The 58,664-nt window shown below is 41.2% G+C and overlaps 2 protein-coding genes and 1 long non-coding RNA gene across 4 annotated transcripts in view; 2 read left to right on the top strand and 1 right to left on the bottom strand.

Annotated features, from left to right (window-relative positions):
• The first annotated feature begins 5,514 nt into the window (after positions 1 to 5,514).
• LOC118494399 lies at positions 5,515 to 17,049 on the top strand. The gene is made up of 3 exons (XR_004896532.1): positions 5,515 to 5,650; positions 10,715 to 10,717; positions 17,039 to 17,049. It is a non-coding gene; the product is annotated as an uncharacterized LOC118494399 (long non-coding RNA).
• On the bottom strand, positions 16,154 to 31,580 carry LOC118494398. Its single transcript, XM_035998306.1, has 5 exons — positions 31,447 to 31,580; positions 27,755 to 27,863; positions 22,577 to 22,696; positions 22,240 to 22,318; positions 16,154 to 16,278 (listed from the first exon to the last, which is right to left on the bottom strand). The coding sequence occupies exons 1-5, from the start codon at positions 31,542 to 31,544 to the stop codon at positions 16,187 to 16,189; spliced, it is 498 nt and encodes a 165-aa protein (XP_035854199.1). The 5' UTR covers positions 31,545 to 31,580; the 3' UTR covers positions 16,154 to 16,186.
• An 11,728-nt stretch (positions 31,581 to 43,308) lies between these two features.
• pde1ca (phosphodiesterase 1C, calmodulin-dependent a) overlaps positions 43,309 to 58,664 on the top strand; it is a 33,797-nt gene continuing 18,441 nt past the window's right edge. The window contains exons 1-7 of one of the 2 annotated variants that reach the window (XM_031300159.2): positions 43,309 to 43,590; positions 52,224 to 52,274; positions 52,772 to 52,931; positions 54,790 to 54,903; positions 56,909 to 57,091; positions 57,677 to 57,743; positions 58,062 to 58,178. In XM_031300159.2, coding sequence (XP_031156019.1) covers positions 43,506 to 43,590; positions 52,224 to 52,274; positions 52,772 to 52,931; positions 54,790 to 54,903; positions 56,909 to 57,091; positions 57,677 to 57,743; positions 58,062 to 58,178 — 777 coding nt within the window. In that variant the 5' untranslated portion in view covers positions 43,309 to 43,505. Of the gene's footprint in view, positions 43,591 to 52,223; positions 52,275 to 52,771; positions 52,932 to 54,789; positions 54,904 to 56,836; positions 57,092 to 57,676; positions 57,744 to 58,061; positions 58,179 to 58,664 lie in introns of those variants that run through there. The other variant, XM_035998303.1, reaches the window with a different exon arrangement.

Raw genomic sequence — 58,664 nt, 5'->3', positions numbered from 1 at the left:
AGCGAAGAGTAGGACATGGTGGTTAGTGAGAATAAAAATAAAAAAAAACTTTCATTTGAATTGATGCCCTTTTTGTGTGATAAGGTGGAGATACTCTCTCACTACCATTCCCTGATTAGTGCCAAATAGTGCCCTTCAAAATGCTGATGTATTAAAACTCAACCCTACTGTACACGTACTTATTTATTATTATTATATGATTGTGATCCTTAGTTGGAAAAACAAATAGCAATTTTCAAGGATGACGTGATAATGGATGAATGACCACTAAGGACAATGTGAGAACACACAGTAGTGTTCCCCTTTCCAGGAGTGGATATGCAATTTTTATGGCAGATGTCCAGTCAACCAACAGACTAATATTAGATGTTAGCAGTCTGTAAAGGTAATATTTCTATGTCCCTTGTGTCAATACAGTATTTACTCATAGCAATGATTTATGATCCACAGGGAACAGCAACGGTTATTCAACAAGATTCTGTATTCACACTAGTGAATCTGTACAACGTGTCTGTGTTTTTTTCTTTGTTAAATCTTAAAAAAAGATTGCTATTTTACATCCAAAACCGTTCTCCACTGCTGTCAAACCTGAATCACCACTGATTCTAAAGTGCCACCAAGTTCCTGCACTGGACCTGTATATACAGCCTGATATACTCGTATTGAACAGCGGAGCATGAATCCTAAAGCTTGACAAACTGTTGCACCTCTTATTCAACCAGCGATAAACACTGGTAACAGTGAGTAGCCTTATATCAAATAAGGAGGGTATTTTATAATGTATGTTTACAAATGAATTTGTCATAAGAAAATGATTCCAGTCAGTGTAACCTTGGCGTAGGTCATCTAGCTATGCCATTCAGTCCAATGCTTAAAGCAATAACACACAGTAGATCATTGGCATCAACAAGGCACAGAGATGAAAAACAGTGGTCTTTATGCAGACCAACAACGTTTTAGTTGTATATGTTATAAAGAATAGAAACACAATTGAAAAGGCCAATACAGTAGCTACTTTTACACACACACACACACACACACACACACACACACACACACACACACACACACACACACACACACACACACACACACACATTCGGTAAAGGGGCAGATCTGATTGAAGCCAAGTACTTTCATTTTACACTTGGAAGCAGATTTTTTTTAACTTGCTTTTGCATTGCAAGTGGCAACAACATGTTAATTTTAAGCTGATTTACATTCTGTGTGAATTTTGCCTGTTCTGTTATTATACCCTCACAATAATCACAGGTAAAAATCTTATCCAGGCCTCAGATCAGATCTGAGCCAACTTCCATCAGTCACTGGAAGCTGAGACACCTCCCTGCATGGCTCATCGTACACTCAATCAGAGACAATAACTGTTCTTTGCTGGCCTAGAAAGCAGTTTGGAAAATTTGAACTGATTTTTATAACCACAATTTGACAGGTGTATAATTTATTCTTTGTTTTACAAAAATTATTTGTTAAAAATTATTTGTTACTGTATAAACATAAAATAACCTGAAATTGCAATTTAAATGGGGAAAAACAGTACAAAATCCAACACTATGATTTGATGATATGACCTAGCAACAAGTGTAACATAGGACTTGAACGATATGTTCAGATGTGAGAGCTTTACCATTGCATCTTTTGTTAAAGAACCATGTATACCCACATAACCCAATGGGGTGCCAGTCTCCTTTCTGTCTTTCTCCCTGCTCCCCCTTTCCTCCTACTGTCAACCCTTTGACAGAGGCTCGCCATGTTGGATGAGCACAGAATCCAGCCTTGACAAGCATTTATGTGTGATTAATGGGCAGGCCATATCCCAGTGTGGATGACTAGAGGTCAAAGTGACATCAAAACCTATGTAAATCAAAGCAATTTGTCCATGACCGTAAGCTCTATTTCCTGATGAAGATCCAGAGATTTGGATTCCCTACCCAGTCTAGTTGACGTTTACATATGTTTTAAAAAAGGGTTATCTATGTGCAGTAACCAGGGCTGTAGTCAAGTCCACCTTTGACGAGTCCAAGACAAGTCCAAGACCAGGACTAGTCGAGTCCAAGTCAAGACCGAGTCCAGAGAGATTAGAGTCCAAGTCAAGACCAAGTCCAAATGTGTCTGTGGGCAAAATGAAAATGATTGAAGCCTGATGATTAAGGTATATGACACAGCCAGGCATACACCGAGGACCAATGTCACTGCCTGTTCTAGATGGATTATGAATTAAATCAACACCTGTTTTCTGAACAAGCACGCTTCAATGGTTTTGTTTTGAAGGACTCAAGCACTACAGCCCTGGCAGTAACAACACACAGCACAAATTCTGATTAGTTGCCCACAATTTACACCTGACAATTGTGTTGCAGTAGTTTTAGGTGCTGTAAATTCTTTCTACTGGACCATACTTAAAGCTTCTCTAATCAATTTGTATATAAAATAATGTCATCACTTCACTTCCCACAATGTGTGAAAGCAGTAGAATTAAAATGTTGTAAAGTCGTCTCTCCACATTTAGCATACACTCTTCCATCTTCAGCCCATCTTAAGCACACACAAGTAGACACACACTTGTTGAGACTAACCACATATGCACACACACTGTCTGGTTATTATTTTTCAGTCGCCACCTCCCTCCACTCATTCCATACCCTCTGAACATTGTTGTTACAAGCCCCGCCTCAAATCCAACCCTCTTCACAGAAGGGGAATTACAATAATTTGTCATTGTAATCTGCTGGGCGGCACAGGGGTGAGCAGGGTGTAAGAGGAGGCAATCACATAGAATGAGGGATTTTGGAAAGAGAACAAGTCAAGGATTTTGATTCATCGCTTTGTCCCAACAACAGAGATTAATATTTGAATGTAATCATTACTTCCCTGGCTATTACTGACCATACTAAATTAAATTGTCTGTGTTAAGAGAGAGAATGAGAAATACACAGGTATTTCATTAAAGCTTCAACAGAACTGGAGGAGGCCAAATGAAAGAATGATTGGATATGTTGAGCTGTTGGGGATGAGGAGGTACTGCATCCTAATGAGGACAGATGTCATTATCTTGAGCCGGTGCTCTGCCTGTGATTCATTTGGTCAATCTGCTGTCATTTGGCTAACATCAAATGAGGCATAAAGTAATGGCAAAGTGAAAGATTGTTTTGTGTGATTGAATTGGATTTTATACAATCTCTTTAATCCTGTTTCCAAAACTTAAAACAAATCTAAATGATGGGAAAGTGAAAATATGTCAGTTGATTCTCAGACATCTTTTAAATTTGCAGAGAAATTGACATTGTTGAAAACATATGGACAACATCATTCAGTTTTGCCACAAAAGTATGTGATGACATACACTAAACACTTAAGGACACTACATTTGATTATCTTGACCTTAAAAATAGTAAAACCCCCTGCTTGGATAATCCATAGACCACCCGAGCTCCGCATATTAAAATATATCCCCATTCTGCATACATGATGTACATGACAATTCTTATAGTAAGGGTTTGCTCTCAAACCCATGCATTGTTGATGATTTTTTTTTTATTAGATCCTCTGAGTCTCCATTACGTTCCGTTAGATTTTCCTTTTCAGTGAAGCATATGTGCACATTATACTATGTCATACACAGTAAAGCATGTTAATATAACAACATAATCGTGGGGTGGTGATGGCGCAGTGGATATGACACATACCTTTGGTGTGGGAGATCTGGGTTCAATTCCCACTATGATACATCAACCAATGTGTTCCTGAGCAAGACACTTAACCCATAGTTGTTCCAGAGGCGTGCAACCTCTGATATATAGTAATTGTAAGTCCCTTTGGATAAAAAGCGTCAGCTAAATGACATGTAATGTAATATATTTGCACAGGAGAATAATAACACAATATAGTGTAATGATGAGAAAGCAATTGTTGGTCATTGGTTTAGCTGCTGTTTGAGGATTAGATGTTGTCTGGGTCAAAGTAGTCTCGCTTTGCCAGCTCTATCTCCACAAGGTTAGGGTTAGAAAAAAAACCCTGGGTTGTTTGCATTTCTTTAAACCAATCACAGTCGTGTTGGGTGGCGCTAAGCTCCGGTCGAAGTGACAGTGTATCGCCGTGTTTACTTCGTCCACAGCAATCCCATCAATCAGTCCCATTTAACCAGTCATTCCCCGAAAGAATCAAGAAGGCCTGTCTGGTTGTGTGATCCACATTTTCAACATTTTTGCTAGCTCGAATGTTGTTTTTGTTTCCCGAAGCGAACAGAGTTTGAGAATGGCATCTAACCGCTACTAAGATGCTGACTGAGCAACAACCCCAAGGAGGCGATGCTACCATTGGGCCAAATGTCCATGATTATATTTGCAGTTCTTGCAGGTCTCAATGTTTTATTTTTTTATTCCAGGTGAATACTAGTTAATTAGAGGAGTAACTTAGTATTTGAAGTAATACAGAAAGTGTGCATTTAGTTTCCATGCTTATTGTGTTTCCACAACAATATTAATAGTAAATCTACTGAAATGGCCACCACACCATAACAGAGGAGTGTGATGTATAAGATGAGAAGGCAGAGGTTAAATCATGTAAGTCATGGCTGTAAAAAAGAAAGGGCATCTGTACATCTGGCAAAGGGAGGGTCAAGTCTAATTTTACTAAAGATCCCAAAACTCCTCCGGTGGGACTTTATATAAATAACGAGCAGTCCCTAATAGGTTGATAACCTTTAAAGGCAAAAACACAAAAAGAAATATGCATTACTTTAAGTAAGGACATTTTCAAATTAAATATGTAATTTCATTGTAGTCATTGTAACCACATTATGAATAGCAATTGGAATTAACTAAGTCTAAGGAGAAACAAAAAGTTTTTCTTTTAATAACTTTTCATCTTTAACGTCTTAAGATGGCACAGACCAAATTTGAGGTCGATCAAATGAAATCTCTAGGAGGAGTTTGTTAAAGTACAATGTGGAAATGGCCAAAATTGCACTAATTTTGAACTTTCAATTCAAAATGGTGGACTTCCTGTTGGGTTTAGGGTATGGCTCCAATTAGCTTTTTTGTACGTCTTGACATGCTACATATGTGTACCAAGTTTCATTAGTCTACGTTAAACGTACTGCAGGGGCTCAATTTTATCTTGCAAGGAAGTTGAGAAGGTGAATGCTTATGTTGTTTACTGTCTCTTGACGCAACAACTACTCAGATGCTCCTTACTCGCATGAGGAAACCTTTGTCATTGCTTACTCACACAAACTGCTCTTCACTTAATTTTTAAGGGTGAATTTGCAATATTTTGGCATTAGCTAAATATCTTTTGTGGACACAGAGCAATTCAATTCAACTTTATTTACAGTGTCAATACAGTGTCATAGAGTAGGTCTTGACCACACTATAATTTACAGATACCCAACAATTCCCCCCCAAGTGAAAGCATTTGGTGTGACAGTGGAAAAAAAAAGTCCTTTAAACCTCGGACAGACCCTAGCTCTTGGTGGGCGGCCATCTGCCGCTGCAGGTTGGGACGTAGACACACATATACAGAAATACAGAAATATGATGCATAATAGATATATCAGTTGGTATGATAAATATTGGCAATTATAGTAACAATAAAGATACTATAACTATGACTAGAAATAATAGTAGTAGCAGTGCAGGGCGTAGGAGGGTGTCAAGCAGGACCACGGTAGCAGCTTCAACGATGACCCGGGTGTCACCACGATCCAAGGAAATCTGCAAAGCGAGAAAACAAAAGGACTCCTGGGAATAAGCTCCCCAGAACTAAGTTAAAAACAAGCATTACTGGGACATGAATGCACACAGATGGAAAGAAAGAGGAGAGGGGAGCTCAGTGTGTCAAAGGAAGTCCCCTGGCAGTCTAAAACTGTAGCAGCATAATTAAGAGCTGGTCAAAGGCAAACCTGCGCCAGCCTACAAAGGGTTGGTAGATGAATCCGACAACTATGAAGAGTCCTATTAGTCCTTTTAGAATTATCACACGTATTGAATGAAAACTGAAAACGGCTAAAGCAAACATTTGATATGATCAGTCACATTCCAGGCACATTTCACTGGTACTTATGAATGTGCCACTACATCCTCCATTGGCACTAAAAGCTGTCACTGAACATAAATCACTGAGGCGGAAAAGTTGCATATGAAACTAATTCCTGGGAGACAGCCCTTTATCAAACTGTCACAGCATGTATGTGTAGTGGACATGTGTACACATGCATACAAAATCAGATGTTCCCAAACAGAACAAACTGTTATAAGGGTAGTCAGTCGTCTCTGTGTCCAGTACAGCACTATTGTCATTCATGAAGACACACAAACACTGATGGCATCACTGGATCATGGTGGAACTTCATCCCTCTCTTCCTACCCTCCTTGGCTAAGCTCATGTTCTGTCAGGATTAATGAGCTTGTTGAGGGTTGAGTGATGGATCAGAGCAGTGCTGCAGGGAGCCTGCTGGATCCAGCTCCACTGCTTAACAGCCACTAAAGGACTCCTGAATAATGAACAGAAACTCAATTTCACAATTTAGTTTTATTCATGCTGACTGAACACACTGTAACTCCACAGCTTCAAAATAACTCTATATAGCTCTTTTCACCAGTTTAAATCCACTATTGATCTTGTTGTGTTGTAATTACTTCCAAGTTGGTATTGTAGGGTGTTGGAATACAAGAAGACATACTTTACTGATCACCCAAGGGGAATTTACATTACATACAGGCCAAAAAATACACACATGCAAAAACAGACCTATACATGCATTAATGGAGAGATGACAGAGGGAAGGGGCTGCTCATAGGTGGGTTTGGTGCCTTGCTCAAGGGCATTTTGGCACTGCCAAGGTAAAGAACTGGCTCCTCTCCAGCTACCAGTCCACACTCCATACTTGGTCCATACAGGGACTTCAACCTGCGACCTTCCCAAGCTAAGTCCCTACGGACAGAGCTACCCCCTTAGTGTCCTCTGGAGAATGCAGGCCCATTCCACTACCTCTCGCATGCTAAGCGAGCTAATCATCGTCATGCATAATCAGAATGTGTGTGTGTGTGTGTGTGTGTGTGATAGCCATCTTATCGCAGTGATTTCTGTAAACATGCATGCTTGTGTACATTTGTTGGGGCCTCCTCTGTTTTTGTGATCTTGTATCTGTATGTTTCCTGCTGCTTCAAGCAGCCAATATTCTTGTCTTCCCATATCAAACAAGTCAATGTCTATTCACTGTTCCAGGGCTGATTTATGGCCTGCTATTGTTGTTCCTCTCTGATATTGTTGAATACTGCAGACTGTGATTGCCTCTTCAGACCCCTTGCCACTCCATACTCTGTACTGTCACTGCGGGGGCCCCCTGAGGACCTTACATACACTCTAATTGGTTTGGGAAGGATTTGTCAGCCTTTGAACTAAAGAGAGACAGAGCAAAGTGGAGAGTGAGGCAGAGAGATGGAAAGAAAGAGAAAGGGGAGAGGTGGAGACAGTGTTTGTGTGGATGGGTGTGTATATTTTCTGGGCAATTCTTTGTCTTTAATCCAAAGAAAACAACAAAAACACATGCAGGTATAACACTGACATGTAAACAGTATGCATTTTACTCTTGGATAAACATTATTGAAATGCGCAGTAATGCCTGTCGCATGCAAAGTAGCCCTCAAATTGGACAGATTGGGGTGGAGTGAAATGCATTCATATGCGGACACAGAAGGGGCAGATAAAACGTGTCAGCCAGACAGAAAACTGTCAATTAAAAGTGATCTCTGAAAGCCGAAGCTATTTTGAAGTCAGACCTACTACTTCCCTCTCCCAATGTAAGTCTGATGAGTAGAGTAAGTTATATGAGACACTAATTTCTGTTTTATCATTGGAACCCTTTTAAAGTAATAAAGAGTAACAGCACAATTTCGGAAAATTAGTCAAACATGGTAACAACTGTCTTTAGCAGCATGCAGAAGACCTCTGAATGGGATTTCATAGACGAGGCACCAACAGACATTTTGAGGGACAAGGCTGGTGAAATGCCACACAGTCATGCTCACTCTGTCTCCAAAAGTTCCGTGCTTCAATGAGCAGTGAACTGACCATTTTCAGAATGATCCAGTACCAACATTATACTGGATGTTCAGCTTCTGGGAGAATTTCCAGAATACAGTGAGATTCTTTGGGAGAGAACCTTTCGGAAGTCAGTAAGCTCGGTGAGCACTTTGGCTTCACTTCACTTGTAACCCCTTCACTTGGAACACCCTAACCCTAACCCTCCACTATACCTAACCCTAACCCTGTCACAGTCTAAGTGTAAGCATACACTATGTACTATCAACCCAGTCTCACGGCAGTTCGTGAAATGGTCACGTTATTTAATCTATTGATTCGTGTACACAGGGAAGTTTTTTTCGTGGTGGCCAGCACGAACATGTAAACTAATGTATTTCAATGGGAAGCACATATAGTGATCACAGCACAACTACGATAGCGAGTAGTATGAAATGCCAAAAATCCACATAAGGAGGTTGGTTGGGGTGGTGGATGGGTCAAACAACACAGGACTTTCACCCTGGAGACCGGGGATTGCGTCCTGCGTGTGGCATTTTGTTTCCCCGTTGTTGTTTTCCTAATCAGTCCTTGGTTGCTCCAAAGATCGGGACTCAACCGCTCTTCAGAGCAAAAAGGGGGGCTGTTGGGACCAGCAGTTTTGTTAAACCTGATTTTAACCAAAAAGATCTTGTTGTGTTGTAATTACTCCGGCTCCGGCGGTCCGCAGCCCTCCGGAGCAGATGCGCAGAGCTTCTATTTTTGCCGGACGCCGGAGAGCTCCGCAGCAATTCAGCACACGGCAGATAGTGCGGGACAGGAAGTCGAGCACAGAAACAAAATAAAAATCCGGTTAATTTTCAAAATAAAATACACCGTGCTCACGGCGGATCATATTTCCCTGAACTACACCTTGAAAACACAGCACAGAGTTGTTTCCCCTCTACTGCTCTGGATGGGAACAAACTGTTGTTGGTTTTGTGGTTCTATTCTACGTGAATTCGCGAGATATTGTGGGTCCTTGTGACTACAGCTGTCAGTCATGGCCGCAGCCGTGCCGCAACAAATCTGGACCTAGTGGGTATTGATGGACAGCGGAGCACGCAGCCGTTCCGCAGTGGAGCCGGTCCGCAGATGTTACGCATCCAAATCCGGAGTTACTGTTCGGTGAGATAATAATCTCCGTCGGTCTGTCTGTTCACAGCTGCGAGGCGATGAGAACGCCACCTGTCTGTATAGACCGGCAGAGCCGTGTTATCTCTGCAGAGAATCAGCTGTTTAGCGCACCAGAGTGGTTATAATGAACCACACAAAAAGAAATTCTCAGAGTCTGCCCTAATTTCACGTTAGTCCAGACCTAAGTGACTGAGAGGGCTGGTCATTATCGATAACTAAGATCTAAGTGTGTCTCTTTCTTTCCCTTTTCTTCTTTCACTAACCTCACGCACTCACACACACACACACACGTGCAAACACGTGCGTGAATAGCTAAACCGCCAGCCCATAGCAAAGTAGCTAGTGTGTTCTTTTGGTCTGTAAGACGTTAGCCTGAAAGCTAACCGGCTTGCTCTAGCCACACAGAGCTGAAACACAACCCACCACCGCCCTCTTGAGGCTAAATAGCTTTTGTGCAGCTAACACATAGCCTAGCTTCAATGAGCTAACGGCTAATCTGGGTGTGACCGAGCAACCCCCGGGTTTCGTCACCCCCCCTCCTCCTCGCTCTCTGTCTCTCTCTCTCTCTGTCTCTCTCTCTCTCTCTCTCTCTCTCTCTCTCTCTCTCACTCACTCACTCACTCACTCACACACACACACACACAATGTCTCATCACATGCTGGTTTGTTTTTGCTTTGGTTTTGTTGTAGTTCAAAAAGGGTATATTGGTTTTAATTGATCAAAGAATTATTGATCGGCCATTGATGATTTTGAAGTTAATAAATTCTACTATACTTTAAATAGCAGTTGTCTTTGATTGTTTTGTGTATTCTGTTGTAATAATTGCTGGTTGAACACAGGTCAGTGCTCGAATTCCTTCCTTTTGTTCATTTAAAGAATACCAGATAGATTAACCAAGTTAAGATCTGTATTTTACAGGGAACACCACCTAATGAGACTGTTTCACAGTTTGATTATTGGTCCCTGACTTCCAGGGTGGTTCCCCGTTTTGATTGTTTGTCATTTTGGTCGAGTTATGAATACACATATTCATAACTTTATTAATATTGATAAAACATCTTTGATAATTTGCATCTGTATACTTCTTTTAGGCTGATGGCCCATTAATACGTCATTCCTTTTCCATCTCTATAGCGCTGCGTTAATCTCTATAACAGCAAAGACACACACGGCCCCCATACATCTAACAGTGTGTACCCTTAGCAGTATATATTGTGATATTTTGCTATCTATTTTTAGAAAAAAATATTTTCACACTGCATTTACAGTCCAGGGAACGCTAATTTGTGTCGTTCAGTTCAGTCAACACAAAGTTTTTGAGTTTTTGGTTATTGTGAGCAACTCCCGCAAAAAAAAGAAATTTTTTCATGAAAAAAACCTTTTGTAATTTTTTACGTGGTAAACTGATTTAAATGTACCGAAACACAAGATGAAATGTGTATTATTGTGCATTGTGAAACATACAATATGCAGTAATTCTGTAATGATACAGTGCAGGTTGTGTAGGATGTTACAGGTGTCTGCCAGTCAGTTGCTTAGCCCTGAGAAAAGAGACCAAGTCCACGTGCTCTAGCCACAGCGGGGCGGCGGGGGGGGATGAGGATGTGTGGGGGGGATGGTGATGGATGGCAAAGCCCAGCTGAGCATATTGCTCCCTTAATAAAAGCTGCCCTGCAATCCACACGCAGCTAAGGGTGTATTTTCTCTCGGTGGCTCCCTCGGCCGTCCTCACTCCACCATCATTTTTAAGAGCGAAAACTGGTTTAAGTGTCAGAAAGAATGATGCCTCTCGTCAGACTGCGACTCACCTCTGAGCGCCATCCACAGCTAGATTCACATCAGGTGGCTCTTTGTTGGTGCGTGCTGTTTTCTTTTTTCACTACTGTTTTTTACCAAGGGCCCAGAACAAACAGGAAAGGCGGTAGACATCATCAAACTTTCACCTGGTGACTTCAGACCCAAAATGAAGTTTTAGTCTTTATTTGGCTGTTAGTAGACAGACAGAGCCACAGCACAGACTTGAAAATAATACATGGTGAGTTGGTGGTCATTACTTGAACAATGGCTGTAACCCTATTACTTCAAACCTCTAATATTGACTGTTGTGTCTATCATACTGTCTACTTTATTCCCTTATAATGCCCATATTTAATGCTGTCTTTTTTAAAACCTTATCCTTGCACTGCTATAGTTTTTATATTACTATGTTTACATTTTTCTCTTATATTGTCCATATTTAATGCTGGTCTCTAAACTTTATCCTTGCACTATTGGACTTATTTGCCCTACCACCATGACACATTCTCATAAAGCACCTTACCATGCTTATACATCCCTTAGTACATTCATGTGGATTTTTTATTTAGTATCTTTTCTTTTATTGTCCATATTATTCATGTGGATTTGTTATTTTATCATCCTGTTTATGATGTATGTGTATGTTGTGTGTGATGTCTTTAAGCTACTGGGACCTTGAATTTCCCCTTGGGGATCAATAAAGTATCTATCTAGCTATCTATCTATCTATGAACGAGGAAGATTGAAATCATTCATAAACACAGAAGCTGGACCCTTCTTTATACATGGAGAACTGAGTTCTAGCTTGGTTTGATGGTTAATGATGTGACACACACCTGGACTTTTCACTTCTTCAAACCTGGAGTTGTTGTCACAGCAACAAGTTCTGCCCCCATTTCCCATTATGCTTAGGGCTAAACTGATTAGCTGAATACCTTTGCGGTTCATAACTCTTTTAGAATGTAAATGTTGCCTTTTCTTAGTCTCCAATGTGTGTTCACTTCTCTCTCAACCTCTGCCGTACTACAACAATCAAAAAACAAAAATAGTGCGTTCCATTTACCTCGGAACTTGGAAGCCGGAGCTGGAAATGATGTCACACCAGAGTTGAATGCATTCCATTTACAAGACAGGTTACTGCAACTACAGGTTAGCCATTGTTAGCAATGCCAGTTGATAACCCATTACACTGATTTTGTGCATACAAACAGCATAACAACATGTCTACAGATAGAAGTTGGACAGGACTGTGTGTACGACTGATTTAGTGAGACACAAATAACACAGAAGGGCTTATAACTGTACTACAGCTTTCACAACTGTTGATGCATGGAGCAGCCATGTTGGATTTTTTAGCTTGGGATACTCTGTGGTTGTTCGAGTTCCGAGCTCGGAAAGCCAAGATCGGGGGGCGTGTTTCCGAGTCTGACCTTGGAAAATCCGAGTTCCGAGTACAAATGGAATGCCCTAAAAGCAAAATGATATGACAGTATCACAGTTGCAGCTCCTGTCTCTTCTTCTTTTACAAACCGGTCAAATGGCCTCCAGATGTTTTCATACACCCCAAAACAAGTTCTGGACTATTCACAAAGAAGAGAAGTAGTCACTGGCGATAAAAATCCTAGGCCTCACCTCCAAAAATTCTCACTAAACGACTAAAAAGGAAAAGACTCAAGTAAAAGCTAAATCTGAAACTAAGACAAAACAAACAAGTTGAGATATAGGGCTAAAATATAAACAAACAAAATAGAAATGAAGTAATACAATTTGTGTGGACAGTATTGCAAATGAATAAAACAAGAGGACAAAAAGGAATGTAGTATTGTATATATGCATAATGAGAAGCATGCATTTATATATATATTAGGGCTGTCAGCGTTAACGATTGGCGATGCGATTAAGGGCCGACGCGATGCGATTAATTTTTTTAAATCGCATTAATCGCATGCCGGCATTTATTAATTTATTTTACACTTCACTCGGCTTTGCGTTGTGCCTAAGAGGCTACTATTTTGACCCTTTGCAGCACCGTCAACAAGCTGCCACTTCCTCGTAACACATCCTGCTGCTGCAGGCTGCAGGCATGATGGAGAAAGACAGCAGCAATGAAATCCTGAATGGCGCTTTTTATTTTCCAAAATTCCCGGACGGCTCGTAGACAAGTCGAAATCCATATGCACATTGTGTAAAGCCAAATTAAAATGTCACCAAAGCACGTCAAGCTCGAGCTACCACCTATGGAGCTAAGCATAGTAGTTCAGTTAACATGATGCTACCCGCTAGCATGCTACCCACTCAGGCAAAGCACTATTTTGGAGAGTGCTACTTGCCGACCTGTGGATGAAACCAAATCCCAAAAAATTACTACAGCTCTTGCGAAACGGGTGGCAACTAACTGCAGACCTGTCAGCATCGTAGAGGACTCGGGTCTTAAAGACGTACTATGGTTGGTATGTTCTGACCTGTCTCGTTGCCGTCGAGGGGGACAGTAGTTTTCAAGGATACACAGCCTGTATGACACGGAGAACTGGTGATCACTGGACGTCGGTGAGTAATCAACATTATTTAGGAGTTACTAAACACTATATTGACTCTAGTAAGGATAGGGATTTTTAGTTTTTTAGTTAGGTACTTGGAGGAATTGTGCGATAACGACAGATTCACACATTTTTCTTTTGTTTACAGTAAATAAATAATTACAAATCTTAAAATCAAGTTCATAAAGTAACTTTCTTTGCATTCATTTGCTTCCCAATCAAGATACACTGGTAAAAATAGCTTTCGATTGTTAATATGTACTTAAAAACTGTTCTGAAATGCAAAATAATAGAATTTTAATGATGTGATAAAATATGCGATTAATCACGATTAACTATAGAAATTCAGCGATTAATCGCGATTAAAAAATTAATCGTTTGACAGCCCTAATATATATAAACACATTCTGACTCCCAACTCTGAAAATACGGCAGCTTGGTCCTGACCCCTTGGTGTCACATTTTAACGCTCTGGGTATCCCTTTAGGGTCATTTATTAACGTGCAGATTAGTCCCGTTTTGAATTCCACCAAAACTACTTTAGCAACTAAACTACTTGTTTAGGTTTAGGAAAAGATCCAGGTTTTTAACTTTGTTAGTTATGTAACTTAAGTTTGTGGCGTAATTTACAAACATTACGTAAGAAAATGAATTTAGGTAGCCTATACATACTGTAACTTTAAAGGTCCAATGTGTAGGAATTTCTCCCATCTAGCGTTGAGATCATATATCGCAATCAACTCTCTCGCATCACGCAGTTCAAAGTATGTATTACAGCTACGGTAGCCTTCATGCTTCAAAAAGCCGGTCTCTTGCTCTTTTCAATATCCTGTTTCTTTTTCTGGGCGAAGAAGAAGACTCCTGTTCCTGAAATTTGGATTTTGAATACATGTGGTCCTCCATGTTTCCTTCTTCAAACTTGCTGGGGCCGGGAAGTGACAATACCCATTAGCTGCACCTGTGAGTTTATCATGTGACAGCGAAAACGCAAAATGCGTAGCAGTATGTCCTGTATGTCCCTTACGGGCTAATGTATTTCAAGATGGCACATGAATATAGAGCGTCTACCCCAGTTCATGCGAAGGCAAATGTAAAATTTCAAGCCAAAAGGAATACTTGGAATTGATGGTGTTGGTAAATATTCATGAAAAAGGACAAGTTTGTGAATGGGCAACACAGATTTTGATAATGAACAACTAAACACGTTATACACTGGACCTTTAAAAAAGTCCCTTACATTGACTTTTAGTTTCACATGGGACATGAACACCGGTCGCCCTAGTGAAAGTCCTGTGTTTGTTTGATATATGTAAATATATTTTTAAAAAACAGTTCTGAAACAGAAAGATATGTTTTTAACATTTGACGGGAATTGTCAGAATTTGTGCAGGTTTTGACCCAAAAATGCAGAGAGTTAAGACGAGGAGGCAGCGTAAGGTTTTTTAATTAAAGGTTTATTTAATTTAAATGGCTACCACAAAAAGTGTCCTGAAGCAAGGAGGTAAAAAAAACAAAAACACTAGGAACAAAACTACACAGGAAGGGATGCAGGGAATAATTCGGAACTACACAGGAAAAGTGTCATGTAATTACAACGATCAGACAACAGAGAAAGAAAGCAAAAACAGTTCATTCCACATTTCTTTTGTTATGCTTACAGTTTTTCGTTTAACCCCCCCCTTCACCCGCCTGTAAAGCATGCCTATGGACACAGGATAAACAGAAACTACAAAGTAAAACAGGAAACTGAAGCATGAAAATATGTAAGGAAACAAGGAACAACAAGGAAAACCAAACAGAGAACACAGAAAAAACTCAGGTAACACATAACCATGAAAGAAATGACGGGGAAACATTAACCCACAGGGAATGAATACAAAAAAACAGGAAAAATCACAACAGAGAACCACAACTATGACAGGAATGTCTTATATAAACCGCCTACACTTGGTAGTTACTATTAATTATATCTGAGTCAGTCTTCATACGTTATTCTAAGGGCCTTTCATAATCTGTGTCAGCTAATTGGCTAGTTTTGTTGAATTTCTGGGTGATTCTATACGGATTATGGGATAGGATAGGCAAAAATAAGCCTTGGCTTCAGCCTATTCATTTTTGGGTTAGATACTGTGGCAAATTGTGATAAATAATAGTTTCTTTCATGTATGTTAACCAAAATAAAATTATTCTTCATCATCATCATCATCATCAGGCAGATTTCATGTCATAGTTGGAATATGTTTAAGCTAGTACTTTAGCTTAAATGAACTTAGTATTGTATAAGAATACATGTGAGAATACATTACAAGTCTTTTTAAAACTAGTGAATAAGTGATGTATTCATTGTGTATTTATTGCATAAGGAAAACAGACAAGAAAAGTAGCAATCAGGTAACGTCTGTTTTGTCTTCTTCTAGCCATTAAAAAAAAAAAAAAGAGAAGAAAATCAAAACTTGTGTTACCAAGGGTTTTTTATATTGCCAGTTTTAGCTGTAAAATAAAGACACGGGCTTCCAATGCCGGAACACAGTCAACCGTCAGAGAATACAACACTTTATCCACTTGCGTTTTTTTCCTGTCACAATAAAAGCTCTATGTTGGTCTGTGATGGTCTCTGGTGATCCCAGATATTCAGTCAGTAGACGGTGCAGTTAGCAGAGGAGCGCTGGGTACACAGGAAGTCACTGGTGACCTCTTTATAACCTCTGGCTTCAGTTAGACCACTTCCTGTTCAGCAAACGACATGACATGACAACGAGAAACAGGTATGAGGCGCATCGGTCCACAGATGAAGACAAGAACTGGCAGAACTGTACAAGAATGTGTAAATGTGAATGTCATACTGTATGTTCAAATAATAACTTATTTATATAGCGCCTTTCACCAAACCCAAGGACACTTTACAGAATTACTGGGGCTAAGCTAAGCTAAGCTAAGATAGGTTGTAGGCTGTGGTGAACAGGTGGTGTTTGAGGAGTTTTTTTTTTTAAATATGTCCAGGGATGTAGCTTTGCACATATCTGCAAGAAGGGCGTTCCAGAGGGATTAGAATGCAACACTAACCCCTATTTTCCACTGGGCTCAAAAATCCACCGGACCGCGGTTCCGGAGGTGCTGCAGCCCCCGCGAGCAATCGTGGCCATTCAAGACAATGCTTGATATTCCACCAGCCGCATCAAGGCGCGTCCCAGAAGCGTGCGTGAAGCGGCTCTCTGCTCCGCTAAAGCTACGCGAGCCACGGGCCGTTCAGACAGCCATGCAGGAAGGGAAACAGCGAGAGCATCCAGTCAATTACCAAAAGAACCCACCCCCCACCCCCCCTAATTTTGTTTATGTCTCCTCTACAACACCACTGACAACGAGAGATTCATCTTGATAGTGGAAAAACATAATTGACATTACAGATTCTTTTTATCAGGACAACACCAGAAAAGAGAAGGCATGGAGTTTAACTGTAAGAGAGCTTGGAGTGGAAGGTACATACTAGCTTAATAAACATCTGATTGTTCTGTAAAGTACTTGTAGAGACAATAAAATATGTGAGTCGGGCAGCAAGAAGCTCCGCTTCTGAGCAATCCCGGTGTGGTATGGCGCGTGGTGGAGGACGGAACAAAACCGGAACACAGCCTGAATGCAGCGCAGATGCCCCCGGTGGAGAATCGGAGTAAAGGCTCTGTCTCTGAAGGTACAGAGTCTGCTGTGGGGAATGGAGAGCAGGCCAGCGTCTGAGGACCGCAGGTTTCGGGGTGGGGTGTATGGATGGAGGAGGTCGGAGAGGTACTTTGGGGCCAGGGCATGGAGGGATTTGTAGGTGAGAAGGAGGATTTTATATGTGATGCGGGACTTGATTGGGAGCCAGTGAAGATGGATGAGGGTTGGGGTGATGTGCTGCAAGGTCTTGGTGTGGGTGAGGACCCTGGCGGCCGAATTTTGGACATACTGGAGTCTGTCTAGGGCTTTTCTGGGGACCCCAGGCAGGACTCCATTGCAGTACTCCAAACAGGAGGTAATGAAAGCATGAATGAGGGTTTCTGCACGGAGTCAGAGAGTGATGGTCGGAGTCTGGAGATGTTTTTAAGGTGAAAAAAGGCTGATTTGTTGATGGATTTGATGTGAGTATGGAAAGAGAGGGTGGAGTCCAGGATTACATCAAAGTTGCGGACCTCAGAGGATGGGCAGATGGCGCACACTGATAAATGGTAGCCCCTTTCAGGTATGAAATATACTGCTGGCTTCATGAAGTTGTTGAAATAATGTTTTTTGTCATTCAGACATAATTGAATTTTATGTAAATGTCCCTTTATGGCTTCATTCTGACATGACAGCACCTTTACGGAAAAAGCTGTGTGTTTGCATGAAATAAAGCATCCGGTGGTAAAAAAAAAAGTAGAGCAGTGATTCTGGAACGTATGTTGCCCTTGAAGCCTTAATCAATGATCATTGAGGGAAAGCATAAGGGGCTTGTCCCTAGCCTGGCTCCGCGGTCCGTGTACTTGGTGGCCAACGGATTTTCATTTTGAAAGGAAAAAAACAAAAACGAAAAACGGCCAGTTTCCCAATTACCATTAGTAAATAAGGAAAACAAAAAACGGAAAACAACCCATTATTCGTTTTTTGTTTTGATATTAAAAAACGGAAAACGAAAAACAATCTCGTTATCCGATTGTCTTTGATGTATTTGTAGATGGAACTCGGAAATTAAAATGTGTGTATAAATCTTATTCCTTTGTCAGTACCCGATCCGTACCGCCTGTAAAATCCGTTCTGTGCACTGCCTGATCAGTTCTACGCTTGCGCGAACACCGGCAAACTTCACAGCTCTATGCACGCATTGGCGTAAGGATGTTTGGACATTCCTGGTTACCGGAAGAAAACATTAGACAGTGACAGTAGACCGTTATGATGGCAGAGATGAAGTTTACAAGGTGTTTGCTGGAGTTGCCTAAAGTATCTGTTAATGATATACGGAGGGTCGTCTGGCCATCCAGTACAACACCATGTAGCAAATTAAATAAAGGCTTCAAATTTTACGTTTCATCATTTCTTTGCAACTTTGAAGGTAATTTGCTAACGCTAGCTAGCCTGAGCTAGAAGCCTTGCTTTGGTGTTTTAAGTCATGACTCCGTCCTGCTTCAGGTTAACCATGCTTTTAATAAAGTTTAAGCATGTGTATACCTCTCACTTTATGTGTTTGTACTTTTATGAAAGTATCAGGTAAAACAGGGCTACAAATGAGATCTCTGTGAGAGACCAGCTAACTCCTAGCAAACTATTATGTAGCTCAATGCTGGACATTTCACCCCTAATTCCGGTCACTTTACTGTATTTGTATTTGTTTAGTATTTGGTTTAGAAGCCTTTATTGGTGATTTTTACGGTACAAAGTCCTGCTACATACGTACATAGCTAGCTATATATGCTCTGCTATGTCGCGTTAGCATGCAGCTACAATAGTTAGCTATGAGTATGCTAACGTTAGATTGTAGTGGAACGAAGCAGCACTTCCTAACATCAAAAATCACAGATAAAGGCTTCTGAACCAAACACTACACAATCGGACATGTTTCAGCAGGAATGTGACCCGGAATTGGGGAGAATTTAACAACATTGCCAGCTAAAATTACCGTTAGCATGTAGCTACTATAGTGTTTACTGCCGTTAGCATGTAGCTACTATAGTGGTATACAGCAGTGGTGGCTGGGAGAGCTGTCATCCCATCTTCAAAAGGACACTTATGTACGTTTACACTTCATCGCATTAATAATAGACAGTCTATGGTTATTAGTCAAGACGAAGTATTAAAGGTAAAAACATTAACGTAAACAACACAACAACGATGTCGCTACACGGTTTTGGATCAGTGACAAGTTTCGAATGTTTGTAGCTATGACTATTGTATAATAAAGATTTAATAAAAAAAGATTTAATAAAAAAGTTATAATGTTTGGTCGTAAAGTGTTAAAGTGTTCTCTTAATACATCCATGGTTGACACATGGTACAAACATAGACTGTAAATCGCACGTGGACATTGTTAGTTTTCTACTACGTAATTATGCGCATGCACAGAACGGATCTTACAGGCGGTACTGGCCAATAAATGCTATTGAAGGGCGTGGCGGGAGTAACTTCCGGGTCACGAAAAAATACCAATGCAAAATTAAGGTATACGACTTATACACACGTATTTTAATTTCCGAGTTCCATCTACAAATACATCAAAGACAATCGGATAACGAGATTGTTTTTCGTTTTCTGTTTTTTAATATCAAAACAAAAAATGAATAATGGGTTGTTTTCCGTTTTTTGTTTTCCTATTTACTAATGGTAATTGGGAAACTGGCCGTTTTTCGTTTTTGTTTTTTTCCTTTCAAAACGAAAATCCGTTGGCCACCAAGTACACGGACCCTCCGCCCTCCTACTCACTTCTGTTCAATTTTCATTTCCCTTCAGTACTTCGTCTGGGTTTGCGGTATATTGTTAGGTTTTCTCCGGTCAAATATTTACCGGTCCAATCAGCGAACAAAGGGAGTGGCTGAGAACGATGACGTTGAGGAAATGCACTAGAAAGATGTGAGCAAAGCCATTCGGTCTGTTGTGGCAGCAATATCCAGAAGTTAAAGCCCGAGCAAGAACAATCTTTGCTGAGTTTTGTTGGTGGCCATGATGTTGTGGCCCTCCTCCCCATGGGGTTTGGGAACAGTTTGATTTTCCAGCTCGCTCCGTTAGTGGTGAAGTAGTTGGCTAAAGCTATCGCTAGCGGTGCTAATGCTAATAGCCTTGACAGTCTCCCCTCTTGTTGCACATGCGCATGGCATACGTCACGACCAAACATTAGTGATTGGTTATGGCAGATCCAGAGTGGCTCTGGGCAGATCCAATAGTTTTAAACTTCAACAGAGTACCCGCCTTCAAGGAAGTTAACACTTGTCAATGGAGAGAGGCCAGACTCTCTGTACAAATGAAATGTACGAGAGTCTGGTAGGACCAGGCTAGCTTGTCCCCACTTCTCACTAGTAAATCTCTAGATACATTTTCTCATCAGTTTCATCATTCATAAGATGAATGCCTACTTTTTTAATGTCAGAATGACAAGACGTTAAGTTGGGACGGTTTCATTCTTAATTGCCCCCATGCTTGCATGCACTTAAAGCATTTAGCCTGACATTCATTTATTTGTCCATGCAGTTGGTACAGAGTTGAAAATATAATTAGAAGACAGCTGGGACACAATGAGTCAATTATTGTTCAAGTTTTATTTTTTTGTTTTTTTTCCCCTCTTGTTGGTTGCAAGAGGGAAATTATTTGTATAGAGTAATCTGGCATGAGAATCTCCCTAACAATGATAAAGGAGCTCATTCACAGTGTTTCAAAGTGTATTCATCTGATTTTAGTTCCTTTGAGCATAATACTGATACTACTGCTATCTTTATCAGGCAAACAAGATGCACATTTAGTCTTTCTCTGCATATTACATTTCTTTTCTGCAAAAGCCCTTGCATTGATTTGACGGCATTCAATTTAAATGTATTAAAGGTGTTACAGAAAATGTCTAGTAAGATTGCCATTGTGGCATTTATGTAACAGTGACTCGGGCCCTTATTCAAATATGACACTAAATATGAGATCAAAACAACAACAAGGTTTAAAAAACAACAACAACCTCAACAACATTGATGATACGCTTACATAAAGGGTGGTGATGGCGCAGTGGATATGACACATGCCTTTGGGGTGGGAGACCTGGGTTCGAAACCCACTGTGATACATCAACCAACGTGTCCCTGAGCAAGACACTTAACCCCTAGTTGCTCCAGAGGTGTGCGACCTCTGACATATATAGCAATTGTAAGTCGCTTTGGATAAAAGCGTCAGCTAAAATGACATGTAATGTACTGACCAGTAAGGTAGCCACTATGGTAGCCATCCACAAATACAGTTGAGCTTAAGGATTCACTGTGCCTTCCACATGTATGTTTGACATTAAAACATGATGATGTATGAATATGTAGCTTAGTATCATAGGGGACAATACAACGTATGTATAAAGGCTTTAGGTCACCTTACAACAGGGGTGTACAACTCATTTCAGTTCATGGGCCACATCCCCCTAATTTGATCTCAAGTGGGCCAGACCAGTAAACCTCTCCAGAAAGATCAGAAACTTAATCTGCCACAGAGTTTCTTATCAGCTTGATGTTGGCAAACGCAAGTTGCTTCTGCTATGACAGCATTCTAAGGCCATTGTAGGAAAAAAGAATAATGTTACGGACCCGGCAGAGAGGGGTAATATCTGAGAAAAACTAAGATTTCTAAGATTAAAGTCGTAAATTTAAAGAAAAAGATCTTGGATATTCTCTGAGATCAAAGTGGTCAATTTGGAATTGGAATTACTTACTTCTCTGCAATTTTCATTCTTTGCAAAGTCATCCAGTGGGCCAGATTGGACCCTTTGTTCAGGCCGGTTCTGGCCCACGGGCCATATGTTTGACACCCCTGCCCTTAATGTTATTGTAGGCCTAGTTTATTATCCAACTCAATTTTATAGAATATATGTAGTAGGGGGTCCCTGCTCCGTCTCTCATTCAGGTTAGGGGTCCTTGGCCTAAAAAAACCCTAAAAAGACCCCTGGTGAATGGTTACTAAAAGGCTGTCAATTGTTTTAATCACCGTACTGTTGTCTGATCTTACCTTCTATGAGGTTGTAGAGGTTGCAGTAGTTGGTGCCGTGGTCTTTGATGGCATACCAGGTCTCAGAGACAGACATGGCCTACAGACAGATGTACAACTATATGTGTTACATAAAAGACAAAGCTGCACAGAAACATATAGCATGAAAGGAAAAAAAAACTTTACAGTAAGAGGTTGAGACAGAGAGCAAACTGATGGTAACAGAAATAGAGAGAGAAGAGAAAGTGGTACAGGACAAGGAGGAAGCACTGTTTCCCATTAGTTGTCAGTGGTTGAATGACAATGGACAATTAGCTAGTTTAGTTGGATAATGAACAAGAGGAGAATGAACACCTACCGAAACGTGACAGCAAGTGAAGAAGTGATAGGAGACCAGCCGGAAGTTGATGTCGTCCACATACCTCTTAAAGGGCGTGGTGTGTTTAGCTGCTATAAAGTGGACCGAGGCAGACTGCAGCTGCAGAGACAAAACAACATATTTGCAGAAAAGTAAGAGTGTTACATTTCAAAAGAGACCAAAGACATGCATGTAGTCCAAGGGCCCTATTTTAACAATCTAAGCACACGGCGTGAAGCACCTGGCGCAGGTGCATTTAGGGCGTGTCCAAATCTACTTTTGCTAGTTTGACGGCGGAAAAAAGCATCCCTGCACCAGGCGCATGGATCAAAAGGGTTGTACTTAGTGTCTTCATTAATTCATAGGTGTATTTTGGGGTGTAACATGCAATAAACCAATCAGAGTGTCATCTCCCATTCCCTTTAAAAGCCAAGCGCATTTGTACCTTGGAGCATTGCTATTATGATGGCGGATTTGCACCGTAATATTTTTATTTTTAATCTTTTGCATGTGTGTGTGCTGCTGTGCTTCCCTGTGTGTGTAACAAGCGCATTTCACTAATTTGCTGTTAAAATAACAATGAAATGCTGCGCTATTGACTTTAGACCAGGTTTTTATTGGTCAATGGCGCGATCACTTTCCGCTGCCTTCATTGATACCTCACATAAGACTCTACCTTAAACGGGTCAGTATTTATGAAAGGGGGCGTGGCTTAAGCATAGGGGCTGGCCAAACCATCACAAATGAATAAGGAAGTATCTGCTGAGTTCAATGATACCTCACACAAGGGTCTACCTTAAATGGTTCAAATGTTATGAAAGGGGGTGTGGCTTAAGCATAGGGGGCAGGCCAAACCATCACCAATGAAGAAGGAATTCTCTGCTGAGTTCAATGACACCTCACGCAAGGGTCTACCTTAAATGGGTCAAATGTTATGAAAGGGGCGTGGCTTAAGCATAGGGGGCGGGCCAAACCATCAAAAATGAAGACGCAACTCTCTGCTGAGTTCAATGACACCTCACACAAGACTCTACGCCATACAGTTCATTAGCTGTGAAAGGGGGCGTGGCTTAAGCATAGGGGGCGGGCCCAACCATCACCAATGAAGAAGGAACTCTGCTGAGTTCACTGATACCTCACACAATGGTCAACCTTAAATCGTTCAAATGTTATGACAGGGGGCGTGGCTTAAGCATAGGGGGCGGGCCAAACCATAACCAATGAAGAAGGAACTCTCTGCTGATTTCATTGATACCTCACACAAGACCCTACCTTAAACGGTTCAAATGTTATGAAAAGGGGCGTGGCTTAAGCATAGGGGGCGGGCCAAACGATCACCAATGAAGAAGGAACTCTCTGCTGAGTTCAATGACACCTCACACAAGACTCTACCTTAAACAGTTCAAATGTTATGAAAGGGGGCGTGGCCTGAGTAAGTGGGCGTGGTTATATTATAGGGGCCGGCTCCTTATCACATGTAGACCACACATTCTAAGTTTCATGTAAATCGGATGATGTTTGTCATATAAGGCGCATTTCCTGTTGCCAGCGGGGGGCGCTATGACCAAAAGTCAAATATGGCCTGTAGGTGTCCTCAGGCCTGGACCCTTGTCAATCTTGAGAATTTTCGGGCAGATACGACAACGTACACTCAAGTTACAACAATTTATTTGTTCATCGCTCAACACTCAAAATGGCCGCCACGCCATGCCCACACCGTCAGACCAAAAGTTTTTCTTTTAATAACTTTTCATCTGTAAGGTGTTGGGATGATAGAGACCAAGTTTGAAGTACATCGGATGAAATCTCTAGGAGGAGTTCGTTAAAGTATAGCACCTTGACTTTTAGGCCTACTTCCTGTTGCCACTAGGGGGCGCTATGACTTTAAGTAAATATCGGCCTTTATTTGTCCTCAGGGTTGGACTCTTATGAATCCTGAAAAGTTTCGAGCCAATTGGATAATGTACACTCGAGTTACACCCACTTCCTGTTTCGGCGGCGAAACGCACAAAATGGCCGCCCCGCCACGGCCATGCCCTATGACGAAAAGTTTTTCTTTTATCAACTTTTCATCTTTAATGTCTTAAAATGGCACAGACCGAATTTGAAGTTGATCGGATGAAATCTCTAGGAGGAGTTTGTTAAAGTACGACATGTGGAAATGGCCAAAATCGCACTAATTTCGAACTTTCAATTCAAAATGGCGGACTTCCTGTTGGGTTTAGGGTATGGCTCCAATGACGTGTTTTGTACATCTTGACATGACACATATGTGTACCAAGTTTCGTGAGTCTACGTTAAACGCACTGCAGGTGCTGCATTTTTTTAACTTTGTAGGGGGCGCAAGCGAGCCAATTTTGTGCGCCTATTCCCGAAACCCTTAAAATACGTAAATTTTCACTAGACTTGATGCGACCGCCAAATTTGGTGAGTTTTTGAATATGTTAAGCCCCTCAAAAAGCCAATTCATTTGCCGGGAAAAAGAATAATAATAATTAAAGCTGCAAGCAGCGATGGATGGGCCCTCGCTCCTCTGCGCGCGTCGGGGTCACCGGCGGTCGCCGCTCCTTGCGACCGTGCATTTGCGCGGCACTCAGACACCGCAAATCGTCACCAATGAAAAGAGAACTCCCTGCTGCGTTCAATGATACCTCACACAAGACTCTACCTTAGATGGGTCAGCATTTATGAAAGGGGGCGTGGCTTGAACATAGGGGGCGGGCCAAACCATCACCAATGAAGAAGTAACTCTCTGCTGAGTTCATTGATACCTCACACAATGGTCAACCTTAAATCGTTCAAATGTTATGAAAGGGGCGTGGCTTAAGCATAGGGGGCGGGCCAAACCATCACCAATGAAGAAGCAACTCTCTGCTGAGTTCAATGACACCTCACACAAGACTCTTCCTTAAATGGGTCACCAGTTATAAAAAGGGGCGTGGCTAAATTATAGGGGCCGGGTCAACCCATCACCAATTAAAAAGGAAGTCTCTGCTGGGTTCAATGATACCTCACACAAGGGTCTACCTTAATCGGTTCAAATGTAATGAAAGGGGGCGTGGCTTAAGCATAGGGGGCGGGCCTAACCATCACCAATGAAGAAGCAACTCTCTGCTGAGTTCACTGATACATCACACAATGGTCACCCTTAAATCGTTCAAATGTTATGAAAGGGGGCGTGGCTTAGCCATAGGGGGCGGGCCTAACCATCACCAATGAAGAAGCAACTCTCTGCTGAGTTCACTGATACCTCACACAATTCTAAGTTTCATGTAAATCGGATGATGTTTGTCATATAAGGCGCATTTCCTGTTGCCAGCCCCCCGCTATGACCAAAAGTCAAATATGGCCCTTGTCAATCTTGAGAATTTTCGGGCAGATACGACAACGTACACTCAAGTTACAACAATTTATTTGTTCATCGCTCAACACTCAAAATGGCCGCCACGCCGCGCCCACACCGTCAGACGAAAAGTTTTTCTTTTAATAATAATAATAATAAATAATAGCGAGCCATTTTTGCCCGCCTATTCCCGAAACCCTTAAAATACGTAAATTTTCACCAGACTTGATGCGACCTCCAAATTTGGTGAGTTTTTGAATATGTTAAGCCCCTCAAAAAGCCAATTCATTTGCTGGGAAAAAGAATAATAATAATTCCTTCAGTTTCAATAGGGCCTTCGCCGCTGTCGGCGCTCGGGCCCTAATAACAATTCCTTCAGTTTCAATAGGGCCTTCGCCGCTGTCGGCGCTCGGGCCCTAATAATAGGTGACCATAATAAAAGAACATGAGTCCAAAGAAAAAGGGAGTGAGAGAGACTAAATGAATAAAAAAAAAAAAAAATCGGATTCTAAAATAAATACCATGAACCAACACAAACTTGTGGTGTTTAATTAAATGGACTGTCTTGAGTGTAGCAAACTAATTTGCAACTAATCAATTCCTACAAAGGAAAAATAAAAGCCAGCGCTAGAGCAAGCGCAGTCTGTATGCAATTTTTCCATGTTCCAATAAGCTAAGAGTTGCTTATAATGACTGTATGCGTGTATTGCTCAGTAAACCAAGGAGGTGTAGTAAGATTGAATTTTTTTGTCATGATGGAGTCCCCACGTTCTCTGGTATGCTGAGGAATTTGATGTATAAAAGTTGTCTAAATGATTCTTGCAATTCTGTAATTGTACAACTGTAAATGTCTGATCTTAGGATCAGTGCTATATATGCTATACCAGTCACCTATGTGGGAGCATTGTTATCGCTGTCTTTTTTTAATTTGTTTTGGTGGTTTTCCTTTTATTGTGTGTATGCTTTTGAAATAGAAATTGTAAATTAATTGTAAATGTAATAATAAAGCTATCATATCATTTCACAGACGCAGGATCATTGTTTGTGTATTAGTTGAGAGAGGAGCAAACACAGAACAAATCATAAAAGAACACGTCTGCCTGGAAGACCCTGCAGCTGGTGAGGGAACAGCAAAAAGATCATTGGCTGCCCCCTGCCTTCCATTTAGGACATTTACAAAGAAACCCCTCACCCCATCCAATGGACTGTTCACCCCACTGCCGTCTGGAAAAAGGTTCAGCAGCATCCGGGACAGGCGTGGGTGAAATAAACACGGCCCACAGAAGTGAAATGAACACTGCCCCTTAAGTTAAGGAAAAGGTCGTGGGTGGGCTTACGTTTCCATGACACGCGGGATGGTTGGGTTTAGGAAAACAAAAATGGGATGCGGGACAACAACGGGACGGTTGGGTTTAGTAAAAGAAAAAAAGCGACAGTTGGGTTTAGGAAACGTGACACGCGGGACATGATCCCCGGTCTCCTGGGTTAAAGTCCTGTGTTTGACCCATCCACCACCCCAACCAACCTCCCTATGCGGATTTTCGGGCATTCATACTACTCGCTACCGTAGTCGCTCCTGATGCTACGTCATCTTCTCATTGACTTTACATTGGAATTGTTTTCCGTGGTAGCCACACAGAATTTTCAGACATTCTGTGCCACCACCACGTAATGTGGTGTTAACAGTTTGTGATAATTTCACGGAATTCTGTGAGACCAGGCTGACCTGAAACACACACACACACACACACACACACACACACACACACACACACACACACACACACACACACACACACACACACACACACACACACACACACACACACACACACCTTGTAAAGGCACCTCTGTCCTCCCATGGTGCAGCCAGCCATGGTTTTCCACTTCTTAATCTGTGAGACCAGGGATTCATAAACCACTTGGCATGGTATCCCAAAGTACCTGCATGAGAGAAACAAGCACAGTCCACTGTTTAGGTCAATGTGTTGATTGCCTTGAAACAACTCAAGTGGGCATTGTAAATGAATTGGTGCCATCTAGTGGACATTAGTTGTGAGTGCTGTTCTTTAATAACATGACAGCTTTCTGCTGTCTTCATAACGAAGCGCAGGTTAACCTGCTTAAAGCAGGTTATCTAAAAAGGTTATGTCAAGATGGCCTGAGCCAATTAAAAAGTGTGTAAAAGTGAGACCAACGCTCTTCATTATGAGGATTACTGTCTCAGTCCAGTCCATGTTCAGGGCTGAAGCTCAGCTGAAGGATATTTTCCATTCACAATGGAAATGACATCTCAGTGGCCTGCTCTTTGATTTGACTGGCTGGTTCATTAAATTACATAATAATAAGATGATCACATGACTTCATGTTTTTTCCCAACATATCCCCAAATGCATTCACAGTTGTTATGACTGGGCACATCAGAAATGTCTAAATAAGTTCAGTTGATATAGAAATAAAACAACGTGTAAAATAAAATAAAGTTCAGTATATTGTGTTTATGTTCAGAAAGTGTCAGATAGGAGTTGATTTTACTGTAACACGATGATAATTTCTTTTACAAGTTCCATTTTGCTCATGAGATTAGATTGTCGGGCAATACACATGGCCTCAAGTGGCTTTTGTAGGCCACTGTCCCTACACAATGTAAGTTGTGCATGTGTAGAACGGCCGCCATCTGTGACAGCTACGGCAACACCACATGGACAAACCACATAGTTACTGACCAACGCGATACGATACCCGAAAGGGTCTATATATATATATATATATATATATATATATATATATATATACACACACACACACACACACACACACACACACACACACATATACATACATACATACATACATACATACATACATACATACATAGGTATATAAATATAGGCCTCTATATATATGTTTTATTTTCCTTTTATTTTTTTATGGGCAGTTGGTAGATGTGCTGTTGGTGTTTAGCCGCTACAGAGCTCCGCAACACCAGTTACAGAGCTCTGTCGTCAGGCCAGCTGACAGTCTTGTCTGGGCCCGGGACGAGATAATCTTAGATGCCCCCCACGCTCAGATCTCTCCTTTTCCCTTGCTCTTCCTCTCCTGTTCCTCTCCTCTAATCTTCCTCTCCTCTGATCTTCCTCTCCTCTCCTCTGCTCTTCCTCTCCTCTCATCTCTCGCTGAAATTAAGTGTGTGATCACTCTCTCTGTCACCTGACTGCAGCTGGATCTCTCTCCTCTCTGTCTCATCCTCTCTGACGGAGCTACCAAATTCAACTGTTTCTGTCAAAGATAACGTGTTGTGTCAGGCTTTTATACAAGCTAATGGACATTAACATTAGAGCTGGCCTGTTAGGTTACGTTACAAGGCTCGTAAACTTTGGCTGCGCTGTTTCTTACCTTGCTCTACGGTACTAGTTCCAGCTTCACCGTCACCACCTTTTTCTAAATATTTGTTTAGGAAATCTCTAAGGCCTCTATTTCCTTCTTCTCTTTTCTTTCCTTTTCTGAGCACCGGACTTGTGCTGACCGGACATTTTGATTGTACTAAACTTCAAATCAAATGACAACATCAAATTTTGATCAGTGGCCAAACCATTTTTGCGTTGGGGGTCTGGGGGTTCTTGACCACTATTTCAAGGACAATTAGGAAGAAAACAAATAAAAAGCATTTATGTAACGCAAATATTACATATTTTTTCCACAAATAGGCCTATTTCTTTTTTTTTTTTTTTTAAATGATTCCGTAATTTAATGAGGGCCCAGTTCTGGGCCCCCCCCTACCCTGGGCCCGGGACAACAGACTTGTTTGTCTCCCCCTATCGGCGGGCGTGTCTGTCGTATCAGCAGCAATTGATAGTTGTGTTCAGCCACCAATAGGTGACTGTGAGCTGGCTACAAACAGATGATGGTCCTTTCAGGGGCCATAGTAGTTCAGTTTAGCCAGAAAAAGTGAGCATAATTCTGCCACGACAGTTAATTTGAGGCACCAAAATGACCGTGGTTTGGATTAAAACACCCGAGGAAGAAACACGCATTTCCTGGGTGAAAAGACTTGTTTTCGCACTTCGTCCAAGTCGTGTTGCCGTAGCTAGCTGTCAAAGATGGCGGCCGTTCTGCACATGCGCGACTCACATCGAGTAAAGCCCATGACACACCAACCCGGCGGCTGACCATCGGCAGAAAAGGCAGTCGGACTGATCAGTCTGCTCCCCCAGGTCCAAAAAGTGCCTCGGAACAGACCGAAGCGACGCCATCTTGAGCATACGTTCTGCGCGTGCGCGAGACACGATACAAAAAGTGAAAACCGGAAATGACGACCGCGTCACGTGGTTCTGGCTTCTCCAGCGGCTTGTTCGAAATACGATCTCTTATTTTACGAAAATAGTTCACTGAAACGTGTTTCTGAAAGCATTTTAAGCGAGAAATAGGCCATACAGTTGCTGAATCTGTCTTCATTTCAGATCGACAAAGGTCAGTTTAAAAGATTTTCGTCAGATTTTGAGGCGTTCGTCACTCATCCCGCTCGTTATTTCCGGGTTAGCACTCCACCAATCAGATTGGTGGAGTGAGTCCGACTGCCCGCCCTCCGACCCAGCAAGTCAGGTCGGCCAAAATGAAGGCAGACGGCCCCGCCGACAGACGACGGCACGGAACACACCAAACAGACTCGAGTCACCAACCTCGCCAGACTGTCTGACGGACGATTATTGGGTTGGTGTGTCTTGACAGTCATAACTTCCAGTTGCACACTGGAAATATCAAAATCTAATTGCCATGGAGTTTGCTGGCATACATCCTGCTTTGAAATGACCTCCTGATCTTCCCTGTTGTGCCACCCAATGGACAAACTGGCTGCAAGAAAAGCAGCAACCAGCAAAGATCAGCATATATGGTAAACATTTGAGAAGTCACTCTAAATTCTCTCAACACTGAAAGATAAAAAGTATCAGTAAGTAAATCTGTCACTTTTTACACTCATTAATTAATGCATTAACCACAGGTGTTAGGTAACATTATAATGAGCCAAATACAGTAAAACTGTTATGGAAATAACCTTTATCCACACTAATGGAATGACACCTAACAGAATATTTGCTAAATATCACTAAGACCTGAACCAAAACCTCTGGTACAAACTAATCAAATACTCGTCATTTTAAGCTTTACAAAGGCAAAACTTACTACAGGGCTAGCATTGTATTGCAAGGCATTCCTGTTGATTAGTGCACTGCAGTAGTGCTTAATATGAACTGAGCAAACTGGCACAGAAAGTATCTATTCAATTCATACCAATACAGAGTGGAGTACAAAGGCATTCTAAAAACAGTGGCTTACATTCATTCTAGCCATGAAACAAAAAGCCAATACCAAGAGAACATTAATACTTTAGTACATTTAATAATCGATTTAATTAATTATTATATGATCACGATTTGTGCAGAATTAGGCAATATTAAGTAGTTGTATGAAACCAAAACAAAAACCAAACATAACACATCTACCAAAGTACATTAGAAATAAAGCATACCATTCTACTTTGCACTGAGCATGGAGTGGTCCGGCACAACAAAGCTCAGAGGCGCCAACTGTCAGGAGCACTGTGACAAACCAACGGACTGGATGCATTTTGCTCCAAAATGCCTCAGCAAGGTTTCGCCAGGATTTAATACTCATACTGACAACAGCTCAGCTGACTGAGAGACAGAAAATCACAGGATGGTCATGTGCTTTCCTGAAAAGGAAACCGCCTTAATTCAATTTACTTCAGAGGAAGGGCGTAATTTTGGGTTGGGGGGTTGAGAGCTCCAACTATGTAGGGAGGTCCGACAGGCGACCAAGGTCGGAAAGAGCCCCAAAGAATTTGAAAAAAAACAAAAAAAGGCGATAAAAACGTCAAAAAAGTGTCCAAAAACATTGAAAAGCAACAAAAAAATAAGGAAAAAGCCCAGTTTTGATTATCAGTAAAGCACATGACCATTGCCAAAGTTCTACCCCTCCCCCTCCCCCCATCCCTCCCATAAATTTCAAATTTGCTTCAGAGGAAGAAACAATAAAGAGAGGCTGCAAAGATGTGGCAGTATGTGATAGAGCAGAAGAGATGCACACGTTTCCCACCTACATGGTATACAGTGTGCCAATGTCTTTGAGACAAAAAACTCCTACGTGATCAAAGAAATTACAGAATATAAAGAAACATTTACTGCAGCAGTCATTTAGCCTGTTCCAGTATACACCCCCCAAAAGAGCATACAGCTTCATTTCTGCTTGGTTGCTCAGCACTCTCGACAGTCGTGTCTCTACAAAAGACGATATGTCCCACCCCATCTCACATTTATAATATAATAATGATGCAGAGTGATCCCAGTTAAACTCTTCCACCCTGTCAGCTCTGGACAGACTGCTGTCTTTCACTCATGGGTGAGCACAGTAATGAAAGTATTAACATGGCAAAAACTACCCGAGCACATGACAATCACATCAAGAGCCAGACTTGTAGAGTTTGACATGCTTCTGTTTCATCGAAACTTTTCAAAGCATTTTTCGTAATTTCTGTTGCTTTTTTCAACTTTTCCGTTGCTTTGTTTTTACACTTTTGTTGCTTTTTTCGACTTTTGTCGCATTTTGTCGACATAAAGCCCTAAAAAGGTCAGAATAAAACTTCCTTAGCCAACTAAGAGTTTAGCAAATCAAGCAAAACAAATAACATGTTTAAAAGCAAATTTATTGTGAACCTAAATTGATATGCGGGCCAGATCAAAATGTGTGAGTGGCCGGGTTCGGCCCACGGACCTTGAATTTGACATCTGTGTGCTAGATGGTGCCATTTATAAATTAATTTACAGTAGGTATGCATCTTGCAAAAATGACAAAAAGGACACCCTCTTCTGTGTTTATAAATTATACATCCATGCTCAATTCGCCAATTTTTAACCAGCCCTGAGTACTACCGTATACAATATGCAGATGAATACCACAAGTGCCTGGAGATCCCCGTTTAGCGTGGACTGTTGCTGTGTGGACGAGGCAATCTTGGTTTGTGGTCTCCATAGGAATCCTAAGAAGGCGGGCTAGGGAAGACGGACACTCTCACAAGATGCTGCCTGGTCGATGAAAGACTATTGCAGAGAATCAACATGTTACACCCTTTCAACCAGAGAGCAATGTAAGTAAACTTCTAAACCACTAGCTTCATTTCAGGCAGTCAAATGAGTTGATCCACAGTATGTCCCTCAGTCCATTTAACTAATATATTTTATCTCACTGTTTTGCACACATTATCTTCTTAAATGTAAAACCATGTCTACAACACACCGTGACCTGGTTGGACTTTTCCTACACAAGAGAGGCAGTGCTCGAATTACGTGGGAGCCAGAGGGAGCCGAGCTCCCATAGAGTGAGGACTGGCTCCCATGAAAGCAACAAAGTAAAAAATCTGAGGGGGTCTCCATATGTGGCATTGTAATTTAATCTTAAACAACGCTCATTATCCATCCCTGTGCGGTCTCTTACCATTAAAGACGTTAAATTAAAATATAAAATATAGGCTACTACGGGACGTAGACCTGAGCCTACCCTACGCTCATGAACGCAGCATGACTGCACTTCACCACCACACCACTAGACTATGTGAGCAAACCGCATAGGCTACGATCGATTTGACAGCACTCGCAAGTCCGAAGAAGTCACCTTGCTTTTAGCTTAATGTGCTTTTGAGGTAAATACCACCAATACATCTTAAATAAATAAATCTGTAGCTATCCTTTGCCATTCAGAGCTCCGGAAAAGTTCCCAGATATTTTGAAACACCTGTCAGCAATACAATGCAATCTCTGATGGCAGAATATTCAGTGAATAGGCTTCCCGACAACATCGCAGTGCAAATTCCAAAATTGTTCGTCTATTTATTTCCACGGTTCAACACACGAGACGACTGAACACCCAGGTGTTGTTATCACTACGTGTACATTATAAGACTAGAACATAGTTTGGCTGTGCAATGGCTTTATTAATTTCTGCCAGTTAGTGCATTTTCCCTGACTACATGCATTATTGTGTTTGACTATTACAATCAATAATATGTTGAAATTAATTATAAGGACTCCATTTCTGTAAAAAAAAAAAAAAAATCTCTGTCTGTTGTGTGCGTGTGTCAAGATAATAGCCTAGGCCTACCATGCGCATATACTGGCAAAAGCGCCACTCGCGCCTAGACTATTTAATTGTATAGCCTTGTTAGGCTATGTGCAGGGTGGCCAACTTTTTTATGAGATAGAGAGACCCCCTTAAAGACAAAAAGATAATTCGAGCACTGAAAAGAGGTATATAGACAAGGTGGCCGCCAAACACATCCTAACGATCTCCTAACAACTCCTAACACTAACAATTCTTCACGATTCCTAACAAGTCCTAACATATTCGAACAAGGTCCTAACACAGATCCGAATATTGCTAACACATGGGGTAAAACAGCCAATCAGTTCCTAAGAAACGATCTTGCGACGCATCCAATCAACAATTGCTGCCTCAACACACGTCTGATTGGTGAGTGACCTTAGCCATCATACAGGGTAAGGTTGGCATGCGAATCTCGTCGCTGATTGGATGGCCACCATTTAGTCACAGGTTGTAAACTTTTCAGAGAGACTTTTCTCGACACAGGTATCATTCTACGGTACGTACGTGTTATGATAATAGTAGACTTCAGGGTGAATGTTTAAGTCTATGAGACAGTAGGTTTTGCTAGCTACTTTAGATTAACGTGGGAAACAATGTTGAAAGGGTAACGTAACGACTGAGATAACGTTAACGTTAGCCCCATACGTTAAGATGACCGCTGTTGTGAACTTTTCTAATTAAACTGTGATACATTTAGTCTCTTTCTTTCTGTTACATTAACACATTAGGATTGTGCTACAACATTTATTTGTGTAAGGTTAATTATTAGATTACTACTACTAGACTACTAACGTAAGCTAGCCGTTTGTTTGTTTGTTTGTTTGTATGTTTGATCTGTTAATGTCGTCGTCGTTTAAGAGATTTTTCTACGACAAGTGGTGGTCATCTTAAGCTTTGTTTTGTGTCGATGACCTGACGTGAAAACTGTTAACGCCTGAGGTGATTTTGTGTGCTTTTATAATAATCAAGTGACGTAAGCACGATGACCCTTAGTTGAAGAGCTAGCCTATGCATTGCATGACCTCAGGATTAACTTTCTGACTAAAATAAATTGTAAATTAATTACTGTTACCAATCAACATATTTGTCATTTGATAGGGTAGGCTATACTGTTCATTTGATAAACATATTGCTGAAATATTGAGAAATAAAGTCTTGCTTGTGGTGATCAGTAGTTGATGAAGTATTTCCATCTGTTACGGTTCATTTTAGTTGTTTTTCATATCTTGTCCCTAATATCTGCAAAAATGACAAAGACTGAGAAACCAGATGCCTACTGGGAAGTTGTGATGTCCCTGTATGCCAAAGGAAAGTACAAATTTACAACTGGCAAGAGGCCAGGGGCCAGGAGATGGAGGGCAGTAATGCAGCATATTGGTGATTGTCCTCTGACCCCCCTGAAAGGTCAAACTACTGTCCCCAAACAAGACATATTTGGGAAAAGGATCCCCTGCAAGGGTGGATACGACCAGGTAAGCGATGCCATTGAATCATTAAACCTGTGATGTGATGCAAATATACTGGAAAATGGTTTCTCCTCTTTTTTTCCAGTGTTAAACAGTGTGAGTATGTAATTATTTGGGTGCAGAGTATTGTTACGCTTAGGGGAAATGTACTTTAAATGTAAACCCAGTTGTGTTTTTCCCAGTCAGCAGAGAAGGCAGGGACAGCAGCATCCAGCGCAGGTCAGCCGAGTGCTCCACAGGCCAGTGCTGCAGCTGTAACAAATGAGAGTTTACAGGCCAGTGCAGGCGCAGCAGCTCCCGGTTCGCAGGCCAGTGCAGCAGCTGGGAAAGCTCCTTCTCCACAGGCCAGTGCTGCAGCTGGAACAAGTGAGAGTTTACAGGCCAGTGCAGGTGCAGCAGCTGGGAAAGCTGTTAAAGTTCCAGGACCACAAACAGGTTTAGGTCAGAAAGCTCTGGCTCTGTGCAGGATGAGCGAGGGGAAGGTGATGTGCGAGGTGATGTGCGAGAACTACACGCAGCACCTGTCAGACTACCACGTCCAGGAGCAGTGTGAGCAGTGTGGTGCAAAGGTCTGGGGGACTGTTGGATTGTCACAGCAGAGGAATGTCACCTTTTGACCTGTCCAACAGATCTCCCAGATGTTACTGCTCCTACCACTGAGAGCCCAAGAGACGACACCGGCAACACAGTGACCCACCCGATGTTCCTGCCCCTGTTCCTGCTCCTCCCACAGCCCATGAGACGTCACCAGCACCACCACGACACCCACTCACTCTGCAGCCTCCTGAGGTAAACTGGGTGAGTTTTCTACAAAAGCAGTTCACCAGAGTCATCCAGCATGCTGACCAGGAGTGGATCGCCCACATTTAATATAATAGTACTGGACAGCTGAAACAAAACCTGTCTCAGAACTGGTTTCATCCCCCCAGCCCCACCAAATCCACCTCACCTCCTGATCCACATAATTATTTCCGCCATCGGATGTTCCTGTGGGCTCCAATGCAGATGTGGGGTATCCCTCTGAAATGCACCCAGTGTAATAGGAAGATGCACCATTCTGGCATTTACACTAAAGTCAGAGAGGTAATTGACATTGATTCAAAGTATTTCCTGGTGAGTGGAGACTATCCAAGGTGCAGCAAATGCATGATTCCCGTCTGCCCTTGGAGCATTGACATTTTAAAACAGCTCGATCCCTCCTACGGTTACAAATTCCCAGCTGTCCTCACAACCCATTTGGCACTAGACAGGAGGTGTGTTGCGATGTTACGCCCAAGAACATTAGGGAACAGCTCCAGCTATTTACAGCAAGCCTTGCAGGAGATACACAGTGAGGAGTGGGCTAGGCGGACCATCGACTACCTCACTGATTGTGAGATCCACAAAAAGTCCTGTGTCCACCACCCAGTCTGAAACTGGGTATCAGCCGCCACCACCCTTCAGTCCCCTGCCCCTGGCCCAGTGGTTTGAGACGGTTCATGCCAACGACATTCTGAGTCACTTCACGTGTTGAAGGGTGTCATCACTTCAGCATTTGGTAGAATCTTGAAACTGGACTCTACTAAGAAGGTAAATGTAAACCTATGTTAACTTTATTTCATTCAGTTTGTTAGCATAGCTGATGATTTATGAGACATTATTTTTTTTCATGTAGATCACAAAAAAACTTGCTGGTGGCATTAAGGGCACAGCCACATGGATGTCAAATATCGGCAATGAATTTGGGCAAGTGCTGAATTCTGTGCTGACCACTGGTGAGGGGGCTGGCCTTGATGACCTTTGTCAAGGCATCGTCCAAAGGTACAGAGATGCTGGTGAGCCACAGCCTGATGCCATATACAGTATGTGGACAGAGACTGCTGCAGTGAGACGAGGTGTGTTGCCTTCAATTTGTGTTGTGATGTGTCTTATGAATTACATTTGCTAAAACAATAGTTTTGGCAGGAGCTCAATGCAGTTGGAACTGGAAACAAATAGAGATGCATTTATTTACTGGCTGTTGCTTATTGTTATAGGGGTGGGTCCAGTTCTCACTTGGTTTCGGCCATGGACGTCAACGGTGAGACTGGATATTTTCCATTTTATGAGGCGGTTCACCAAGAGTCTTACGACAGAGCACCATCCACTGTATGGCACGTTTTGCTCAAAGTTATCCACTTGTATCTTTGAGTGGGACAAAGAGGACATTCACCACCTCAAAGAGGCCAAGAGGGCAGAGTTTAAAAAAGCACCAGGGTCACATACCCACTGACTCTCAGGTGTTATCCAGTATCACATCCAGTGAGCTGGTCAAGCACTGCCGCAGGAGAACCCGAGGGGTTGAGGAGACTCGCGTTCTGATCAAGCAACTGCTGGACTCCATGTGGGAGTCCAGCAGTGAGCCCCCCAAGAAGCCAAAGAAAGCTACCACTATTAGTGCAAAATATGTGTTCGGTCAAAGAGCAAACTTACTGGTCATACACAGTTACGGGGGAAATGGTACCGTCCTGCATCTGGACAGACCATCACAGAGTGGAAGAGCTCATTATAGAATACATATGTACAGTTTGTTGTGGGTTTGGACATTTCTGTTGCCTGTTTATTTATTTATTTTGCAGTTTCCTGTTTTTTTTGTTTATTCTGATTGTGTATGTTTTGTTTATTCCTGTGTTCTCTGTTCTCCCTTGTGTTGTCTAGTGTTGTGTCAAGTTTCTGTGTTTAGTTGATTTCATGTTTTCTGTCGGTTTTTCCTGTTTCCTGTTTTATTTTGTCTGTAGTCTGGTTTTCTGTCTTGTCTTGTCCAATTTACTTCCTGTGTTTTCCCGCCTTTGTTGATTACCCTGTCTCTCCTAATGTGTTTCACCTGCTGTTTCACCTGCCCCTCGTTACCTCATTACCCAGTGTATTTAGCCCTTGTCTGTTGTCAGATCATTGTATGGCTTGTCTCCAATTTGTTTTCCTGTGTGTTTTGTCTCCAGTTTGTTTGTCTTCCCGATTCGTGTTAGAGTTTCTGTTTTACTTGTACTTTATTTTTGGATTCCCGTTTTTGCCTGCTTTTTTCCAGTATTCCTTTGGTTTTTGTGCATTTTTTAAGTTTATTAAATCATCAAAACTATCCTCAGTTTCTGCCTCCGCTTTTTGGGTCCACATTTCTCCAGCCTTCCATGACACAGTTGTGTTCAGAATAATAGCAGTGTGTTTAAAAAAGTGAATAATGCTCAAAAATCCTTAGAATAGCTTTTAATTCCATAATATCAATGCATTGGGAACACTGCACATTCAATTCCAAATCAACACATGACCAACATTGATCAAGTTTGTGTTATACCTTTACAGAAAGTGTTTTTCTTTACAAACTCTAAAAAATGTCAAGGGTTTGCTTTACTTTGAATCACTGCACTAATATTTAGTTGCATAACCATTATTTCTGAGAACTGCTTCACATCTGTGTTGCATGGAGTCAACCAACTTCTGGCACCTGTGAACAGGTATTCCAGCCCAGGACGATTGAACTACATTGCACAATTCCTCTGCATTACTGGGTTTTGCCTCAAACAGCATTTTTTATGTCACCCCACAAGGTGAGGTCTGGGGATTGGGCTGGCCACTCCATAACATCAATCTTGTTCATCTGGAACCAAGACTTTGACCCAAAACACACCAGTAAGCGAGCATTGTCTTGTTGAAAGACCCATTTCAAAAGGCATTTCCTCTTCAGCATAAGGCAACATGACCTCTTCAAGTATTTTGATGTATTGAAACTGATCCATGATCCCTGGTATGCGATAAATAGACCCAACACCACAGTATGAGAAACATCCCCATAACATGATTTTTACACCACCATGCTTTACTGTCTTCACAGTGTACTGTGGCTTGAATTCAGTGCATGGGGGTCATCGGACAAACCGTCTGCGGCCCCTAGACCCAAAAAGAACATTTTTTCTCTCATCAGTCCACAGAAAGTTGCGCCATTTCTCCTTTGGCCAGTCAATGTGTCCTTTGGCAAATTTCAACCTATTCAGTACATGTCTTTTTTTCAGCAATGGGACTTTGCAGGGTCTTCTAGCTGATAGCTTTGCTTCACATAGCCTTCTTCTGATCGTAGTAGTACTCACAGGTAACTTTAAGTCTTCTTTGATTTTCCTGGAGCTGATCATTGGTTGAGCCTTTGCCATTTTGGCTATTCTTCGATCCATTCGAATGGTAGTTGACCGTTTTTTCCCACATCGTTCAGGCTTTGGATGCCATTTCAAGGCATTTGAAATTATTTTGGCTGAGCAGCCTATAATTTTCTGCACTTCTTTATATGTTTTCCCCTCTCCAATCAACTTTTTAATCAAAGTCCGCTGTTCCTCAGAGCAATGTCTGGAACGACCCATTTTGCTGAGTATTTCAGTGTGAAATGCACTACTACCCGCATGCACATTTGCTTCCTTCCTTCCTTAAATATGGGCCATAATTGACACCTGTTTCTTCACAGAATCAATCACCTCACTAATTAAACACAACACTGCTATTATTTTGAACATGCCCCTTTCAATTACAGATTAAATTACACAGAATGAGCAGCATGACTCTACAACACTTACTAGTAAATTATTTGCCATGTAGAAATATCACTTCTACCAGAACATTTGATTTATGATGTTAGTGATGTTGGACTGCTATTATTTTAAACACAACTGTATATAGTTGTTTTTATAGTTGTTTTTATAATTGTGCTGCACTTTGATGTTCCATAACAAGCCCATACATTGTGTTATTTTTATTTAAAGTGTGTTATCTTTGTTATGTTTATCTATGTTTATGTTACATATTAAGAAAAACTCTGTATTGGAGGTATTTGTGTTCTTTAAAAAAAAAACACACACACACACACACACACACACACACACACACACAATTTGGTGTTTGTGTTATAAAAACAAAAAACAAAAACACAACTGTTGTGGTTTTATAGTAACATCCATCCGTTGGGTGGAAGATCCAGGTACAAATCCTGGCAAGAGTGTGCAGCTTGTTGGCCCAATCAGTATTTAATTAAAAATGTATATCTTTTTCCCCCCTTTTTTTCTTTTTCCTTCCCCCCTCCTAGCAGTCCCCTTTGCCCCATTTTTGGCCGAGTGCTTAAGGCAATGGACTGCTAATGCATTGTGCTCTGCACGCGTGGGTTTGAATTCCATCCTTGTCACATGGTAGTACTTTACATGTTTGACATTTACATGTCAAAAATATACGTGGCTTCATTATAACAACTCTCTTTGAAACAGTAAGATCAGTTTGTCCCAAAAACATGCTCTCAAAATTGAATGAAGTTGGGACGTTTTGTAAATCGTAAACGAAAACAGAAAACAATAATTTGCAAATCCTTTTTAGCCTACATCAATTGAATACACTACAAAGACAAGATATGTTTAAACTGATAAACTTTATTGTGTTTTTGCAAATACACATTTTGAATTTGATGCCTGCAACACGTTCCATAAAAGCTGGGACAGGGGCATGTTTACCACTGTGTTACATCACCTTTCCTTTTAACAACACTCAATAAGTGTTTAGGAACTGAGGACACTAATTGTTGAACCTTTGTAGGTGGAATTCTTTCCCATTCTTGCTTGACTTTAGTTGCTCAACAGCCCGGGGTCTCTGTTGTCGTATTTTGCGCTTCATACTGGCCACACATTTTCAATGCAGTCTAGTACTCGCACATTTTGTTACTATGAAGCCATGCTGTTGTAACACGGGCAGAATGTGGCTTAGCATTGTCTTGCTGAAAAAAGCAGGGACATACTTGAAAAAGACGTTGCTTGGATGGCAGCATATGTTGCTCCAAAACCTGTATGTACCTTTCAGCATTAATGGTGCCTTCACAGCTCTGCAAGTTACCCATGCCATGGGCACTAATACCCCCCCATACCATCACAGATGCTGGCTTTTGAACTTTGCACTGATACAATTTGGATGGTCCTTTTCCGCTTTGGCCCGAAGGACATGACGTCCATGATTTCCAAAAACAATTTGAAATGTGGACTGGTCAGACCACAGCACACTTTTCCACTTTGCGTCAGTCCATCTCAGATGAGCTCGGGCCCAGAGAAGCCGGCGGCGTTTCTGGGTGTTGTTGATACAGTATATGGCTTTCACTTTGGATGGTAGAGTTTTAACTTGTACTTGTACTTGTAGATGTAGTGATGAACTGTGTTAACTGACAATGGTTTTACAATGTTCCTGAGCCCACGTGGTAATATCCTTTACATAATGATGTCGGTTTTGAATGCAGTGCCGCCTGAGGGATCGAAGGTCACAGGCTTTCAATGTTGGTTTTCGGCCTTGCCTCTTTCGTGCAGAGATTCCTCCAGATTCTCTGAATCTTTTGATGATGTTATGGACTGTATATGTATATGTATATGACTGTAGATGATAAAATCCCTAAATTCAAAATGTACGTTGAGAAACGTTGTTCTTAAACTGTTAGATTATTTGCTCACGCAGTTGTTGGTGAACCTCGCCCCATCCATATTTGTAAATGACTGAGCCTTTTGAGGATGCTCCTTTTATACCCAATCATGACCAATTAACCTGTTCACCTGTGGAATATTCCAAACAGGTGTTTTTTCCCCAGTCTTTTGTTACCCCTGTCCTAGTTTATATCCTTGACATTCCACTTCCGGAATTGCTCCGGTGCTGCAGGAAATTACGCTTGATGCATGCATTTTCCGTTTATTTCCGCTTTCTTTGTGTTGGATTTTTAAATTCAGTGGATTTATGAGGACTATGGTTAACTGCTCCTCAGATCTCTGCAAGGTAAATCCAGAGGCTAGCTAGACTATCTGTCCAATCTGAGTTTTCTCTCTCACGGCTATTTTACAGCGGCTCTTGGCGCCGCCCATGACGATTCTGATTGATCTGAGTTTAAAGAAATGCCATTGAACCAGAGCATGTTTTCCTCCCATCCCCGAATGCTGTGTGGAGTAGCCAGACCTTCCTTCAGCGCGCTTTGGAGGAGGGACTGGCAAAGCGAGACTAACCCAGTCCCAGCTTTTTTGGAACATTTTGCAAGCATCAAATTCAAAATCAGTGAATATTTGCAAAAAAACATTGAACATTAAATCTCTTGTCTGTGTCGTGTTTTCAATTGAATATAGGTTGAAAAGTATTTGCATCTGTTTTTATTTACGTTTAACACGTTTTACGTCTCAACTTCATTGGAATTGGGGTTTGTAGAATGAAATCACTGTGTTTTAACAAACACAAATCGATGACCTATTCCATTACGTTGACATCACTATGGGGATAATACAGATATATTACATATACACATGAAATACAATGATATGCACAGACAAATTATTCAGAAGTGTGAAAATCTTTGAAAATAAATATTGTTCAGAGCTGCCTTAAAAGAAACATGAAAATAAAAGGAGACAAATGAGTGGAGTGAGTTCTGTGGAGAGCCGAAGGGAGGTGGAGAGGTAGAGAGGGGAGATGAACAAGGAGGTTGACAAATCAACTGGCTTTAGCATATGAGTGATACAGAATAGAGATCATAGAATAGCAGACCACAGGGGAGAAAGAAACACATACTGTAGCTGCTGCTGCTGCGTCAGCTGTGAATGATTTAGGTAGGAGAGCAACAGAAGAGAGACAGAATGAGAGAGTGGCTATTGTGAGGGCTCTTACAGGGCCACAGTGGCCTTGATGGATGAAAACCTGGGAGGAGGAGGCGGAGGAGGAAGACGAGGAGAAGGAGGAGGGGGGGGTGAGGCCAGCATTCCTTCTGAATACGACTGCTGAAAGCTCTGCAGCACCTGCAGCCTCCGGTGGGACTACAGGCACTGCCAGGGTTACAGCCACTCAGAGGGGAACAGCCTTTGGGTTCACTCCTCTCCTGGGGAAACAGTGCACTGCTCTCCTCACTTCTACTGACAGATTGAGAGCAGAGGAGTGTGCATCAAGAGCCACAATGACAGAGCCAACGTCTAAAAAACAGGGATTTAAAAAATGTCGCAGTGCCACTTTCAGCATCGATGGCTTCAGTTTCACCATCGGTAAGAGACTGGTTTTTACAGAGCACTATGATGTGTGTGTGTGTGTGTGTGTGTGTGTGTGTGAGAGTGAGAGAGGTTTTGCTTGGTGCTATCGTGTTGCTGAACACGTGGTGTTCTTTATTTAAAGGCATAATATGTAATGAGTATCGCTAACTATAAACAGTGTTCAAAGTTGGCCCTTTCCCTTTATTTATATTTGAAATGAAGGTGCTCACTCTCCTGGTACATTTTCCTCTGTCTGCAGCAAAATCTCCTTATTCAAATCCGTAACATGACTTTTGATGTCATATGAATGTGAGATCTAGTTGAATGTGAATCAGCCTATATACTGGGGCCCACTAGGTCTGTTGTTTCCTGGCTTAGGGAACCAAACACACACACACACACACACACACACACACACACACACACAGCTTAATAAGCAGGGCAACACATTTTGGTTTTTAAACGGAGTTTTGAGCCAAAAGTGATCTCCGTGCACCAAGTGTTTTTTTAGCTCCAGTAGAAGAACTAATCTCCATTTAAACTAACACGCCCAAACCTCATATCTCATTAACATTCTAGTATACTGGGCATAAACAGGCGGCAGCATGTGGACTCCGCCTGTTGCTGGTAGTTGCCATGGTCATGTTAGTTGCTTTTCTCCGAAAACGAGACGTCATAAATCAGGCGGAGAAACGTTGGCATCAGTGTCGGTGTTGCCAAAGGTCTCCGTTTGCGGCCGTTGAGACTGCAACACAACCCTGTAGATTCCAAACCAAAACGGGTCAGAAGTGTTTCCAAACGTCTCTGGTTTAGGGGCTTGGAAACTCCAGAGCAGTGTGAATGTGAGGTGTAAACATAGCAAAAGATTTTTGTTGTTGAACCAAAATGTAGCAATGTAAATGTAGCCGGAATCTGTGTACGCAGAACTTTCCGCAGAACTTTCGCAGAACTTTCGGCTTCTCCAAAAGGATATTCCCCTCTCTAGTTGTGAATAAGGTCTCTTTGTTTTTAAGAACTGTGGACAGTTTTAGGTGGTCACAGTTTAGCACTGATTTAAGTTGCCTCGGTGTGGAATTCCAGCAGGTGGTAACAGAGGTAGGGATTCCACGCTGTCCAAACTCCTTCTTAGATTTTTCCTTGAAAGAGGTGCTGATGTTGAGCAAGGAGACAACCGAAGAGTGGGTGCAAAACATTGAAGTTGTATATGGGTTTTTGCTCTCAAGGAATTATCAAGCCTCTCCTGCTCTTCCACTGTCAGAATCATCAAGGTAATCTTCTTCACCTACCAGTCCTGGAAAACGTGTAGTGAAAGCTTTTTTCATGTTTGCGCCATTGTCACAGATGATGTCAACGTTTTTCCTGATCTCGTACTCTTCACATATTTTGTCAAACTCTTCACAAATTCTTTTCCCTGTATATATGAAGTGGTAGCATGCAAGCAATTGGGATTTTAACTGAAGACTGTCATCTTTGATGTTGATCCAGTGTGCTGTGACTCTAAGAAAGCCTCTCATCCTGCAGTCTGACCATATATTTACGGTCACTGACTCATTATCTGCCATTGCCAATTTTTTTTTAGCAGCATTTGCCTATCTGCCATCAGAGGGTCAAGTTTTGAAGTTCTCAGACCCCTTAGAGAGTACTTGCTGTCCACTATTGACAAAAAGTGATGGAAGGTATTGTCCAATGATGGACAATGGCATGTTGCAATTTACAATTAGGTATGACAGTTTATTGCTTTCTGCTGGGGGTGGTTGCAGTTGTAGAGCTGCACAGTCTGTGATTCAATGAATAGGGAGATTGGAGGCTGGTATCAATCCAAAGTCCCGTTACTTTGGATGTACTCTTCATATCTGTAGACAGTAAACGGAAGAGCGAGAAAACGAGATTACAGACACATGCATTAGGCTATAGTACAAAACAGTGTGTTTAGTGGGATCCTACAAAAATACTGATTAAAACGCTATGAAACAATTTTTTTCTTTGGATAGCCTTATTGTAATGTGATGACACACTGTGTGAACAATGTTAACATTATAACACTAACTTTGTTGTGTATGGATCATAGTATGGGTTTAAGGTTATTAAGTTATTAATACAAATAACTAGGGCTGTCAGCTTTAATGCGTTAATTGCAATGAGATTAAAGAAAGAGCATAATGTGTTATAATTGTGTTCATCACGTTAATCGCATGCACCAAAGATTCAGTCACTGGTGCTGTTACCAAATACTCTTTGCTACGAAGAATCTCTACGCTCAAGAATCTTTGGCTGCTACTATTTTGACCCTTTGAGGCACCTTTACTTGTTGTCAAGCTGCCACAGACACTTCCTACCTCCTGCTGCAGCCATGGAGATGAACAACACAGTTCTAAATGCCGCATTTGACTTAAAAAAAACTCCCAGACGGCTCCGTTGACAAGTCAAAAGCAATGTGCTCCTTGTGTGAAATGGAACTAAAATATCACCGAAGCACTTCAAGTTTAAGCTACCATCTACGAGCTAAGCATGCAGCTAGCACAGCTAATCAGGTTGATGCTAGTGGACTCAGGCAAAACATTATTTTGGAGAGTGCAAGTCGCCACAGACCTGTGGATGAAACCAAATCGAAAAAATTAACTTAAGCGCAAAATGGGCGGCAACTAACTGCAGACCATCTTGACATCTTGCGCATGCACTTTTACAGTGTAATTTAGTTTTACATTTTTATAAAGCAACCTTAAGGCAAGCTATATTTCTGAAGACATTGATTGTGTTACCTCAGTCTCATTGCATATCTTTTGATTTGAAATACTCAAATAAATCTAAAAGTCAAGTTCATAAAGTAACTTTCTTTGCATTCATTTGAATCTCAATCAAGAAACACTGGCAATAATTGGTTTACATTGATAATGACTTAAAAAAACTGTTATGAAATGCAAAATATTTCAATTTTAATCATGTGATAAAACATGCAATTAATTGCGATTAACTATTATAATTCAGCGATTAATCGCAATTAAGAAAAAAAAATCATTTGACAGCCCTACAAATAACATTTCGGCTCAGGGTAATTAGGTATTTTAACTGCTGAACCATAAAAATTTATTTTACAGACCAAACTGATTTAATTGACAAAGTACATTGCACCCTTCATCTGTATTTTCACAGATAAACAACATATTGAAACCTTACTACCCTGTTTGTTTATACTGCTTTATAGGTTTTTATAATCTGTTATATGTCCAAATTGGTTCACAGAGAAAATAGACCAGCTAAGGAGCTAGGTCTAAGGAGGCCGGCCCACGATGTGCCACGGTGGGTTTGGCTTGCGTCTAACCACCGCTGTACATCGTGGGCCAGCCATTGTCCGTGGAGCTCCGCTAGCTTGAACAAATGAAGTGAACTTCACTGGAATTGTTATTACATTTTATACAATATTAATATTGTAGCTATTCTAAGTGTTTCTAAGTGTATTCTAATGTGCAGTCCCTGCTAATCGTTCCCAAGGGTTAGGGTTAGGGTAGGGTTAGGGTTAGGATTGAAAAAACATTTTAGGATTGACAAGCACATTTAAACCACAGCTCTTTCATGGTTTACTGTGACACACAAATATGAATACAACTCATACACATTATATAGGATGATAATAATTAGTGGGAATGCTGTTCAGCAGCATTCCAACTGTTGTTATCCTGTTCTTTCTTTATTTTTATTCCGTACGTTTTTTGGCTCTCTGTAACGTCTGCATACATTCAGCTATTAAAACCATTCAACTTTTAAAATGTTCAGCTCTTTCAGCTAATGATGGGACTTCTTCAACTTTTTTTCTACTATTTATACTTTTTAAAATATTAAGCTTTTTAACACTTTTTTTTAACATTGAAGTCAATGAGAGCATGCTTCAAATCCTTCAAATCTTCTTCCGCTCCCAAAATTTTCAGCCCCTCCATACTTTCACCTACAGACGCCAAACAAACTTTAAAATGTTCACAAAAACTTCAGGTATTAGGCTATATCTTTTCAGTTTGATATCTTTTACAGTTTTTGTGAAAAAGCTGTTTAAGTTTAGTGATCATTTCAGGATTTTTCTGTGTTTCTAATGAGTGTGTGTGGTGTCTGCCAGAGTGGATGATGTCATCGCTAGAGTGCAGCACCTTAGAAAAAATATCTTTGTCCCCTCTCTATAAATTGCTCTCACGCCCACAATATCTACTTGTCATACACAATTTATACATCAAAACGTAGGTATTTTTCTCTAGTTTCAGCCAATGTGCTTGCGATATGCCTTATACTTTTGGCTCGATGAGCTTCAAAATGACAAGAGTTCCACATCTCCCTCCATTCACGGCCATGTTAAATGTCCTCCACATTTCCCAGAGAAACGCAGAGCGAACCACTTTTTTAAATCGCTGATATGCCCACATTTTTAAGTTTATCAACATAAATTTTACATGAATACGTTCACAAAGGCCTTGTGGTGGTCACGATTACATCATTTCACCGATACCCCTTATCGTTTTAGCAGTCTGAGGCTTTATTTGAGAGCTTGCTCTGTGTCTTTGAATAGCTCCAGTGGGGCACAGGTGACAGTTTCAGCAGGTGACATGGTCGTTAACCTGATTAAAGATCAAAGAGATCTCATCACAGACTTCAAAGGGTGTTTTCACTGGTCATACGTTACCATGACAACCCTTTCACAGCCAGTCAACTTGAATACTACAGGCAGTAATACGAACATTAGTCTATATCTTTAGTGTTCCACTTCTGTCTGACTGTCTCTGTCTCTCTTTGTCTGTCTCTGTCTCTCTGTCTCTGTCTGTCTGTCTGTCTCTCTGTCTCTGTCTGTCTCTGTCTCTGTCTGTCTCTCTCTGTCTCTCTGTCTGTCTCTGTCTGTGTTTCTGTCTCTCTCTGTCTATGTCTCTCTGTCTGTCTCTGTCTCTGTCTCTCTCTGTCTCTGTCTCTCTGTCTGTCTCTCTCTGTCTGTCTCTGTCTGTCTGTCTCTCTCTCCCTCTGTCTCTCTCTGTCTGTCTCTGTCTCTCTGTCTCTGTCTGTCTGTTTCTCCCTGTCTCTGTCTGTCTCTGTCTGTCTATGTCTCTCTGTCTGTCTCTGTCTGTCTCTCTCTGTCTCTCTCTGTCTCTCTCTCTCTCTCTCTGTCTGTCTCTGTCTGTCTGTCTCTCTGTCTGTCTCTGTCTCTCTCTGTCTGTCTATGTCTCTCCGTCTGTCTCTGTCTGTCTGTCTCTGTCTGTCTCTGTCTCTGTCTCTCTGTCTCTCTGTCTCTCTGTCTCTCTGTCTCTGTCTCTGTTTCTCCCTGTCTCTGTCTGTCTGTTTCTGTCTCTCTCTGTCTCTCTGTCTGTCTGTTTCTTTCTCTCTGTCTGTCTGTCTCTGTCTGTTTCTGTTTCTCCCTGTCTCTGTCTCTCTCTGTCTGTCTCTGTCTCTCTGTCTCTGTTTCTCCCTGTCTCTGTCTGTCTGTTTCTATCTCTCTCTGTCTCTCTGTCTGTCTGTTTGTTTCTCTCTGTCTGTCTGTCTCTGTCTGTTTCTGTTTCTCCCTGTCTCTGTCTCTCTCTGTCTGTCCATGTCTCTCTGTTTGTTTCTCTCTGTCTCAGTCTGTCTCTCTCTGTCTGTTTGTCTGTTTCTGTTTCTTGTTTTTATTCCCTCTTCCGTACGTTTTTTGGCTCTCCGTAACTTCTGCTTACGTTGAGCTATTAAAACCATTCAACTTTTAAAATGTTCAGCTCTTTCAGCTAATGACGGGACTCTTCAACTTTTTTTCTACTATTTATACTTTTTAAAATATTAAGCTTTTTAACACTTTTTTTTTAACATTGAAGTCAATGAGATCATGCTTCAAATCCTTCAAATTTTCTTCCGCTCCCAACATTTTCAGCCCCTCCATACTTTCACCTACAGTTCTAAATAAAGAACCTACGGTTCTCTCACACTGTCTCGCACTCATTAGCAGGTGTGGTGATTAATGATCAAAGACAGGCTTTATAAGTGCTAAAGGAACATTTATAACAATATGATCTATACAGATGATAGTGTAGTGGATAGGGCACATGCCTTTGGCGTGGGAAATCCTGGTTTGAATCCCACTGGGGTACATCAGTCAATGTGTCCCTGATGAAGATGTCATTTCACGTTTTCAACTATTCTCACTACTTCTACTTCTTCTTACGGATTTAAGCTATTCAACCAGTTTAGCTTTAACAATTCAGCTATTCATGTTTTATTTTGGCTCTCTCTTTTTCCTCTCCTCTCTTTCTCTCCTCTCTTCTCTCCTTCTCTCTGTCCTCTCTTTCCTTTTGTTCAGCCCCATTCTTTTTACCTAATATATTTCACATCTCATATCAGCTAGATTGATGCTTTTTCGTTCTATGCAGTGTGTGATAATAATACAAAGTGTTTCTTCTTTCAGCCGTTTTAGGTAATTCATTTCAACTTTCATCTTTGACAGTATTACAGTTCAGCTTCAAGCTTTTCTAACAATGTATTTTAGCTCTTCACTTGGGTAATGCAGTTTAGCTTCCAACTCTAACAATTTTCCTGATTTTTTAGCAGTGTAGTGCGTTTGAGCTTTAAGATTTTTCGTACTATTTGTTTTATATTTCTGCATTTGTGAGTGATTATCGGTTAGAAAATATACTCAGACCTCACAATGTTCTACGTCTTTTGTCATTATTCAACTTTTGAAGCCAACAGTTCAGTTTAGCATAAGCTTTTAACTTTTTAATGAAATTCATACGTATTAAAACGATTTCCACTTTTTCAACTATTCTCACTACTTCAACTTCTTCTTACTGATTTAAGCTATTCAACCAGTTTAGCTTTAGGAATTCAGCTATTCAGCATTCCCACGCATTTTCCGCAGGAAATGCATTTTTTAGTATAATACTGAAACATTATTGTGAGACCTTTATGTTTCGTTCCTGAACATAAATGTCTTAAAAACTAAATAAATGATCATTGATTTCAGAAAGAAGCCTCTGCCATGTTCTCCTGTTTTTATTCATGGCCAGGCTGTTGAAGTTGTACAGCAGTACAAATATCTGGCTACAATTATAGACAATAACCCGAAATTTGATGCCAACACAGATATGGTTTGTGCTAAGGCCCACCAGCGTATGCACTTTCATCGGATGTTAAGAAGTTTTACCAAGTCCTGAGAGTTGCTAGAGTTGGGGCGCTCCCGTCATCTCCATTGTTTGATGTAAGGTCATAAAACTCAGTCCCAGTCAGTCTTTTTCCAAGATGTTTCAAACATGTTTGATATTATCTTAAGTTTAAAGTCTTGGTAGTGAAGTTAAATCACATGACCATTGTCAACAACCAATGGGTGCGCTCCCTCCAGCACCAAACAGGAATCAGCAAATGGCTAGAGACAGTGGTGTTTATGGTTGCTATGGCAACGCACTAAGCTCAACCCTAAAGAGGGAAAGTTGCCGATTTTCAACCGTTTGAAGCGAGTCATCCACGGGAGATAAACACAGACCTCTGGGTCCTGGAGACATTCATCTGCATGTACGGCAGAACAGAAAATCTGCAAACTTTCCCTTTAAGTTATCAGCTAACGCTAGCCGTAGCTAACTAGCTTGGTTAAATTTTTCTAAACGAATCTAATTTAGTTGTAGTCTTGCAATGTGACCCTGCAAGATCCCCAGTCTTTACATGTTATGACAGTCTTTAACGTTAGATGCGAGATGATTTTCTTCAGATGAAAGTCTGTTCAAGTCTTCTAGTGTACACGGTAGGCATATGCTATAAGAGCTCATTTGGCCCTGTTACCATTGGTGTCATTACATCGCTTGGTGTGTTTTTTTTCCGTATGAATACGGATATTAGTATTAGTACATATGTATATTATGTTGTGTATCCTGTGTATAAACAGCTGTCTTTTATTCTCTGCTAGCCCTAAAACAAATCGTCCCTCCCCCACCACACACACACACACACACACAATAAAGTTTACTTTTCCTTAACCTTAACCTCAGAATGCATGTACAACAGAAGGCCATGTCATTCTACAGTGTGTGTGTGTGTGTGTGTGTGTGTGTGTGTGTGTCTGTGTCTATGTTTACTGACTGCTGTCTCTATGGGAACCAGAAGAGATTGGGAAAAGACTGTGACATCATTTTGACTAGTGCAACTAAATGTGTGTGTTGTCAGTTGTTAGGGTGCTGAGCTCAGGGAGTCATTATCACTAATGAAGTGGCTGTTCTTTCCTCCTTCTCTGCCTGATTCCATCCCCCAATCACTTACACGCACACGGCTATGGTATCCTTTGTGTAAAGTATCACAGACAAACATAGCTACTGAATTAACCTGATGAAACATTTTAGGATTTCTAGTTACTACTACTAGTAGTAATAATAGTACTGAGTGCACACGGTCCTGCACATTCTTCAGGTACTCTGGTTTACGCATTAAACTTTTGCACAGGTTAATGTTGCATAGAGGTATACTGGGGTAAGGTGACTAAACGTAATGCACTAGTAAAGGTGCCAGTTACCCAACGTCACTGTAACAGGTGCAACAGGAGAGTATGAGGGATGTCAATCAAACACAGTCCATACACTCTAGTCTGTACACACCTGTGGTGCAGAACCCTGTCTGTTTGAGGCCTTTAAACATCTGTCAAACAAAAGAAATTCCTATTCTTCTCTTTACAGTTGCAAATGAGGCGGGGGAAAGCAACCGCCATCCACTGGCCCGCTTTGCACGTGAGTTCAACAAAGAACTTCTTTCTATAATTTTTCTATTACAAGTTAATTTAATGTCTGGGGTGGCACCGCCCCCCCCCCCCCGGTACATTGGGCTAGAGTGCTGTCAATCTGACAATTGTGATTTCCATTGGTCCCCCCACTCAATTGGACCCCCCACTGTAGTACTGTAGTCACTAAGGTAGCCATCCAGAGATACAGTCAATCCTAAGGATTCACTGTGCCACATGTATGTTAAACATTAAAACAATGATTTCCTATAAAATAATGGCAACAATCATTAGGCTATTTGAATAGCTTAGTATCCTATGCAAAAAAGTATGTTTAATGCCTTTAGGCTGTGGTCTAGGGTCTTCAATATACTGCTATTTTTATGGGGGGCAATTGGATGTGTTCTAAATACTGAGGGGGGGGGGGGCATGTCCCGACCTATGCCTATGGGTTAAAGAAACATGGAAAGCAAGCAAAGGATGTTTGTTTGCATGGAAATTGTTCAGGCTCACAGTCCCAGAATGCACTATCCACTGCCGTCACAGCCGCCATTGGCATCACTGAACCCAAAGGAATTCAGATTGACCCGCGCAGCGCCGCGGAGATCCTGGCTGATGAGCTGCCAACGCCTGATGCACCCGACGCCATGGAGAAGACTGCTATCAGGTCACACACACGCACACGCGCACACACATAAAAACAACACGTACAGCTCATACAACTCCTAAAGAAACACAAAGTTATAAACATAAGGCCTTTGTTTTTCCTCATCATTATTTATATATTCTATGTTAATGTGTCCTGTATAGTTGCCATATTAAGTCGTGATGAAGGGAATTGTGTTGTAGCCTAACACCGCCGGGATTAAGAGTAATCAAAGGCATTATAAAACTCTACAGCCATGCTAGCAGCTCTGTGGCAGTGCTTTATGCTGAATGCAGAATGCTTATATGCTTACAATGACAATTAGGACAATTTGGATGTTTTTGCAGGTCTAGGTCTATGTTTTAGTTTTTTTCCGATTGCTAAACAACACTGGTCACAACTGAAGCCACATGTGCAAAACTCTAGCTACAGTCTGCATTACCAACAGTCACCTGAGCTAAACAATTCAGTAGTACCTGGACATATTGGTGTCTTTGCTCTTTTACCTGTTCACTGTTTCTCTCGAACGGTACAGTGTATAACTGCTTCATTCTTATTTGGTGTTTCTTTATTTGCAAAAAAAGGCTTTCTGAGGCTTTCTATATATACAGTATATGTTCACTAACTAGTCTAAAACAAGACACCTGCTTAGGCTTTCAGCTGAAATTGCAATCAGCAGTGTTTCATAGGCACCAGACTGAAATCCATTCTGTTTTGAATGTGTGGTTAACAGTTTTGACAGCAGTGTGTTAGCATTTGAACAAAGTGCTGTAAATCCACAGTGTTGTGCATGTTATGGTTAAAGTCATGGGATAAGTGTGTAGAGTTTTGAAAACTGTGTTCAAGCAATGAAAAACGAAATAGAGTTTGGTCCACATGAACTGCTGCTGTGCAGACTGTAGTTAAAGTTTTGCACATGTGGCTCCAGTTGTGCTCACTGTCGTTTAGCAATTGAAAAAAAACTTTAACTAGTGATGTCTGAATGAAGATTCATTAACCATTAGTTGTGTTTGTCAACTCCATTAGATGGGGCTATTGGTTTAAAGAAAAAGGCTCAAGAAATGGCAATTCAGTGTGCTTTTAACCATTTGTTGAACAAAGAGCCTCATCTAGTGTGTTCAGAAAATAAAGAAAATGCTTCATGAAGCTTCATTTGGCTATCACTAATTTGAACAATGGCGTAGGATTGCCGTTTCTTAAGCAAGAGACGAAAAAGTCAAGACATCCTTAAAGTCATTGGAATCCATCCTCTGTAGACAATAGACGTCTGAGATGTCCAAGTTTTATGGCATTCTATTCAATAATTGTTGAGAATTTTTAGTCTAGACCAAAGTAGCGTAACGACCGACAGACGGACATTGTCGTTCCTATAGCCATGACGCTAGAATGGCTAAAAAAGTTTTTTTTTCATTTCTATTTATTTATAAAATCTTCTGTAAAATGCATAGCAAAGTTTGAAAGTTAGTTTTTCAAGTTTGTTTCAATTAATCCCAAATTATGTGTAAGGTGTGAAGTGGCCTAGGGATGCAGATTTCCTAGAGGAATTAGATTAATTTTAAATGAGACTTTTTAATTTAAAGGCCAACAACTATGCCTCCTTGTTTATAGCTCATTCTGGAGATAAAGACACAAGCATATTCAGCAGTATATGTATTGGTAAAACACACATTACAGTAAAAGGTATTCTAAGATTAGGCACTCAAGATCTTTTATCTTATGGATAAAAGATCAAAAGGTTGAAGCCCTTTATGTCAATGTAAGGAACAGTTGTAGGGTGTCTGGTAAATTTTCCTTCCCTCCTAGACCTCTTAATCAAGCATGTGGCATTATTTAAATGAAGTGGTGATGCTGATGTTGGTGTGGCGGCTATGTGTTGCAGGTTGCGATGTCTCATAAAGCAGCTGGAGAGGGGGGAGGCATCTGTGGTGGACCTGAAGAAAAACCTGGAGTACACCGCCTCGGTCCTTGAATCTCTATACAATGAGGAGACTAGGCAAGATGATTTCACCTCAGTTCTGCTTTTATCAAACTACACTTACACCGTACATAGGGTACAAGCGGCTGACATGGGTTCCCATAGGAGGGTGGCTGGCGTCTCCCTTATGATAGGGGGAGAAGCTCAGTCATCCGTGAGGAACTCGGGGTAGAGCCGCTGCTCCTTTGCGTTGAAAGGAGCCAGTTGAGGTGCCCAGGGGGCATCTGTTAAGGATGCATCTAGGCACGTCCATCTGGGAGGAGGCCTCGGGGAAGACCCAGGACTAGGTGGAGGGATTATATCTCCACCCTGGCCTGGGAACGCCTCGGGATCCCCCCAGTAGGAGCTGGTAAATGTGGCTCAGGAAAGGGAAGTTTGGGGTCCCCTGCTGGAGCTGCTGCCCCCGCGACCCAACACCGGATAAGCGGACGAAGATGGATGGATGGTTAACTGCTCCTCAGATCTCTGCAGGGTAAATCCAGACAGCTAGCTAGACTATCTGTCCAATCTGAGTTTTCTCTCGCGCAACTAAAACAACTTTTAAAACGTACACGTTACACTAAAACAAGTTCCTGCCCGAGGCTATTTAGCAGAGGCACTGTGGCTCCGTCCGGCGCTTAGCGCCGCCCAAGACGATTGTGATTGGTTTAAAAAAATGCCAATAAAACAGAGCACGTTTTTCTCTAATCCCAGAATGCTGTGTGGACTAACCAGACCTTCCTCCGCGACACTGTGGAGGAAGGACTGGCAATGCGAGACTACTGTACTGCCAAAACGTACAAGCTAATTACAGGTTTTGTGTCAAAAATATTAAAAAACTAGGACCTATATAAAAAAAAAATATATATATAAATATACACTCTGGAGCAAGGGGCGTAGGCTTGTTTCAACTTTGGGGAGGACACATAATAATAAACTAATAAAGATTAGGACTTATATACTTATACACAAACCATTGCTTACCTAAAGCTTCAAGCAGCTCGGCTCCTCAGTATTTATGACACTCATGACTGCATGAAGATGATTTATGATATAGTTATGCAGAACCCATTGAGGAAACAAACTCATTCACACTTTAAAAAAAACTAAAAATACTGTGTCAGTTGCCTAGCAACTCTGCTCTCAGGGTTAAACACCAAACATAAAACACAAAATCATGAGTGTGATATGAGTGCTGCATTAATTCAAAGAATGTTGACAAATCCATACCTGTTACAAATAATGAGAAATGTATCTTAACCAAAAAGGAAGGTTTAATTTAACAAACTGTATCTTTGAATTACGCTTAATTGTTCAACTCATTGAACAACAACAAAGGCAGAACAGATAATCAAGACAAAAAACATTTTCTTTCCTGATAGAGTTAAATCATTAATCAATAGCTTTGGAGAGAGTGAATTAAATAAGCAGAGCAACAGCGTTAAGTCAGCCAATCATTTGTATGTTAACGTAAAGTAACCTGCAGAAATGATACATTGTATGCAGAGCTTCAAATAACGACCTGCCAAATGTGGGTAAAAATATAACTTGGCGGGTAACATTGTAAAGTTAGTATCCAGTTTGGCCGGTGATAAGGAAGCAAACAACTCTGCGTCTGTTAGATTCGGCCGGTTGCAGAAACAATGCAACAAGTCAGAAATTTGGGGGGTTTTGTGTTTGGCTTGGAAACATATTATTTATCTGGCAACACTGCTTGTAGAACTAATCCTACATTTCCCATAAATACTATGTTGTGACGTGGTGTCGTACGACTGTTGGCTAAATGCCTACTGTGCAGTATCGATTACGAGCTACGCTGAAACGGAGAAGACAAACGGAATGGCGCACAACAAATGAGGAGTTGAAATTAAAGTAACGTTAGTTAGGAAAAAAAAATAAAACAAACATGGCTAGTGGAAAATCTGATTGGCTAGTAATTTGAAAAATCTACTACCCATGTTGGCTGGTGATCAAAAAAGTTCATTTAAAGCCCTGATTGTATGAGTTTTTTTGTTTGCTTGTGTGAATGGGCCTCTCCCTGCAGGCGGCTGGCGAATCCCGAAGATGAGCTAAGTGACATCCAGTCAGACTCGGTGCCGTCAGAGGTTCGCGACTGGCTGGCTTCCACTTTTACCCGGCAGAGGGGTCTGATGCTGCGCCGTAACGAAGACAAGCCGCGCTTCCGCAGCATCGTCCATGCAGTGCAGGCTGGCATCTTTGTGGAGAGGTTTGGTTTTGTTTGGTTTACTTGATGTAACAGTCCTCTGGTATCGTTGGCCCTTGATACTGATTTAATCATGAATGATTATAAATAAATGTGGTTTTCCCATTAAGCCACTGCTTAATTATTGAATGGTATCCTCAGAAATTAGATTAGTAAAAAAAATGTCAATCACAGTTGAAAGTGCAGTTTACATACAGTACATGACAGGGTTCAATCCACATCTAGTGTTTCAAGAGAGTTTAAAATGCAGTGTGCCATCCACACTGAAATGCAATAACAGCAAACCAATTGATTGCTGGTAGCAATCAACAAAACTGCATTTCGTCACCGACCAGTAAAAAGAATGGTTGGTCAGGGCATTTTGATGAACATGGCCGACTACTCTGGTAAGTCTCATAAGGATTAAATTCAATTCTGTCATGCAGACTCTCAGAGCGACTGCTTATGATACAACTTGTGATACTAAAGCTGACATTGCCACACACTAGCTAATCGTCAGTACCAGCAATACTAGCGAGTGTAGCATTCAGTGTGTGTTGGCTTGTGTTGACATTGTTTTGTGCTGTGTCTTATATATCTCCTTGACAGGATGTACCGACGAAGCTCCAACATAGCTGGTCTTAATTATCCCCAAAATGTCATCACTGTGCTCAAGGTATTCCTGTGTGTATTTTCAGGTTCATACTTGTATTTTGTGTTTGTACTAGAACTTTAATGTTCAAAAAACATTTTATCTTTCTCATACTGCCCATGGCTGCTGCACCTGTATTCACACTCTGTAGGAGCGCCTGTCTCTTTAATCCCTCCTTTCTTTAAACCATTATGAAAATCATTACAGAAAATTCCTTCATATTAACACAGTATATTAGCCTGTATTTCTATGGACTTTTCTAACAGTGTAGCAGTTAACAGATGAACGAACATATTGATATTCACGTGCTAATGAAACTTGTTTGTTATGCATCTGTTCTAGCATGTGGACATGTGGTCATTTGATGTGTTTGCACTGAATGATGCTAGTGGAGACCACGCTCTGAAATTTGTCTTCTATGACCTGCTCACCAGATATGGCTTGATCAATCGTTTCAAGGTATGCTAATAAACTCCTATTGCCTTTATCAGTTACTGAAGAATTGTGATTGTGCATGATCTTTATTCCATTTCCAGATATTGTTTTTAATGTGTCAAAGTGGAAACTAGATGGTAATCTCTTTTATTGATTAATGGTAATAAAACTCCTCCTCAGTGGAGTAGAAGAAGAAAAGAGATTAAAGAGCTTGCAGAAGAACGAGAAGAAGAGCTTTTGAACTAAGAATGTACAGCAAATGTACAGCTTACAAATGTGTGCAATGTACTCTCACCTTGGTGACAAACATTAAATTGATTTTACACAGCAAACTGTTTTTATAGATTTTCAGGAGTACGACTGCATATGTAAAAAAAATTAAAAAAAATAAAGAGTATGAGCTTGAGGCTACATTAGCCGCTACAAGCATAACACACCTGAATCTCCAACCAAGCATGTTAGTGGTCGAAGTTGAATTGTGGGTAGTCTATATCGACGACGTTTCATTTA

The sequence above is a fragment of the Sander lucioperca genome, chromosome 23, assembly GCF_008315115.2.
Source record: "Sander lucioperca isolate FBNREF2018 chromosome 23, SLUC_FBN_1.2, whole genome shotgun sequence".
Lineage (NCBI taxonomy): Eukaryota > Metazoa > Chordata > Actinopteri > Perciformes > Percidae > Sander > Sander lucioperca.
This window is presented reverse-complemented; position numbering and strand designations above follow the sequence as displayed.

Excerpts from the sequence above, each read along its gene's own strand:
- LOC118494398 (XM_035998306.1), bottom strand. The coding sequence starts at position 31,544 with ATGCATCCAGTCCGTTGGTTTGTCACAGTGCTCCTGACAGTTGGCGCC. Across the intron at positions 22,697-27,754 it reads GACAGAGGTGCCTTTACAAG|CTGCAGTCTGCCTCGGTCCA; the intron begins GTGTGTGTGTGT and ends TTGTCTCTGCAG. Across the intron at positions 16,279-22,239 it reads CCTCTACAACCTCATAGAAG|GAAGTGGTCTAACTGAAGCC; the intron begins GTAAGATCAGAC and ends TTTGCTGAACAG.